Raw genomic sequence first — 72089 nt, forward strand, 5'->3', positions numbered from 1 at the left:
ACTCTAATAAGTTTTATTTGCTGGAATCTCTGAAAGCTGCTTCTTCAAACCTGTTTTGTTAGTGGCATAACTTTACTGAAGAGGTCTGTAATATACTGCTTACCATTCTGGTTGATAATTTTAACAAGACATTGCCTTAGTAGAGAAAGTATAGCATGACTGAGCATACTTGACTGACACGTCTACCCTCTTCCACCCTCTCCTGTTATGGATTTTCTTTAAATTTGGAGTGTACTCCAAATACTTTTGTCGTTTCCTCTACTCCATCCCTTGGTTGAATACTTGAGCTATCAGGCACTGATACTGTTTCTAGCCTCAGTTTGGTATAGCATATCATTATTTAGGACCAAAAAGAAGAAATACTAGTCTCTCTTCAAACAATCATTTTGGCATATTGGCTGGATATTTGGATCTGATTGATTGTTTTTTTGTTTTGGTTTTCATGTTCCATCTATTCAGAGGTCTGCCTCTTACTCCTCTCCATTGTTGATATGTTGTGTTTGAATAATTCAGTGCTTTACAGCTGCTAGCAAAAGCACTCTCATAGAAATTAAATTTGCTAGTTCTTCCCTTATCAATTTCAGGATTCATTCAAGAAATTGTAGGGAATCTGTTCCCTTTCTTACAATTTAGAACAGATTTTAGAAAAATAGCCTTTTTTTACTCATTCTCACAGAAAGCTAGGTCTTATTCAATCTTTTTAGTAGTCTCGTTTTTCTAATTTTTCTGAAGAAAATGTTTCCTTCTCTTCATGATTGAGTCAGGTCTCTGAAACTTTAGAAGGTCTCCTATTTCTTTAAGTAGCCACAATGTGGATTTTATTGTTCTGTCTAAAGAATGGTTCCTAGTGAAAAGTACTTATTTTTGGGTTAAAAACAGCTCTTTGGCTCATCACAGAACTGCTTATTTCACTAGCTTCTAAGCTCTGTTTGCAAGGGTCCTAAAGAGTGATCTAACCTGCAAAGGGCCAATTTCTCACATTTCATGTTTCCTGCTTTCTTTTTCAGTAACTGGGACACAAATTAATTTTAAAGAGGTATCCTTTATCTGAGAAGAGTTTTATCATTTAAAAATTGTGAAATTAGAGTTGAGAGTAGCTTCCTCTCTTCCAATAATGGATTTGAGGGTAGGGGATCATGTTATGATGCTGGTTCTCACTTAATAACTGGGTTAAAAGTAAGATGTTTCTGATCAAATGCCACTGTGCACTAGATAAAGAATTTCAGACAGTTATTTACAGTACTTCTCTGTTTAAGACTTTCTGCTGTAACAGATCATTTAAACAAGTAACTTCATACCTTTTTGTCAAAGATAATATTGTAGAAGGAATTAAGAGGAAAGCTTGAATTTGCCTAGAGAATAGGGTTAGTTAAAGCAAGATGGCTAATCTCAGTCTTCCTAATCTAAGCTTTTTTTGGACCTTGTATTAGCTTGCTATATAGTGCTGGTCCTTATCTGCCACATATCAGGTTAATTACCTGCGCAGAAAATGTCAGTAGTCTGAGCAGAAGAATGTTATTTCAAGTGGAATTGTCCAGAGAAATTTAGTTGCTGGTAAACATGCTTTTCACAGTATCATTTAGATTGGAAGGGACCTCGTGAAATCATCTAGTCCTCAAGCAGAGTCAACTAGAGAAGGTTGCCCAGGAATGTGTTCATTTGGGTTTTGAATATCTCCAAGGACGGAGACTCCACAACCTCTCTGGGCAACCTGTGCTGGTGTTTGACTACTCTCACGGTAAAAAAAAAAAGTATTTTCTTCTGTTCAGTCAGAATTTCACATGTTTAAATTTGTGCCAATTGCTTCTTGTCTTGTTACTGGCTACTTCTGAGAAGAATCTGGCTCCCTCTACTTCCTGTTAATAGATTCCAGTGTGTTCTTTAAACAACTACTGAGTTTTCTGGTGTGCTTTTTGCAAGTTCTATAAAACTGTCACCAGGTTTATTTGCTGCTTAGGTGTAATCAGGGATTCTACTAGATGTATATTTTTCCTTTACCAAAAAAATCTGATTTTTATTTTCCATTCATTAAATAGATGTTTGTCTAGATGTTTGCATTATCTTTGCTATCCTCTGTTTCCCTGACAAAAATGGCTTTAATTAGGCTGCCTATTTTGTAGCATTTTTTTTCTTTATTCTACAATTATTTCACATTTTATTATATTTTGTCCTACCTGAGCTCTTACTGGTTGATGCCTCATTTGGCATTGCTTGACTACACTATAGTGGTGGAAAAAAATATCCAGTGTTCTCCAGAGGAGAAATTATTTCTTTATTTCAGTTTTTACCATAATCCCTTTAGCTTCTCATCCTGGTTAATGCTTGGATTCACTTCTGTATTTCACATTTCTTAGTACAACAGGGTGTAGCTTTACTGATGGGACAAGAAGTTTAGTTTGCCATATTTTCTTTATTTAAATTGATTTTTGATGTTTAAGAAACCCGGTTTATTTTACTTTTCAGCTCTGTTTTTCAGATATGGATTCAAAATCATGCTCTAATCATAAGGAGATGTGAGGCTGACACTTAGTGTGGTTAACCCAAATTTGTCAAATCAGACCTATTCCTTTTTTTTTGCACTTTGCCAATTACAGGAGGAGCATCTCTCTTCACTTTCAGATGTCTTAATTACTAGCTTGACTGAAATTACTTAGATAGTATGATTTGGTCTTAAATCTGCATCCCTTGGTGTATTGGATGTAAGTGGCATGGGGGGCAGGCTGCAGGGGTGTGGCCTCTGTGGGAAGAGGTCAGGGACTGCCCTGTGCTGGACATAGCTGGCTTGGCAATGGACCCACCACAGGCCAAAGCTGAGCCCATCAGAAAAGCTTGTAGCACATCTGTGAAAACATATTTAAGAAAGGGCAGAAAAAAATAGACAGAGAGAGGAGGAGAGAACAAAAAGAATTAGAAACAACAGAGGCAACACCAGAGAAAGGAGGAGGAGGAGGAGGAGGAGGTGCTCCGTGGTGCTGGAGCAGATATTCCCTGCAGCCTGAGGAGGATCCATGCCAGAGTAGATGGACGTTCCTAAAGAAACTGCTCCCTGTGGGGAACCTGCAACAGAGCAGAGGAAAAGTGTGAGAAGGAAGAAGCAGCAGAGAGAAACCATTATGTACTGACTGTAACCCCCCACCCGCATTCGCCCTGTGCAGCTCAGGGGGGTGGGGTGGAGGAGTCTGGAGTGAAGGAGTGAAGTTGGGCATGTGTCATGGTTTTGGCCAAATTGGCCAATGACGGGCGACAGATGCTCTCCCCAAAGGAGAGCACAAGGAGAGGAGGACGAGAGATAAAGAGATTTACGAGTTTAGAAGAAACTAAACTACTTTAATGAATTAATAATAAAATAAAAAGGAAAATAATGAAATAGATACAGTATATACAAAACCGTATCAAGCTCCCAGGATGATGTCACCAGCAGGCACTGGGGAAGTCCCAGGCTGGACTCAGCAATGGGTGGGAACTGGATTCCACAGCTGGAATCAGGAACGCACGAATCGGGATCAAAGGCAGATGAACAGACAGGGTCCTCCTTGGACATCGGCCATTGAAGGAAGAGGCCTGACCCTTTGATCCCTCAGCTTTTATACTGAGCATGGGGCAGATGGGATGGAATACCCCTGTTGGTCAGTTTTGGGTTGCCTGTCCTGTCCGCTCCTCCCTGCAGGTGGGACCCCTCTACGCTTTTCCGCTTCCGACCCTCTAACAGGGTAAATAATGAAATTAGCTGACCTTGGTTGTTATAGCAATAAGTCTAAGCAAGAGCCTCTCTGCGTACCATTCCTTGGCACTGATTGTAAACATTAGTCTTGTCACTCTGAGAACGAACAGTTTTCTGCCCAATATGCTGTTAATTTCAGAGAGTTAGAAGAGGCCTGGCTAAGAACTAAAATTACTGAACAGAAAGTTGGTTCTGTTTTACCTCAAACCAGGACAGCATGGGAAATCGGGGGAGGAAAGGTGTTGGTTTAATGTTTGTCTTTTTGTTTCCCGCTACCCGACTTAGTAATTACATTTTTATTTTAGTTGGCAATAAATTAAGCTAATTTTCCCCAAGTTTAGTCTGTTTTGCCTGTGACTAATTGGTAAGCAATCTCCCTATTTTTATCTCAAACTGTGAGCTTTTTCGTTCCTATTCTTCCTACTTTCTCTCCCTGTTCTGCTGAGGAGGGGCAGTGAGCAAGCAGCTGGGTGGGAGTTTGGCAGTTAGTCAAGGCTAACTAACCCACCACACTTTGTCAGTGTTAATAATGTACTAGGACTCTTCCACTCTGAAACTTTGACATATAAAATAGTGTAGATTTCAATTGTTTCACCATTCATTTTTATCATCTTTTAAAGGTTTAGTACTCAATATATATGCATAAGTATACAAGAGCCTGAAGCTATCTACATAAGCATATCTTTAAAGTGAATTATAGTTACTCATTTATTCCAAAACTGCTTTTACCTCATCCGTACATCTGAGTTGCTATGTAATGTGTGGGTGATTTTTATTTTTTTTTACAGATACCAAAGATGATGACTAGAAAGATTAAGCTTTGGGACATTAATGTCCATATAACCTGTCATTTATGCAACGGATACCTGATTGATGCCACCACTGTAACAGAATGCTTACATACTTGTAAGTAGGAATATAATGCTGTGAGTAAGCTAAAATTGTTTTTTTTACTTGATGTGCTAGATGTTTTAACAGTTTTAGTTGAAGTGTAAAGTTTTACTGTGTATCAGATCAGCCAGAATAATGCATGCTTTGCTATGCACTTATAATTTTTCAACAAAAATATATTGTTTTGTGAGACAAATAAGGAGAACAAACTTGAAACCATATATAGTAAATGGCAATGTATATATGTTTAGGAATGTAATTTTTCTGCTGAATATTAGAAGAAATGTGGCATGCTTTACAGAGATGATATGATGTTTCAGATTTGCCAGATATTTTTTTCCACTAGATTTGATTTCTAGATGCTGTTCATCAGCTTTAATGTATTTGCTTTTCTTGGTTTTCTTCCCATTCCATTTTTAGCTTGTTCTTGAGTCCCTTCTTCATGTCCTCCAAATCTCAAGTTCCTTGGTGTTCTGTTTTTGCTTTGTTTTGTCCCAAATTCTGTAATGCTGCCATTAACTATTAAAATTAGTCTTGCTAGAGGGTCACTTTTTCATTGTTCTAAAATTTATTTATTTATTTATTTATTTGCAACCCTGAAACATGCGCTGCAAGCAGGTACGCTCGGTTCACATAGCCATTCTATTTCTCAGGAATGCATTTTTAAAGCAAATCTATGGGGTGTCTTGTGGAATATCCCTTATAAATGTATGTTTTCAGAAAGTTTTGTTGCTTTTGGTTTCATCCTTTGACTTATGATATTAATTCTGAGAGGAGACATAGCCTCATATTATGGGTAGAAGCGGGGGGAGCAGCTTTTACGAGAACAGCTATAGGGAAAGTGAGTTTTCCCACTTTGTTTCTACATTTGTACCTTTTTAGTTTGCCTGTGACAAACTGAGCTGACGTGTGCTGAGTTTAGTTTTGGAGGGGTTGGTATCTCCTTATTCAAAACTGGAGGATCTACTGATGGCAAGTGAGAAGTTAGTGGTTTTAGAAGATGGGTTTGGTTCTTTTGTTTACTTGATTCAAACAGGTTATAGCCTCACCCTTGCAACTGGATCTGCTGGAGCAGACTGTAATGCAAGATCTGGGCTTAGTGGGCAAAATTACTAGGTTTGGTCCAATAATAACCTCTACCAGCAACAGTAATTTCATCTTAAATGTGTAAATACAATATATAAGCAAAGCAAATATAATTACTTTTTTGGCTTTAACTAGTGTTTATTCAAACATACCATCATGTCTGAGACAGGTGGCACTACAGCTACAGTTCTCTTGCCTTATACCATAAGGGCTGTTGTAAGGCTGCCGAAGATTAAAGGAATCCCTATTAAGGAAAAGATGTTTAACCTTTTAAAAAATAAAATATATATATATAATTTAGGTAACAAGCTTTTTTAATTTCTGAAGTTTGAGCTGGAGTTCGTTTAGGACTTCAGGTCAGGAAAACACTTAATACCGTAATGTATTATTATTAGTGAAAAAAGAGTAGTACTGGTTAAAATGAGGGAATTGTTTGAATCAAATATATGGTTGTGTATAGACTTAGAAACAGTTCCAAAAGCATGCTGCCCCGCAGTATCCATTTCAACAGTTTTTATCTGTATACTAAAGACCTTTCCTCATTTAATTTTGATTGATGTTTAATTGTAGTGTATTTTGTGAAAGTGAAAAGTTAAATTGCATTTGAATAAAATGATTCAAAGCATATGGCTTGAGAATAAAGAAATTACTCTTTTGACAAAGATTTATTATCATAACATATTTTTCTTCTATGTGCATCCATGATAAACAGCAAATTGGCTATGTATCTTAATGTCATTCAGTGTCCGTAGCATCCTTTGCGAAAGCTGAACAATCATAGAAATATAGAACGGTTTGGGTTGGAAGGGACCTTAAAGATCATCTAGTTCCAACCCCCCTGTCACGGGTAGGGACACCTCCCACTAGACCAGGTTGCTCAAAGCCTCATCCATCCTGGCCTTGAACACCTCCAGGGATGGAGCATCCACAACTTCTCTGGGCAACCTGTTCCAGTGTCTCACCATCCTCATTGTAAAAAATTTCTTCCTAATATCTAATCTAAATCTACCTTCTTTCACTTTAAAATTGTTACCCCTTTGTCCTATTGCTACACTCCCTCATAAAGAGTCCCTCCCCATCCTTCCTGTAGGCCCCCTTCAGGCACTGGAAGGCCACAACAAGGTCTCCCTGGAGCCTTCTCTTCTCCAGGCTGAACAACCCCAACTCTCTCAGCCTGTCCTCATAGGAGAGGTGCTCCAGCCCTCTGATCATATTCGTGGCCCTCCTCTGGACCCGTTCCAACAGGTCCATGTCCTTCTTGTGCTGAGGGCTCCAGAGCTGGACACAGTACTCCAGGTGGGGTCTCGCCAGAGCAGAGTAGAGGGGCAGAATCACCTCCCTCGACCTGCTGGACACACTTCTTCTGATGCAGCCCAGGATACAATTGGCTTTCTGGGCTGTGTGTGCACATTGTCGGCTCATGTCCAGCTTTTCATCCACCAGTATATCCCCAAGTCCTTCTTGTCAGGGCTGCTCTCAATCCCTTCATCCCCTAGCCTGTATCGATACTGGGGGTTGCCCCAACCCAGGTGCAGGACCCTGCACTTGGCCTTGTTGAACCTCATGAGGTTCACATGGGTCCACTCCTCAAGCCTGTCCAGGTCCCTCTGGATGGCCTCCCTTTCCCTCTAGGGAATCAATTGCACCACTCATCTTGGTGTCATCTGCAAACTTGTTGAGGGTGCACTCAATCCCACTGTCTGTGTCATTGATGAAGATATTAAATATCTTTATCGGGTCAGTCGCTGATGGGAGCTGCTCCGGAGCTGGCCCAACCCACAGCGGAGTGGCAGAGCTCATCACACAGGCAGTTTTTCTGAGGTAAGGGCACGCCAGGGCAGCAGAGAGACCCACCAGGAGCCGGCAGCTCCCGCGGGAGGCGCTGATGAGGCATGGGCGTTCCCAGAGCAACGGCGACCAACCCCTGCCTATAAAAGCAACCTAAGGAACGCGAGCGACCGGGGTGTGGCACAGCAGTTTGTGCAGGGAGGGCACCTCTTCGAAGGAAGAGTACTCCACTGGTCAAGCACCGGGCACTGTTCTGTGACCATCTGCATGGGTCAAGGGCACTCATCCTACCTGACCCTCAAGGCAGAAATGTGGGCACTTGTTTGAGAGCAAAGGCTGCAGCTCGGGCTGGGGGCCTGCATCATCCACCCCAGCAGTGGCCAATGCCTCAACCCAGATGGAGCTGCTGAAGGGAAAGGCTGCAGTGCAGACCTCAGAGTGGAGGAGGTGACTAGACCCTTCTCCTGGGGTAGGTATAAGCAGCACAACTGCTTGCAAAAGGTGTGGCCAGGTGGAGGGCCTCCTGCAGCAGGTGTCTGAGTTACAGGAAGTGGTGAGGAGGTTGCATAGCATCAGGGAGGCCGAGAAGGAGATAGATAGCTGGTTCCAAACGCAGTCTGCAGTGGATCAACAGCCCATGGCCAAACAGTCAAAAACTCCCACTCTGGCACACACAGAAGGGAGAGGGGCCAGTAATATGGAAGACTGGAAGCTTGTGTTGGCAAGGACCAGCAGGAGGAAGAGACTTCCCCTGAAGCCTGAGGTGCCCTTGCAGAACTGCTTCACAGCTCTGCGGAGTGAAGAGAAAAGATGCATTGCATCAGATGAGGCACTGGAGCTGAGTAAGGCAACCCGATCTGCTCCCCATATAACAACTAGCACAACTAAGAAAAGGCGATGGGTGACAGTAGCAGGTGACTCGCTTCTGAGAGATACAGAGGCACCCATTTGCCAGTCCTCCTGGTCAAAGGGAAGGGGGTTGATAGGGCCAATCGAATCTGGCTAATCAACAAATGGTTACAGGACTGGTGCCACAGCCAGGGTTTTGGCTTCTTAGACCATGGGACTTGCTTTGAGAAACCAGGTCCACTGGGGCCTGATAGGGTCCCCTTGTCCATAGAGAAGGGGAAGAACATATTTGGTCAGAGGCTCGTCAAGCTCGTGAAGAGGGCTTTAAACTAGAGTTGCCGGGGGAGGGGAACCTCAATCCATCCCACTCCTACCAGTATGATGCCAATGCCAGTAATAGATGCCCCAGAGACTGAAGAAGGGTCACAGGTCAGCGGGAGGGCACCTGGAGTGCAGCACAAAGGAATTCCAGCCACTCCAGCCAGTAAGTCAATTTCATCAGGGGCCCCACTTAAAGGCTTCTATGCAAATGCACGTGGCATAGGGAATAAACAGGAGGAGTTGGCTATGATCTTATTGGCATCACAGAGATGTGGTGGGATGGCTCCTATGAGTGGAGTGTTGGAATGGAAGGATACAGGCTCTTTAGGAAGGACAGGCAGGGAAGATGAGGTGGGGGTGTTGCCCTCTATGTCAAGGACCAGAATGGAGTGCATGGAGCTCTGCCTGGGGATGGATGAGGAGCCAACTGAGAGCTTATGGGTCAGGATTAAAGGGAGGGCGGGGACAGGTGATGTTACAGTGGGGGTCTGCTACAGGCCACCTGACCAGGAAGACTGAGCGGATGAGGCCCTCTATAGACAGATAGGAGCAGCCTCACGTTCACAAGCCCTGGTCTTCATGGGGGACTTCAACCATCATGATATCTGTTGGAGGGACAACACAGCAGGACATAAGGAGTCCAGGAGGTTCCTGGAATGCGTCAATGATAACGTCCTTCTCCAAGTGATAGAAGAGCCAATGAGGAGGGGTGCTATGCTGGACCTTGTTCTCACCAACAAGGAGGGGCTGGTGGGGAATGTGAAGCTCAAGGGCAGCCTTGGCTGCAGTGACCATGAAATTGTGGAGTTCAGGATCCTTAGGGCAGCGAGGAGGGCACACAGTAAGCTCACTACCCTGGATGTCAGGAGAGCAGACTTTGGCCTCTTGAGGGATCTGCTTGGTGCAGTACCATGGGACAAAGCCCTGGAGGGAAGAGGGGCCCAAGAAAGCTGGTTAATATTCAAGGATCACCTCCTCCAAGCTCAGGAGCAATGCGTCCCAAAAAAGAAGTCAGGCAAAAAAGCCAGCAGGCCTGCATAGATGAACAAGGAGCTCCTGGACAAGCTCAAACAGAAAAAGGAAGCCTACAGAGAGTGGAAGCAAGGACAGGTAGCCTGGGAGGAATACAGAGAAATTGTCCGAGCAGCCAGAGATGAGGTTAGGAAAGCTAAAGCCCAGATAGAATTAAATCTGTCTAGGGACGTCAAGGGGTTGCCTTCTATAGAAAGCCTTCTATATGTATGTCGTTGATAAAAGGAAAACTAGGGAAGATGTGGGCCCTCTCCAGAAGGAAACACGAGACCTGGTCACCTGTGACATGGACAAGGCTGAGGTACTCAATAACTTTTTCACCTCGGTCTTCACCAGCAAATGCTCTATCCACACTGCCCAAGTTACAGAAGGCAAAGGCAGCGATGGGGAGAATGAGGAACCGCCTACTGTAGGAGAAGACCAGGTTCGAGACCATCTAAGGAACTTGAAGGTGCACAAATCCGTGGGACCTGATGAGATACATGCGCAGGTCCTGAGGGAACTGCTGGATGAAGTTGCCAAGCCACTATCCATCATATTTGAGAAGTCATGGCAGTCTGGTGAAGTTCCCAGTGACTGGAAAAGGGGAAAAATAACTCCCATTTTTAAAAAGGGGGAAAAGGAAGACCCAGGGAACTAACATGGCTTCATTAAGGGCAAACTGTGCCTGACAAATTTGGTGTCCTTCTACAGTGGCATGACAGCATTTGTGGCTAAGAGCAACTGACATCATCTACCTGGACTTGTGCAAAGCATTTGACACTGTCCTACATGACAACCTTGTCTCTAATTTGGAGGGACATGGATTTGACAGGTGGATCACTCGGTGCATAAGTAATTGGATGGATGGTCACACTCAAGGAGTTGTGGTCAACGGCTTGACGTCCAATGGCAACCAGTGATGAGTGGAGTTTCTCAGGGGTTTGTATTGGGACCAGTACTGTTTAACATCTTTGTTGGCAATATGGACAGTGGGATTGAGTGCACCCTCAACAAGTTTGCTGATGACACCAAGCTTTGTGGTCGAGTTGACATGCTGGAGGGAAGGGATGCCATCCAGAGGGACCTGGACAGGCTTGAGAGGTGGGCCCATGGAAACTTCATGAAGAACACGGCCAAGTGCAAAGTCCTGCACGTGGGTTAGGGCAATCCCCAGTATCAATACAGGCTGGATGATGAAGGGATTAAAAGAAGCCCTGCCAAGAAGGACTTGGGGGTACTGGTTGATGAGAAGCTCAACATGACCTGGCTATGTGCGCTCGCAGCCCAGAAAGCCAACAGCATCTTGGGCTGCATCAAAAGAAGCATGGTCAGCAGGTCGAGGGAGGTGATTCTGCCCCTCTGCTCCAGTCTGGTGAGACCCCACCTGGAGTACTGTGTCTAGCTTTGGGGCCCCCAACATAAGAAGGACATGGACCTGTCAGAGCGAGTCCAGAGGAGGGACACAAAGACGATCAGAGGGCTGGAGCACCTCTCCTATGAGGACAGGCTGAGAGAGTTGGGGTTGTTCAGCCTGGAGAAGAGAAGGCTCCAGGGAGACCTTGTTGTGGCCTTCCAGTGCCTGAAGGGGGCCTACAGGAAGGATGGGGAGGGACTCTTTATGAGGGAGTGTAGCAATAGGACGAAGGGGTAACAGTTTTAAAGTGAAAGAAGGTAGATTTAGATTAGATATTAGGAAGAAAATTTTTACAATGAGGATGGTGAGATGCTGTAAAAGGTTGCCCAGAGAAGTTCTGGATGCCCCTTCCCTGGAAATATTCATGGCTATGTTAGATGGGGCTTTGAGTAACCTGGTCTAGCGGGAGGTGTCCCTGCCCATGACAGGGGGGTTGTAAATAGATGATCTTTAAGGTCCCTTCCAACTCTAACCATTCTATGATTCTATGATTAAATAGCATTGTTCCCAGTACGGACCATTAAAGAACACCCATCGTTACTGGTTTCCACTTGCACATTGAGCCATTGACTGTAACTCTTTGGACGTGGCCATCCAGCCAATTCCTTACCCATCTAACAGTCCACCCATCACACCCATATCTCTCCAATTTAGTGACCAGAACGTTGTGGAGGACTGTGTGTGAGCCGATGCAGGCAGGACGCAGGAACAACCACAAACCACAGATGGAAAGCAAAGAACAAATTTAATCTCAGTACCTCACAGACCAGGGAATCTCTGAAGCAACATCCGGGCAGAGGCACACAAGCAGGGACTGTGGCGCGAGAGAGAGTTCTTGTTAGCAAGAGTCCTTGGCAGTGATAGAGTCCTTGTTAGCAAGAGCAGGCACGGACTCCCTGTTCTCGCTGCTATTTAAAGGGTTCAAACAGGCATAGTTTTCCCACTGTGCCTTGATCTTCTTCAACAACAGGCCAGGATTCTCAAGCGGCTAGATAAGGTGTCCCTGAGCCCATCACAGACTTATGTCATCTAAGTGCAAGTGTTTTTCTTGCAAGCACCCGAGACTGAATAACAATTAGTGTGATATATGTGTTTTCCAGCACCCAGGTGCGAGTCCCTTGAGTGTATTTACAGTCCTCCTCGCCGATCTTCCGTTGCTTTCCCACATTCCACCCCCTCGCTCAAGAGACCGCTTCTGCTGGGGTTCATTTAGGCTTGCGGGGTATAACACAGAATAATTTACAAAGGCATGCAATAAACATATATATGGGAAAAGGAATAAACATATCTCTACAATAATGCTTTGAATCAGGTGTCCCATTCCTCTTGTCAGGGGATTAAACGACTCAGCCAGGCAGGCACCACCAATAGTTTGGTTCATTTGGTGTGTTAAGTCCCAGAGAATGTTGAATGTTGTGCTCCATGCTGGCTGCTTCATCAGTTATGTTGAGGCAACACATGCCTTCACAGTTGAAGTGGCATTTCTGGTGTCGGGGGAGGAAATAGTCTACCTTCAGTTATTATTGTAATATTCATTGGCATACAGCCGTTACCTACTCAGAAAAGATAGCAACGAAAGACATTAATATAAAAAAATCACTTAGCATAGTACCATTCTATAATACAGCTGCTGGGGTTGATGCACCACTGAAAACAAGTTATCTAAATATCTGCAGCTGTTGATCTTCCCTTAATATAAAAGGCAAATGAGTTAGTTACAGTAGAGGCTAACCACATCCAAGTATTTATGTGTTGATTTTGCAGAGATATATCCAGGGTGTGTACTTTTAGTACCAGACTATAAAGCACGGCGAGCCAACCTGTGATAGGGGAGGAATACAGGAGTGTCATCACCTTCCAGTAATACATACGCTGTTGCTCCAGCTCCTTCAGCCAATATTACCCCAGGTTTGACGACCTGATGCAGGTTAACTGCCCACACAGATTGGGGAGCTGTGGCTTGTGCTTTTTCAGATTGGACTTCAATTCGATACTGGGCTCACGATACCAATAACACCGTTCCAATGCTATCTCCTCTAGCTAAGGCACAGGTACTTGTTGAGGACACCTGAAATACAAGAATTTGAGAATCTGATATTAACAAAGGATGTAAAGTAAGAGGAGAAGTTGGGTTATGATGTATAGGGGAACCTTGTAATGCCTTGGACCAAAATCCTACAGGTTCTTTCTGATTTTTCATCCCAGTCATCTGCCACAATCACGAGACTGTATCATCTGGAATTGTTACTTCTAATTCAAAAGGATATCCTCACTTAGGAGTGTATAATTGTGCATGCTCAATCAAAGCATTTTTGCAGTCATCAAAGGCTTCTTGTTGCTGCCTGGTCCCCTGCCAGACAGCTTTCTTCCTAGTTAATTTCTGCAGAAGGCATATTAATATCACTAAATGTGGGATAAAAGTCCTCCAATACCCTAAAAGCCCCAAAAAAATCTGTAATTGTTTTACTGTGATTGGTAAAAGAAATCGCTGGACTGTTTGCTGTACCTGATTTGCTATTTCTCTAATCTGTCCATGCCAAACTATTCCCCAAAATTGTACAGTAGCACTAGGGCCTTGTATTTTCTTTGGATTAAGTGCCCGGCCTCAGTCCTGCAAATGCGCTTTCAGCAATTCGGCAGCTGCTTCACTTTCTTGTTGTGACTCTGCCATAATCAATAGATCATCAATATAATAGTAAACAGTAACGGTACCTGACCATACTGCTAAATCAGCTGCTATCATTAGGTGGCAAATGGAGGGACTGTGTGTGTATCCCTGAGGCAATACTTGTAAAGTATATTGCTTTTGTTCCCGGGTCACATCTTGCATTGAGGTGTCAGGCAGGGCGGAGGGGGGGCGCAGAGTTGGTGGTGGGGCTGGGGGCGGTCGGCTTTTTTGCATAAATGCTAACTTTTGCCATTGGGGAAACATTTCTGATGTTGTGATCCCATCTCTTTCTGATTGTGGAATACCAGCTTGTACAAAATCATTCCGCTTTTGTTTCCTTCTCACCCATGCTGTAACTGCTTTCTGTTTTGTCGGCTTTCCTTTATTGACCACCCACACAGATGGTCCCGAAATCACAGCCTCATTTTCCCTCAAGGTATTTCCTAGGGCACCTACAGTACCCATAGCATTTGTCACTGCTGGTATAATCAAGGGATTTAGTGAGGCAGGCGCTCCTCTCAAAAACTGCATTTCGATACTTCTCGTCACTGCTACAGTGTCCGGATTGCATCCTGTACCCAACACATGAGCCATCCCCATCTGCTGCACCAAATTAATACCTTTCTTGGTTGCACACCAGTTTCCGAGGGACGACACTAATTCAACCAGTTCTGTATATGCTGTTAAAACTGCTGCACACAACCACTGATACAACGTAGGTGCAATAATGTCTTGCCCGTCAGGACCTCTGACATTTTGCAGCTGAGCATCTCCTCGTATCTGATCACGAATGGGGACAGGGCTTAATAAATCTTTTTCACTCTCTGATAAATGGATAGATGCAGCTCCACTATCCCAAGCTGGCAGAATCCATGCCAGTATACCTTCCCCACTCTTTTGCTGATAAATCTCTCAAAATTCCCTTAACTCTTTCGGAGTGTCAGTACGCGCGATCTGCACTCCCCTGTCTGCTCGTTCCTGCTCGCCCCTCATTTGAATGAGGGGTCGTGCTACCACCACCTCACTGCTTTTTAAGTCCGCATCAAATTCAAACTCAGTCTCAGAGTCGGAGGGTTCACTCCAAATATTTACATCCCATTCCTCGGGATCCCATGACCATTTTGTGGTGAGAGCACGAATTTGGGAAATTGAAAGCTTACTTTTCCCATATTTCTCCCTTTGTTCATTAACAATACCTGCTACCAACTGGTCTACATTATCTTGCAGCTCATGGCACCACTCTGCTTGAACAGTAATTACTTCTTGCACGATCACCTTTGCATCCTGTAAACTCCTGTATTCCTTTTCCAACTCTCTCACTTTACTATGTAATGCAACGACTTCACAATTAAGAGCTCCAAGTCCAGTAGCTAACAGCCAGCCTAATTTCCCTGCTGATTCACATGAAGAACGCGATGCTGTTTTCCACGGCAACTGACGCATAGCCGTTTCAATTGCCTGGGGGGTAATCACTGCTCTGTCATCTAATTCAGGCCATGCCTGTGGCGGAGTCAATTGAGCCAGAAAAGCAGCAACAGGAGTCCAGTATTCAGTACTGGGCCATCCTGAAATATAGGAAGACATCTCAGTTTCCCCCCCAGCCCACCATTTTTTCCTCAGCCGTGGCATGGTTGTTCCTGGAGCTGCTGACTATGCCAAATGTGTGAGCCGATGCAGGCAGGACGCAGAAACAACCACACACCATGGACGGAAAGCAAAGAACAAATTTAATCTCGATACCTCACTGTTGTGGTTTTGGCTGTATTGGCCAAGCAGAACAACAGATGGCCCTCCCCCACCTCTCTCCTCAGAGAGGAGAGGAAGAGATAAGGAGATTTACGAGTTCAGAAAAAGAACTAAACTACTTTAATGAAAATAATAATAAATAAGAAAATAGTAAATAATAATAGAATAATAAAAATTAAAGAAAAAAGTATACAATATACATAAAACCATATCCAGCTCCCAGGATGACGATCGCGTCACCAGCAGACACAGGGAAAGTCCCAGACTGGAGTCAGCAATGGACAGGAGCTGAATTCCGGAACTAGAGTCAGGAATGCTTGGATCGGGATCAAAGGCAGACGAACAGACAGGGTCCTCCTCAGATATCAGCCACTGAAGGAAGAGAGAGTTGCCCCTTTGATCCCTCAGCTTTTATACTGAGCGTGATGCAGATGGGATGGAATAGCCTGTTGGTCAGTTTTGGGTCACCTGTCCTGTCCGCTCCTCCCTGCAGGTGGGACCCCTCTATGCTTCTGCGCTTCCGACCCTCTAACGGGGCAAGCAGCGAAGTGAGCTGACCTTGGTTGTTATAGCAATAAGTCTAAGCAAGAGCCTCTGTGCATACCATTCCTTGGTATAATCAGGTCTTATCACTCTGAGAGTGAACAGTTTCTGAACAATATGCTGTTAATTTCAGACTTCAGTCAGTTAGAAGAGGCCCAGCTAAAAAGTAAAATTACAAATCAGAAAACTGGTTCTGTTTTACCTCAAACCAGGACGCTCACAGACCAGGGAATCTCCGAAGCAACATCCGGGCAGAGGCACACAAGCAGAGGACACAGGCACCGCGGCGCGAGAGAGAGTTCTTGTTAGCAAGAATCCTTGGCAGCGAGAGAGTCCTTGTTAGCAAGTACGCGCGCGGACTCCCTGTTCTCGCTGGTATTTAAAGGGTTCAAACAGGCATAGTTTTCCCACTGTGCTTTGATCTTCTTCAACAACAGGCCAGGATTCTCAAGCGGCTAGATAAGGTGTCCCTGAGCCCATCACAGACTTATGTCATCTAAGTGCAAGTGTTTTTCTTGCAAGCACCCAAGCCTGAGTAACAATTAGTGTGATATATGTGTTTCCCAGCACACTGGGTGCAAGTCCCTTGAGTATATTTACAATCCTCCTCGTCGATCTTCCATTGCTTTCCCACAGACTGTATCAAAGGCCTTGCACAAGTCCAGGTAGGTGATATCTGTAGCTCTTCCCTTGTCCACTGATGCCGTTCTCCATCGTAGAAGGCCACTAGATTAGTCAGGCATGATTTTCCTTGGTGAAGCCATGTTGGCTGTCTCTAATTGCCTCCCTGCCTTCCATATGTTTCGACATGTCTTCCAGGAGGATCTATTACATGATCTCACTGGGCACGGAGATGATGCTGACTGGTCAGTAATGCCCAGGGTCCTCCTTTATACCCTTTTTAAAAATGGGTATTTGCTTCCCTTTTTCCAGTCACTGGGGACTTCACCTGACTGCCATGACTTTTCAAATATGATGGAGAGTGGTTCGTCAACTACGATGAGTCAACAACTCATAGATGGAGACTCCACAACCTCTCTAGGCAACCTGATCCAGTGCTCAGTCACTCTTACAGTAAAAAAGGTTTTTTACATTTAAATGGAATTTCTTGTATTTCAATTTGTGCTGATTGATCCCTTCACTGGATACCACTGAAAAGAGGCTGGCTCCATCTTCTTTACTGCCCCCCCATCAGGTATTTGTACACATTGATAAATTCCTCCCTGAGCCTTCTATTCTCCAGGTTAAACAATCCCAGCTCTCTCAGCCTCTTCTCAAATGCCAGACACTCCAATACCTTAATGAACTCTTTGCTGGACTCTCTCCAGTACGTACATGTCCTTCTTGTGCTGGGGACACAGGACTTCAGGTGTGGTCTCTCAGCAGTGTTGAGCAGAGGGCATTAAAAATGTCCCTCAACCTGCTGGCAACACTTTTCCTAATTCAGCTCAGGATACTATTTGCCTTGTTTGCTGCAAGGGTGCATTGCTGGCTCCTGTACAACTTGATGTCCAACAAGACTCACAGGTCTTTTTCTGCAAAGCTACTTTCCAGTCAGTCAGCCTCCAGCCTGTACTGGTGTCTGGGGTTATTCCTCCCCAGGTGCAGGACTTGGCATTTTCCTTTGCTTAACTTCATGAGGTTCCTGTCAGCCCATTTCTTTGGTCTGACAAAGTCCTTCTAAGTAACAGCAAAACCATCAAGTGTATCAACCACTCCTTCCAGTTTTGTATCATCTGGAAACTTGCTGAGGGTGCACTCTGTCCCATTGTTCAAGTCATTAAGGAAGATGTTAAATGGTATTGGCCCCAGTATAGAATCATAGAATCATAAAATGGTATGGGTTGGAAGTGACCATCAAAGATCATCTAGTCCAACCCTCCTGACATGGACAGGGACATCTTTCACTAGATCAGGTTGCTCAAAGACCAACCCAACCTGACTTTGAACACTTCCAGAGATGGGGCATCCACAGCTTCCCTGGGCAACCTGTTGCAGTATATCATTACCCTCTGTCGCGTTAAAAGGACTGTAGTTTCGATATTTGTCTGTCAGAGTCCCAGGACTTTCACTGATTTACTATCAGAGTCCCACCAAAGGACTTTCACTGAATCAGATTCACAAATAATCGAAATTAGTTATTTTATTGAGAGCAACAGTTGCAGATTCGAGATTGCCGTTGATAAATTCACTGACTACAATAGCGCTAATTACTTAAGGTTAATATTGCTAGCAAAAATAACAATAGTACAACAACCCGGGGTAACATTCCCCAGAGGGTGAAAGGCGCAGCGCTTACCCAGAAAGGCGTCCCTGCCTGGGGTGGAGGAAGAGAACACAGCCTGTCGACTGGTCCGTCAGGTATCAAGTTTCTTCTCTCCCAATTTAACAGTCATTTTCTCCATCCTTTTATCCCCAAAATTACGAGGTTTCCCTCCCCTAGGTGACGCATAGTATGATTTGGGTGGAGAGACGAGTGCTATAGTCATATATGTTTAGCATGATCTCTAAAATCTTCATTAGCATATACAGGGGTGTCAACTTTAATATGCATTTCACAGGTAATGAGGCAAAGGTCAATTATCAGGCATGGCAGCCTCTCAAGGAAACAAAGAGCTACACAAAGTCTCTGTTATCTTGATTTTACTGTCTCTGCTGACGAAAAGCAGGGCTGTCCTGGCTCCCCAAGACTACCCCGTCATTTATGTATCCTGCGATAGCCGGACAAGCCTTCACTCCCCTGGGTTGCACAAGAGATAGCAAAGCCAGTCTTAATTGCTCTTTGAGCACAGAGACTTCACCTCATTATCCAAATTCCAGACCCTCATCGTAAAGAATTTCTTCCTTATGTCCAGTCTAAACCTACACTCTTTCAGTTTAAATCTGTTGCCCCTTGTCCTATCACTACAGGCCCTGGCAAAAAGTCTTTTTCTATCTTTCTTATAAGCTCATGTTATATATTGAAAGGCCACAATAAGGTCTCCCTGGAGCCTTCTCTTCTCCAGGCTGAACAACCCCAACTCCCTCAGCCTGTCCTCATAGGAGAGGTGCTCCAGCCCTCTGATCACCTTCATGGCCGTACTCTAGACCCGCTCCAACAGGTTCATGTCTTTCTTGTACTGAGGACCCCAGAGATGGACACAATACTCCCGGTGGGGTCTCACCAGAGCAGAGTACAGAGGCAGAATGACCTTCCTCTACCTGATGGCCACGCTTCTTTTCGTGTAGCCCAGGATACGATTGGCTTTCTGGGCTGCAAGCGCACATTGTTGGCTCATGTTCAGCTTTTCATCCACCAGTACCCCCAAGTCCTTCTCTGCAGGGCTGCTCTCAATCCATTCATCTCCCAGTCTATATTGATACTGGGGATTGCCCCAACCCAGGCGCAGGACCCTGCACTTGGCCTTGTTGAACTTCTTAAGGTTCGCAGAGGCCTACTCAAACCTGTCAAGGTCCCTCTGGATGGCAGCCCTTCCTCTAGGGAATCAACTGCACCACTCACCTTGGTGTCATCTGCAAACTTGCTGAGGGTGTATTCAATCCCAATATCTATGTCATTGATGGATATTAAATAGTATTGGTCCCAGTATGGACCCTCGAGGGACACCACTTGTTACTGGTTTCCACTTGCACATTGAACCATTGACTGAAACACTTTGGACACAGCCATCCAGCCAGTTCCTTATCCATCTTACAGTCCATCCATCAAACACATATCTCTCCAGTTTAGACGCAAGAATGTCGTGGGAGACCATATCAAAGGTCTTACAGAAGTCCAGGTAGATGATGTTCGTAGCTCTTCTCTTATCCACTGATGCAGTCACTCTATTGTAGAAGGCCATTAGATTAGTCAGGCACTTTCTCCAGTCACTGGGGACTTTGCCTGATTGCCATGAGTTTTCAAATACGATGGAGAGTGGCTTGTCAACTACATCAGCCAAATCCCTCAGGACCCTGTGGTGCATCTCATCAGGTCCCATGGACTTGTGTATGTTCGGGTTCCTCAGGTGGTCTCAAACCTGATCTTCTCCTATAAAGGGAGGGACTTCATTCCCCCAGTCCTTGCCTTCAGGTTCAAGGGCTTGATAGATGTGGGAAGAGAAATTACCACTGAAAACCGAAGCAAAAAAATTGTTGAGTACCTCAGCCTTCTCCATGTTCGTTGTCACCAGTTCTCATGTCTTATTTATCAGGGTGGGTACATTTTCTTTAATATTCCTTTTCTGGCCAACTTACCTGTAAAAGTCCTTCTTATTATTCTTTGCACCCCTTGCCAAATTCAGCTCCAGCTGCACCTTGGCCTTCCTGCCCCCATCCCTACACAGCTGGGCAGCGTCCCTATAGTCTTCCCAGGATGCCTGTCCCTGCTTCCACTGCCTGTGCATTTCCTTCTTGCCCTTTAGTTTGACCAGCAGGTCTCAACTCAGCCATGCTGGTCTCTTGCCTTCTTTTCCTGATTTCTCTTACGCCTGGGGATCAAGAGCTCTTGTGCTGTGTGGAAAGTGTCCTTAAAGGTCTGCCAGCTCTGTTTGGATCCTTTTTCCCTGAGGGCATCTTCCCAGGGGGTCCTATTGATTAATTCCTTGAAGAGCTGGAAGTTTGCTTTCCTAAAATTCAGGATCCTGACTTTACTCTTCACCTGGCCCATAGCCCTCAAGACTCTGAATCCCACTCAGGGCATGATCACTGCAGCCCAGGCTGCCACCAATCTTGACCTCTCTAATTAATTCATCTGTGTTGGTGAGCAAGAGGTCCAGTAACCCTTCTCCTCTGGTTGGTCTTTCCATCACCTGGACTGAGAAATTATCCTTGATGCACACCAAGGGTCTCCTGGACTGCTTACAGCTTGCTGTGCTGCTTTTCCAGCAGATGTCAGGGTGATTGTAGTCCCCCAACAGGATCAGAGCCTGCGAGTGTGATGCTTTTTGTAGTTGAAGTAAGAACGCTTTGTCAACAGGCTCCCCTTGGTTAGGCATCCTTTAGTAAACACCAACCGCGAGGTTTCCTTAGTTGGATTGGCCAACAAAGGAAATTTTAACTCGTAAGCTGTCAACCTGTTCTTTACTAGAGGTAGGAGGATAGAGGTAGGCTAGAGAACACCACCTGTGCATCCTTTTAACATTGCTCTGAGGGACAGATAGTCTCTTTTGATGGTTCTAAGTTGCCTTGTCACAGTGTCATTGGACCCTACGTGGAATAGTAGGAGCAGATGATAATCTGTAGGATTCACCAGGCTCGGCAGTCTCTCAATGACATTGCAAATGTGAGCTCCTGGTAGGCAGCAAATTTCTCTAGAGAAATTGTCTGGACAGCAAATGGGTGCTTCGGAGCCTCTCAGTAAGGAGTCTCCAATTACTAATACTTTCCATGCTTTTCTGGTGGCACTGGTTCTAATGCAGGTGGATAGTTGGATCAACTTTGCATGGTCAGCTCTTCCTGGATCTTGTCTGTTACTCATGTGCTCTTCGTTCTCCAACCCCAGAGTGTTGTCTCTGTTATGCAGGGGCAATTTAGGGGAAGGTTCTTCCTTCTGCCCTGAGCAAAGACAAGGGTCCAGTCTTATTCATCTTGTGAGTTTCTTATATCAGTCAGCTTGAGGTTGAATTCAGGCTTACCTTCCCCTTGCACAGCAGGTTTACCTTCCCCTTGCACAGCCTTAAGGCCGGACTGTTGCTCAGCCTGGGACAGTGCACAATACTATATATTGATCTCCCACTCACATTCCTGGATACCGCGCTGCCTGTTGAGCTCCTCTTGTAATATAGCTACTCGTTTGAGGAGTTCTTCTAGCTGGGCACACTTGCAGCTATGACATCCATCACTGCCTTCAGGTGTTAGGGGGACTTCCAGGTGCTGCAGCTCCATGCAACCTGAGGTCTGGACAGCTATTTCAGTCCTTGGGAGGTCTGTTTGGGTGGAGACATCAGCATAAGTAGGCTGTAGTGCTTCTGTTTGGGTTTCAGCCTCAACCTTGCAGTGGCAGCAGGTGGACACCTTTTTCTTTTAGCAGGTCACAGTCTCCTTGTAGTTCTCAGAAAAAAAAAGTCCCACTTACTTATAGAATGGTAATTCTTTTGAAAGATATCATCCTTCTAATTCTAATTCCCTGGAGACCTTGAGCTTCTGGGTAGGCTTGCACAGCCACATGTTATTTGGGGTGACCATCAGGGCTGCAACCTAAGCCTGAAGGTGTCCAGAGCAGGGAGCAGCCCAACAACTGACAAGAGTTTCATGAAAACTGCCAACACCACTCCCAACTGATGCCACACTCTTGGTTGCTAGCGCTCTCTAGGGGCCTGTTATATGCGGCTTCCCGGGGTTTGAACTGGCCATGGGGACCGCCAGCACCATCCAACTCTTGCCCGCCCCTCTTGCAAGACCTGTCTCCTGTCGGCCAGTCCCTCCACAGGCATAGCCCAAGGGTGTCAGAAACCCACTCAGATACCCCTGGCAAATTCACAAGTTTCTTCAAACTACATCTCGTTTTATTTCTTTTTAATTATTAATGTTCTTGTTATTAGTCTGTAGAAGCTGCTTGGTGAAGTATTTGGAGGAAAACAACACCTGTCCAACATGTCGGATTGTTATACACCAAAGCCATCCATTACAGTATATTGGGTAAGTAAGTGTGCAGTATGAAGGGAAAAGCACAACTACTTACTCTCTGGACTGTACAAACCTCTCAAATACAGCACAATTTCTCTCTACATTTTTTTTATTTGCTTATCAATATTTTAAATATATATAAAGAATCTTGATTAGAAGATAGAAGATCTATATAAAAGATATTGAATTCTGCTGTGAATTTGCAATTCTTTTGATGCAAATCCTTTTCTCTTGAATCAGACAAACACAATAGACTTTATTGTTTAATTCCTGAGTCAAGTTTAATGAGATTTAGTCACTTCCTGTTTTGCATGCCTGGATCATAGAGGTTGCACATATGGAACATCTACATGAATTACATTTTTATTAAATCTTCAGAACAATGACAGTGGTTTTCAGTGACTGAGAGGGTGTGTTCAAAGACTTTGCAAATACACAGCATTATTGTTGATTTAGTCTTTCAAAGAACTGTTTAGTTCATAGGTGCAGATGAAAAAGCTGCTAGCAGAAAAGTTAGAGTAGTGGCTTCAACATCTTGAATGGAACAGTCTCTGATAGATTTGTGCCTGTTTCTTTCCATTCCCATACAGAGCTCCCTTATTGTGTGACCTAAAATGAATGGGGTGTAGTATCATAATTTCCTTCTTTTTCAGTGTATTTTTCTGTTTCTTTGTACATTACCTTTCTTTTTCTTTAACAGTTTCCTCTCATTTTAAAAATTTCAAAGGTATCAGTCAAATGTTTATAACACCTGACTTGGCCAAATCTGCACTAGAGATTTGTACCAAAGAAACTTTCATTGATAGAAATGTATTGAGACAGTGTGGTCACAATAGCTGCTGCATGTTGTGTGAACTCTTGTCTACCTCCATGCAAAGTTTTTTTCATTTGTGGCACTGCTTCAAATGTGCACGTCTCAGTTCTAGTGCAGCTTTTGAAGATGTGGCTATAGAAAATGAATATGATTCTCCATTTTCACTGAGAATTGCGCACATCCTATAAAAACTTTCTGAATTGCTCAAAACTGAGTCCCCTTCAGGAGTCAGAAATAAGGTTTTTCTTCTACCTTCCAAGAATGATGTAGAGACTGTACTAGAGTGTATTTTGAAATATGACAAAACAGTAATGACAAATCCATGCCAGAAGGCAAGAAGAAACAAATGTCACTTAAGACAACATGGTTGTCCTTTGTAAAGCTACAGGAATACATGTGTATTGGTTCAGAAGCTTGTTTTCAATGCTGAGAGGCCTGGGAGCATAGCCTCGGACTGAGTAGTTAGAAGTGGATTTCACAGTTGTTTGTGGACGCTGAGTGCACAGTACTGTCTTTTTAAAAAGTGATCCACTTCTTCAGTCTAGGTTTTTTGCTCTACTGCTTTGAAAAATGAAGATGCCCTCCTAGAGAAGTATTTTTCTGAGCTAGTTACAAAATACTGCCCCTTAAAGATCAAAACAGATAACCTTTGTCCAACCTGCTTTTGCAAGTCTGTGGTTTCTTCAATAGAGAATTAATAGGGAGGAACGTTGTATTATGCCTTAGTTACAAGAATCTGTGATCTAACTCATCCCCATCCATCTGGGAAATAGGTAAAACAAACACATCTCATGTTTCATCTTTAAGAATGCTGTTAAATTCTCTGCTCTCATGATGGTGGCTAAAATAATTCATTTAGATGGAAATGTTTTTGGAGATGTTCCTGCAATATCTAAATGACATTTAAAAACCCTAACCTGAGAGTCAAAGTTGGAATTTGGTATTGTAAACTCTTCTGGAGTTAATACCCTGGTAGCAGCTGAGGCTGACATTTTAGTTTGTATTGGATTTTATTTATAGCTTGGAAGACAGGGTAATGTTCTGGTCCTTTCAGGCAATGACTTGTTTTAGAGTAATCCAGGAAATGGCAGCTTGTAGTTAAACTTTGGTTGAAAACATCAGTGATTAGAATCTTAACTAGTCCTGCTTCCCCACCATTTCCTTCCTTCTGTGCTGGATCAGTCTTTTTTGCTCCACCCGTTTTAGCTAGATGGGATTCTGAGCTACATGATGTTGCTCTTGGGTAAAATGCTGGATTATAAGAGCAAACACAATTTTTCTTTCCTTTATTCTCTTCTTTGTTCTCTTCTTTTTTTCCCCTATAGGCTTTTTTCCTCATGTTTTTTAAAAAGCCCATTATGGATAGATAAACAACCTAGCAACACAAGAGATTAATTAAAAGGGGTAAGAAACAGTCTAGTTTCTAGAAACAGAAAAGTGTCTAGTGTCTAGAAACAGAAAATAAAAAAATGCTTTTGTCAAAATTGTCAAGGAATTTTGAGAGTTATGTTACTGATACACATGCAGTTATATGGCATCTCTCACAGAATGCCATCCTTTGCATCATAAAGACCATCCTTCCTAGCATTTCTGTTAAACTTTTGTCAGTTTAACTTTTGTCAGTTCTTGTCTTAGCCTGAACCTTATCTGCATTCCTTTCTTGTTACTGTAATATCATGTTTGATATTTCAGTTATCCAAGATAAATATTTTCATTTCTTATAAGACTTTAGAGGTTTGCAGAGTCAATTTAATACTGAATGTCTTTAAGAGAAATGTTTTGAATCAAGATGGCTAACTTAAACCTTCAATTTTTCTTTTTTTTTCCTGCTAGTCATGATAGAACAATGCAAGATATTGTTTACAAACTTGTGCCAGGCCTCCAAGAAGGTAAGTTTTCTAGTATAACCTATTTTTACTGAATGTTCGATTTACACATAGTTCCTTTACATTAACAAAAGGAGGAAGTGAGGAAAATGTTCATGGGGGGGATGAAAAATTACATTTTCACTTGTTTCGGTTCTAGTACTACTTTTCCTCTATACTTCAGTGCTTTTTTAAATTTTAGATTGTACTAGCAGTGTTACTGAAAAAACTTTAGAAATTAAAATGCTGGTGTCGTTTCAGGGAAAAGTAACATTATGTAAACCTAAATAGCACTACAACTTTTTCATGCTGGCATTCTATAATTTGCATACATTCTTCTTCAATAAACTGTGTACATATTCATGTCTTTTTGACAGCTTTGAAGAGTTCTCAGAGGTAGAATACTAATGTAGCATAACTTTTAGCTTCAGTGAATTTTTCTTCTCCTAAGATGTACTTAAATCCTTTGCTGGCAGGTACCTTTGTATTTATGTTCTTATAATCTACTTTGATAATGAATCTGTTGAACTAAAGGAATGCTTTATAGTAATTGTTCAGTATTATTTTTCAGTGGTGTGTTGCTACTTTTATTTAAGTATAATATTTCAATCCAATTAAGCTGTCAAGTGAGAACATTATTGGACATTTATAAGCAAGTTTAGGTAAAGAGATTATTTTAAAATTATTTCTAGGATATTGAAAATCAGAAGTACAGATAAAAATTCAAAACCAATATATTGACAGAAATATTGAAGGGGGAAAAACCACAAAGTATGGCATAGTATTTAAAATTTATTTTATATGTAATAACAGAATAGTGTAATAATAGCTCTGCAGATGACTTGGTAGTATTCTGCTTCTTGAGAATAAGATCTGGGGTAACTCGATTATGGCAACAAGAGTAGAGAAGTAGCAAAAAGTGCTAATACCACTTCCTGCCTGACAAGCTTCTTTTACAGAACAGAGGAGGATTTTGGAATACCTTGATAAATATTTTGTTGGAACTTTATTACATAACTAATATTTACAATTTTAAACAGCGGAAATGAAAAAGCAGAGGGAATTCTATCACAAACTGGGTATGGAAATACCAGGGGACATCAAAGGGGAGACATGGTCTGCAAAGCAACATTTAGATTCACATCGCAATGGTAAATGGTCTTATGTTTATTCTGTCTTGGGGTGGGGGCACAGGCTGCCATTAAGTTGCTGAAAGGATCTGTCAGATGTAGGTGTCTAGCTAATATTTATTAGCACTCATAATTGTTGTATAATATTGTACAAGGCTTGCTTGTGCTTATATATTGGACTATATACAAGAACTCACCACTTTGAAATCACCGTCTAAGTGCAGTATTATTTTGCATCACACTTGTTATAGAATGTGTTCTTTTTGCTGGCTGTAATGTGTTCCTGGTTAAGATCTTCAGTAGTATCTATGTGGGAACTCTGTGATAAGAAAAAGTTAATTTTTATCCCAGTGCTGACTTTCTTTAACTGCAGAAACTACTGATGTTAAGTGTAATCTTGTGATAGAAATGCTGTAGTGGTTACACTTAAAATGTATGTGTGTGTGTATTTATCCAAGAGCAAAATAATTTTCAAATTTGTGACTGTCAGGAGAGCATATCAGTTTTACAGAATAGTGAATGAGCCCTGGCAAATTTGTAGCAAGGTGTCTTGAACTGATTTTCTGCTACCAAGAATAAAGCTGCTTTCCAACTTTTTTCCTGGTTAGAAGAGAAGCTGATCATACTCTGACAAGCTTAATTACTTAAAAAATACAAACCCAAACAAAAAAAACCACATTTGCTCTTATAGTCTTGACTTTGTTTCAGCATTACCTGTCATCTGATATGTCTAATTTAATTATTGTAATGCTCTTATTTCTTCTGAAAGGTGAAACTAAACCAGATGAAAATGCATACAAAGAAACTTCTGAAGAAAAACAGGAAGAAGATAATGACTATCATCGAAGTGATGAACAGGTGGGCTTACTTTTGATATAGGGCATTTCTTAGTTTTATTTTGTATTTCCACTTTATCTTTAAATTATTATTTTTATTTGATAAACTTTTTTCCCTCTGACAGTGTTCTCCCATGCTTTTGTGTAAACTTGAGCTTCATCTTTTTTATTTAGGTAGCTGTGGAGAAATTTGGTTTTGAGAATTTCATTAAGGTTTGATAGTTATAACTATTCCTGAGTTTCCTGAATGTTGGCTTTCATCTCAACTAGATTTCAAGTCATTTGGGCCCTTTATCTGAGAGTCTACTCTCATGCCACTCTGGTGCATGAGGACTAAATATGTTTCAATAATTAGAATGAAAAGTCTTTTTTTACTTAGTATTTAGCGTCAAGTTTTAAACACAAAACCTTTTTGAGTATGAAACTTGCTATTGGAATACACAGGTCACTGCCTTCATGTTTCCCTGCTAACTGTGTCCAAAGTAAATTAAATTTGGATTAATTTTCCTTTTAATGATAGTGCAATGGTAGTATTCAGATGGATTGTGCTTTGTAACAGATCATTTAAGTGCACAGAATAAAACTTGTCCTAAAGAACTTTGTCGTGGTTTTGGCCAAATTGGCCAATGGCTGGCGACAGATGCTCTCCCCCAACATCTTGCACACAGAGAGGAGGAGGAGAAATAAAGAGATTTACGAGTTTAAAAGAAACTAAACTACTTTAATGAAATATTAATAATAAAATAAAAAGGAAAATAATGAAATAGATACAGTATATACAAAACCATATTAAACTCCCAGGATGATGTCACCAGCAGGCACTGGGGAAGTCCCAGGCTGGACTCAGCGATAGGTGGGAACCGGGTTCCAGAGTTGGAGTCAGGAACACACAGATCGGGATCAAAGGCAGATGAACAGGCAGGGTCCTCCTCAGATATCAGCCACTGAAGGAAGAGAGAGCTGACCCTTTGATCCCTCAGCTTTTATACTGAGCATGGGGCAGATGGGATGGAATATCCCTGTTGGTCAGTTTTGGGTCGCCTGTCCTGTCCGCTCCTCCCTGCAGGTGGGACCCCTCTATGCTTTTCCGCTTCCGACCCTCCAGTGGGGCAAATAACGAAATTAGCTGACCTTGGTTGTTATAGCAATAAGTCTAAGCAAGAGCCTCTCTGCGTACCATTCCTTGGCACAAACTGTCTTATCACTCTGAATGAACCGCTTTAGACACAACATGCTGTTAATTTCAGAGAGTTAGAAGAGGCCTAGCTAAGAACTAAAATTACTGAACAGAAAGTTGGTTCTGTTTTACCTCAACCCGGGACAAGCTTAGACTAAATAAAGAAAATAGATAATTGAGAAAAGAAGAGGGAATTGAAGCACAGAGATCAAAAGGCCATTTTTTCCCATATAATCTTTTGAACTTCAAAAATTTGTTGCATCATCTATATCAGTAAATTTTAAAATTCAGAATATTATTTTAAAACATGCCTTAAATATTAAACCATGTCACCGGATTCAGAGGTTAGATTAGAAACAGTAATTAAGAAGTGGTAATGGTTTTGTGAGGGAGCAGGGGCAGGCTGCTGCTCCATAGGGGCAGGCAAGCCAGGAGCCAAGAGTGACAGCAAGGCAGACAGGGCACTGACCTCACCATCAAGGGGTGCAGTTCCACAATAACTGAATAAGGAGAGCACAGCAGCTCTGGTGATAGTGACCAGATTCAGCCACAGTCCAGTGATCACCAGGTAAATCTTTAGTGATGAGGCAGGTCCAAGGTTAAGCCAGAAAGTAAAATCAGCAAGTTGAAGTCAGGTCCAGAGATGACAGTAATCAAGATCATACACAGTCCAGTGATCACCAAACCAAGTCCATAGTGATGAGACAGGTCCAAGGTCAAGCCAGGAAGTCTAATCTGTCAGTCAGAGTCTAGGCCAGGCATGGGCATGGTTGCAACATAGCTCATGCAGGGCAACCAACCAAGGGAGGGAGCTTCAGCTTAAATGATGCTGCTAAGTGGAGCAGAGTGAGCTCACACTGAAAATTCTTCAAGCTTTTTCTCAAACAGCTCTTTCTTCACAATAATTTCATGGTCATACAGCTGCTTATCAAAATTGGCCCTGAGCTCAGGCAACCAAACCCACAGCGGGAAGGGCAATGAGCTCAGGGTCCTGACAGGTTTTCATATTAGATATCTCGCTTTGGCCTTGACCTAGGCTTCTTCTGAACTAGTTGTAACCTCTGCAGTTAGGAAAAAAAGCTCTGGAACAAGACAGCCCTAAAGTTTTGCTTTGAATTTTTGTCCAGATCCCTTTTGAGTTGAATGGTGCTTAACAGTAAGCTGACAAAATACAAGACAACCTTTTTTTTTAATGACACTGCATGCGTTTTTCTTTAAAAAAATACTGGTATTCTACATTTTCACCTTTTTGTTGGACTCATAAATGCTGCATTACAGGGACTGTGTTTGCTTTTTCCTGAAGGTAAGCATCTGCTTGGAATGCAATAGCAGCAAATTACGTGGATTGAAACGAAAATGGATCCGCTGCTCAGCACAAGCAACAGTCTTGCATCTAAAGAAGTTCATTGCTAAAAAACTTAACCTTTCTTCTTTTAATGAGGTAATGTTTTAATGTTTTAACATGATTTTGCAAATGAAAATCTTATGGATTATTTTCATAACAGTGTCTTTCCTTCCAATCAGATTTAAAAAAAACCTGAAGCACACACTATTTGCTAATATAAAGAAACAGAAAATGGCTATTTAAGTTGAGGAGCTGAATGCAGACAAATAGGTTTTCCTCCAAATTTACCTCCCCCCTCCTTTTAATTTAAAGATGCTGATCATCTTCCCTTTTTTTTCTGCCCCTCCAATACAATGTAGCTCTTACTGGTTCCTGGCTTTATAAAAAGTTGGCAGTGCAGCTCAGTGTGTTGTTACATGACTAGTTTTAAAACATACCAAGAGGCTTGGTTATGTGTTTTCCACCTGTGTTAAAACTGAGTCCTGCAAGATGCTTTTTTTGGTGGCCTTAAATGAAGGGATACGCTGCCCTAGCAGAGATTTTTCACTCAGTGCAGAGAATGGATTATAACACTTGAACACTACTGAAAGACTGAGTAAATGGATAAAAGCACATATACTTTCTTCTGTTTCTCTACTCTGAGTGAAACTCATCCTTGTGTAGTATCAGCTGGTGCCACCGTCTCTGCAGGGAGTACATAATTGGACTGTTTGTGGGAAGAAATCATGGTGTAGGGTAAGGGGAGAAAGAGGCTTTTATATACTCTGCAAGTTCTGTCATTTCAGATTCTAAAACTAGAACAGATAATGGCAGCAGGCATGTGAAAATGCAGCCTCTGTTTCCTCTTTGTTTGTATTAGTCACAGTCCACCTCCATCCAGTCTGACTCTCAAACTGCCATCTCTCAATCTTGAAAACTTCCAAGGATGGTGATGCCATGACCTATTTGTGAAACTTGTTCTGGTGCTTAATTATTCTTGTTGATATTTTTTTTGCTCCTTATAGTCAGTCAGAACTTCCTGTTTCCATTGATGACCATTGTCCCTCATTCTCCTACCATGCATATCGGTAAAGAGCCTAGCTCTATCTTCTCTATAGGCTTCTCTTAGCTATTGGAAGGCTGTAACTAGGTCCCCTTTAAGTCTTCTCTTCTCCAAGATAAACAGGCCCAGTTCCCTCAACCTCTCCTTATAGGGCCTGTGTTCAAGCACCCTGACCACCTTGGTGACCCTCCGCTGAACTTGCTCAAGTTTATCAACATTTTTCTTGTACCGGAGGGGCCAAAACTGGATGCAGCATTACAGATGTGGTCTAATGAATGATGAGTTAAAGGGGAATAATCACTTAGAATCATAAAATGGAAGGTTGGAAGGGACCTTCAAAGATCATCTAGTCCAACCCCCCTGCCATGAGCAGGGACATAGAAGCATGGAATTGTCTAGGTTGGAAGGGACCTTTAAGATCATCAAGTCCAACCATTAACCTAACACAGATAAAACCACCACTAAACCTTGTCACTAAGCACCATGTCTACACATCTTTTAAATACCTTCAGGGATAGTGCTTCAACCACTTCCCTGGGCAGCCTGTTCCAATGTTTGCTAACCCTTTCTGTGAAGGAATTTCTCCTAATAACCATCCTAAACCTCCCCTGGTGCAACTTGAGGCCATTTCATCTTGTCCTATCACTTGTTACTTCAGAGAACAGACCAACCCCTACCTCTCTACAACCTCCTTTCAGGTAGTTGTAGAGAGCGATGAGGTCTCCCCTCAGCCTCCTTTTCTCCAGACTAAACAACCCTAGTTCCCTCAGCCACTCCTCATAAGATCTGTGCTCTAGACCCCTCACCAGCTTCGTTGCCCTTCTCTGGACATGCTCCAGAACCTCGATGTCTTTTCTGTGGTGAGGGGCCTAAAACTGAACATGGTATTCGAGGTGCAGCCTTATCAGTGCTGAGTACAGGGGGACGATCACTTCCCTAGTCCTGCTCACCACAATATTCCTGATACAGGCCAGGATGCTGTTGGCCTTCTTGGCCACCTGGGCACACTGCTGGCTCATATTCAGCTGGCTGTCAACCAATACCCCCAGGTCCTTTTCTGCCGGTCAGCTTTCATTAGACATCTTTCACTAGACCAGGTTGCTCAAAGCCCCATCCAACCTGACCTTGAACATTTCCAGGGATGGGGAATCCACAACTTCTCTGGGCAACCTGTTCCAGTGTCTCACCACCCTCATCATAAAGAATTTCTTCCTTATGTCCAGTCTAAACCTACACTCTTTCAGTTTAAATCTGTTGCCCCTTGTCCTATCACTACAGGCCCTGGCAAAATGTCTTTTTCCATCTTTCTTAAAAGCCCCTGTTACATATTGAAAGGCCACAATAAGGTCTCCCTGGAGCCTTCTCTTCTCCAGGCTGAAGAACCCCAACTCTCTTCGCCTTTCTTCATAGGAGAGGTGCTCCAGCCCTCTGATCATCTTTGTGGCCCTCCTCTGGACCCGCTCCAACAGGTTCATGTCTTTCTTGTACTGAGGACCCCAGAGCTGGATGTAGTACTCCAGGTGGGGTCTCACCAGAGCAGAGTAGAGGGGAAGAATCACCTCCCTCGACCTGCTGACCATATATCTTCTGATGCAGCCCAGGATACAATTGGCTTTCTGGGCTGCAAGCGCACATTGTTGGCTCATGTCCAGCTTTTCATCCACCAGTACCCCCAAGTCCTTCTCTGCAGGGCTGCTCTCAATCCATTCATCTCCCAGTCTATATTGATACTGGGGATTGCCCCAACCGAAGCGCAGGCCCCTGCACTTAGCCTTGTTGAACTTCTTGAGGTTCACAGAGGCCTACTCCTCAAGCTTGTCCCTCTGGATGGCAGCCCTTCCTCTAGGGAATCAACTGCACCACTCACCTTGGTGTCATCTGCAAACTTGCTGAGGGTGTACTTAATCCCACTGTCTCTGTCACCGATGCAAATATTAAATAGTATTGGTCCCAGTATGGACCCTCGAGGGACACCACTCGTTACTGGTTTCCACTTGGACATTGTTCCGTTGACTTCCTTCAGTTTATTGGCTGTGCTTCTGTTGATTCACCCCAGTATCCTGTTAGGCTTCATCACTGCCAGAGCACACCGCTGACTCACGTTCACCTTGCTTTCAACCAGGACCCCAGGTCCTTTCAGCAGAGCTGCTACCCAGCTTGTAACGTCTCATGACTTTGCTGTTATTCTTGTTGAATTTCATGAGATTCTTGTCAGCCCATCCTTCTGCCCTGTCCAGGTCCCTCTAAATGGCAGCCCTGTCCTCAAGTGTGTCAGCTGCACTCCCCTAGTTTGGTGTCATCCACAATCTTGATGAGGTGGATTTTGTCTCCTCTTCCAGGTCACTGATAAAGACATTCAACAGCACAGATCCCAGGATAGACTCCTGCAGTACTCCACGTGTTACTGGCCTCTACGTAGAGTACAACCCATTTAACCACTACCTTCTGAGCCTGACAGTCCACCTGGGTCTTCATTCATCAGGTAGTCCACCCGTCCAGATCATAATGTCCCAATTTGGATACAAGGATGCTGTGCAAGATGGTGCTGAAAGCCTTGTTTAAGTCAAGGTTGACAACATCCACTGTTCTCTCCTCATCCATCGATCTAGTCATTTCATTAAAGAAGGCAATCAGTTTGGTCAAGTATGATTTTTTCCCTTGGTGATTGGGAGTAGCCAGCATGGATTTACCTTTGCCTTTATGTGCCCAGAAATGGCTTCCAAGAGGACCCACTTCATAACTTGCCCAGGGATCACCAAAGTGAGGCTGACTGGCCTCTAGTTCCCTAAATAGTCCTTTCTGCCCTTTTTGAAGATGGGTACAACATTTCTCCAGGCATTGGGTACTTTCCCTGATCTCTGTGACCTTTCAGTGATGATAGTGTGGCCTCACAATGACATCAGCAAACTCTTGTGGCAACCCTTGGACGCATCCCATCTGGTCCCATGGACTAGTATGGGTTGAGATTTCTCAATAGATCCCTGACTCTATCCTCCTCTGCTACTGGCAGTTCATCTCCTCCTTGAACCCTGTCTCTAGGCACAAAAAGGCTGGGAGACCTTGCTGGTGAAAACCAAGGCACAGAAGGCACTGAATACCTCAACCTTATCTGCAGACACTGTCACTAAATTGTCCACCCCATGCAGCAGTGGGCTCACATTTTACTTGCTTATTCTTTTATTAATAATGTAGCAGTTGAAGTTCTTCTTGTTGCCCTTGATGTCCCTTGCCAGTTTCAGCTCCAGCTGAGCTTTGGCTTTCCCCAAACCATCTCTGTATACCCAGGCAATGTTTCTGTATTCCTCCTTTGTAGCCTGTCCTCACTTCCACCTCCTGTATATGTCCTTTTTCTCATGAGCTCCCTGTTTGGCCAAGCTGGTATCCTGATACATCTACTCATTTTTCTGAGTATTGGGATGGACTTGTGCTTGGAGGACGATGTCCTTAAGGTCTTGTCATCTCTTGAGCTCCTTTGCCCTTCAGAGCTGCCTCTCATGGGATCCCACTTACTAGCTTCCTGAAAAAGCAAATTTCTTCCCAGGATCTGTATTCTGCTACTTGATTTCCTCGCTCCCTTCAGGATCTTGAACTTCACTATGTCATGGTTGCTACAACCAAGGCTGCCATTGATTATCATGTCCCCAGAAAGGTCTTCCTTTTTGGTGAGTAGTTGATCCAGCTGTATGTCACCTATGGTCGGCCCATCTAGCATCTGTGTTAAAATTCCTAACACCTTTCAGAACCTGGATTGCTTTCTTACTAATTACACCTTTTGCTTTTGTGTTTAAACTCACTATTCCACTGCAGCAATCTCTGGTTTTACAACCTATTTGGTTCTTATTGAAATGTAAGAATGTTCATTCAACAGTACTTGTGTTTTGGGAGTCCTCCCTCACCATTTAAGGGCACATGGCATTTTTGTGGAAACAGTGTATTGGTATGTCCAGTGAAAAATATGTTTTTAGGATGAAGGCCCTAAGGATGTGAACACTTGGTTGAATGTTATAGACAAATCCTGGTTTGAGTTATTGTCTGTCAGCTAAGTTAGTGGACTGCATGCACATTCTTAGCTTTCTCAGATTGTGGTAAAGTACGATTAGCATATGTCACTTTCATGGTGACTTACCCTTTCAGTATATGTCACCTTGCAGTCAAATAGGCTAAGATCATGTGCATGATCATCTATTGCAATTCAGCTGATGGCTGATCACATGATCTCACATTTGCATATGAGTCCATACCCTTGCTATTTCCAGTATCAAGATCTTTCAAAGCTGACATAGAAAAGAAAAAACAACTACGAAGTTTCTGAAAAAAAAGCCCTAAACACTGATGTATAAGTGGGGGATAGCCTTTTAAAAATGTATTTTCAAAGTAGAACATTACTTGCTGGGTACTGTGTAAACATTTTCATAGCATGTTAAAGGACAAAGCTGTCTTTACATGAGAATTGAGTTCTGTTTCTTTGATCTTTTTATTGGGCCTTACCTGAAGTGTATTGTTTCAAAGCCATGTTCTGTGTCTCAGTGAATTAATTATTTCTTCTTTTTACATCAGCTGGATATATTATGCAATGAAGAGATTCTTGGCAAGGACCACACACTCAAGTTTGTAGTTGTTACTAGATGGAGATTTAAGGTATGACACAACTGCTTTTCATCAAAATTTTCATGTTCCATGTAAATCATTAGCTGACTAAAGAACAAAGTTCATAAAGCATGTATCATGCAGGCCTATACTGCAATAACTTCAAAATGGTTTAATATATTATATTAATATAATATATTACATGTTAAATATTAAATATATAATATATAAATAAATAATAATTAATATATATTTTTAAATGTCTAATAAACTATCTTTAAACATAGGTATTTTTATTAATTCAAGAGAAAAATGGGGGAAAATGTAAAATGTGCCACTAAGGAAAAGGGGAAGTTAATGGTAGATGTCAATTTGATAGTCATTAAAAATGTATAAGGTAAAAGAGGCTGAAGCCATTAAGAGGGACGTTTTTCTCAGCCGTGTCAGTCAGATATGACTAATATTACTCTATGTAGGTTGTGAAAATGGTTACAATGGAGAAGAGACAAATATTCAATACATTCGTATTCTGTAGTTTGGCAGAGAGAGGCTGAATATACTCATTAAAGGAGGTGGATGAATTAACTTTGCTCCCCACTTCAGTTCAAGAGACTTGTAGCAATATTTAGTAGGCATAAATTGATTCAAGACAGCCAGCATGGCTTCACCAGGGGCAAGTCCTGCCTGATCACAGAATCACACAGAATCACAGAATGGTTTGAGTTGGAAGGAACCTTAAAGATCATCTAGTTCCAACCCCCCTGCCATGGGCAGGGACACCTCCCACTAGACCAGGCTGCTCAAAGCCCCATCCAGCCTGGCCTTGAACACTTCCAGGGATGGGGCATCCACAACTTCCCTGGGCAACCTGTTCCAGTGCCTCATCACCCTCACAGTAAAGAATTTCTTCCTGATATCCAATCTAAATCTACCCTCTTTCAGTTTAAAACCATTTATCTTTAGATGCATAAATAGAAGAATAGGTAGGCAATTTTTTTCTCTCTATGAAGAAGTAATTAATTTCAGATTAGGAAACAGAAGGTAGGAGATTGTAGTCAGTTATGACATATTTGTGAATGACCTGGAAAAGAGGTTAAATAGTGAGGCGACCCTGGCACCAATAAAGTTATTCAAGACACATAAATGTTGGTAATGAAAGGTTGCAGGAGGCCTTTACAGTACTGGATGATCAGGTGATAAAATGTCACCTAAAGTTCAATATGGGTAAATGTAGAGATGCATGCTGGGAAAAACATGTATCTGAACTTTATATATAAAAATAGTGGGCTCTGAGTTGACTGCCATCAAACAGAAATCAGGTTTTGGGGTTAGACATAAAGATATCGGCTCAGTAATCGTCCAAGAAAAACCTAAATGAAATGCTAGGAATTATTAGGAAAAGAACAGAGCGCTAATCAAGAGCACTGCTGTGCCTCTGTATAAATCCACTATATACATGTATCATGAAGATTTATACAGTAATGAGTGGCATGGAAAAGGCAGCAACTGTAAACTGGTTTATTTGGTGAGAGAGATGAAGGGTATCAAGTGAAACTTGTAGGTATGAGGTTTAGAATGAACAAAAGGAAGTGATTTTGTTGTAAATTCCATTTACCCTGATAGGGGATTGAATTGGGGAAGACAGAGATCATAACCAATATTCATTAATAACAGCTTTTATAAATCATAGAATCACAGAATCATAGAATCACAGGTTGGAAGGGAACTCAAGGACCATCTGGTCCAACTTTTCTTGGCAAAAGCACAGTCTAGACAAGATGGCCCAGCAACCTGTTCATATGAATCTTAAAAGTGTCCAATGTTGGAGAATCCACCACTTCCCTGGGGAGATTATTCCAATGGCTGATTGTTCTCATTGTGAAAAAATTTCCTCTTGTGTCCAATCAGAATTTCCCCAGGAGTGATATTTCCCCTTGTCTTTTCCATGTGATTCCTTGTAAAAAGGGAGTCTCCATCTTCTTTGTAGCCACCCCTTAAATACTGGAACATGGTGATAAGCTCTCCCCTAAGCCTTCTTTTCTCAAGGCTGAACAAACCCAGTTCTCTCAGTCTTTCCTCATATGGCAGGCTTCCCAGTCCTTTGATCATCTTGGTGGCCCTTCTCTGGACCCTCTCCAGCCTGTCCACATCTTTTTTGTATAGCAGGGACGAAAAATGAACACAGTATTCCAGGTGTGGGCTGACAAGCGCTGAGTAGAGTGGGATAATGACTTCTGGTGATGCCCTTGTTGATGCAACCCAGCATCCTGTTGGCTTTCTTTGCTGCAGCAGCACACTTTTCACTCATATTGAGTTTGTTGTCCACCAGGACCCCCAGGTCCCTTTCCACAGAGCTGCTCCCCAGCCAGGTAGATCCCAGCCTGTGCTGTACTCCTGGATTATGTTTTCCCAGGTGCAAGACCTTATACTTGTCCTTGTTGAACTTCACATGGTTCTTGTTAGCCCACTCTTCCAGCCTGTCTGGGTCTTCCTGCAGGGTGGCTCTCCCTTCTGAAGTATCCACTGCCCCACTCAGTTCGGTATCATTGTCAAACTTCATCAGGCTATTATTAATAGCAGATAATTTTATATGGTATATTCATTTATTTCCTCACACACTCGGTCATAGTCACCCAGTTGGAGGAACAGCAGGGGGACCAACCCCAGCTGTGTACTCAGAAGCAGAGTGTCATACTGACATGCCAGTGGCTTCTAGTTAGGTGTTCAAACAGTCCTGTTGATACCTAAGTTAAACTTATGGTATTGTCAATTTTCATTCAGTTTATATAATCACAGAATGTTTCATTAGCTGTATAATCATTATAAGCATAAACATTTTGATTCTATACTATTTTATGATTATTACAATTAATAAAACTATCCATTCAAATGCAATTAACCATACAACAGGGTGTCTTAAGAGGTATACTGATATTTCCTTAAGCTTTATTTCTTAAAAAATTTTACTTAATATCTCCTCATAACATGTGACAATGATGAAATGTTTCTCATTCCTCATATAATTTAGTTAACCAATGTGTTCTCTTTTATCATGAGTAAGATTACATTTACAGTAGATCTTTCCCAATTCTATTAAACATGTACATTTTACAATATCTTGTCAGGTATCTTAATATAATTGTCACCTAATGTAGCCCCAGTACAGGAATAGTGATATTCCTGGTCACTACTGAAAAAGTTAACACATGATTGTAATGATCAAAGCAGTTTCATCTGGCTTTCACTGTTGATAGTAGTGGCTTGATCTAACCCAAAGTTCTCAGCTAGCCTTGCCCTGCTTTTGCCCTTCTTATCTTCTTGCAGGTTTCAAAGAAAACTTTGTGTTTTTCTCAGATATGTGTCCCAAGGTTATGCAGCTGCATAGCATCAGCTGGGCTTTGGATCCTCAGCACATAGGCAACTGAACAGTTGAGGGAAGGGAGAAGGAGAAATAGCAGAGGAGAAAATACACAGAGTTGTTCACGTAATCAGTCGTCACATTCACGTATAGACTTCTACCATTCTCTTTCTTTTTTTTCTTTTACAGAAATTATGAGTTTAGTGATTAAGTTCTGATTATTAGATATAAGTAACCTCCAATACCTGGCATAGATAAGTATCTCACTTCAGTGTTACTTCTATTCTGGTTCAACCATAATATTTCAGTATTCATTATATATTATCCTCTTTCAGACCTTGATATATACACATGTGTAACCCTCAATTCTCTCAACCTTTAAGTACTGTTAGTATTCTGTTTCCCCTCTGTTTCAAACCTCTCTTTCTCTTTCCTTTCTTCTTTGATATCTCTCCCAAATTCCTTTTATATTTATACATTTGTTTAAAAGAACATTACTGAAATCAACAGTTCTGTCACTTGGTCTGGCTGCTTCTATTCAAATTGTTTCTTTGAGTATTATCTTGTAAACAAATAAAACTACCAAGGTTGTAAGGTTATTATAACTTTAGAGCATTTTTCCAAAGCTTTAACTGTGATCCCCCAGCCTGTGTGGACCCAAATCCTGAGTTGTAACACTTAAATCTGTTAGAGCTCTAAAAGGAGTCTTAATTCAAGTGTCTTAAACTGTTGTTATTACATTAAATAGTTAGACCAAGCTAAGCAAGACAAAGACAGGTTGAGTCACAGATTAGCTATCCAGCCATGCAAAACTTCATTGTAAGAATTACTGGCTACTCCAGTTAAACAAAAAAAAATAAAGCTCCAAACAAGCAAAATATGACAAGTGAGGCCTATATTGAATCTGTGGCCTTGTTAGCAACAGCAATGCCATTTTTCCTGGGCTACAAGGTCACTTCTATCCCTCTCCTTTGGTAGTCCATGAATCACAGATTATTGCTCAATGAGTCCAACAAGGATGCTGCAAACTCTCCTATGGCTCAGGGCTCCTAATCAGGACTGAACAGAGACTCTTCTTGGAGGCATTCACTTTCTCCTATCAGGTCTTGCCTCATGATAATCTGTAAAGGTCTGACAGTTCTTCATGGCAGTCAGTACCTGATTTGCTAAATGTCTATGATTAACACAATTTATAAAAACAAGCAAACTATTGCTATAGGATGTAGAGCCAAGTTAAGAATTCCTGCAATTTCAGGAAACCTCTCTGGGTCTGATAGGCACTGATATGTACCGCTCACTATAGCTCAAGTCTACTAACCGCTACTGAATTAGGTTCTTCTGGGACGCTGCATATCTTACTCCTTGGTCTTGCCTCAGAGTTTACCTTGTTACAGTATAACTTTGTCAGCCCTCGCTTGTTGATGGAATGTTGATGTTAAGTATGTTGACCTGCAAAAATCAAAGCATAAAACAATAATATTAGTATAAGTATATATGTAGATCTAATAAACACAAGGTAAAATAACATGTAAGCTATACCACCTCCCTTACTTTTTATGGATATGATTACATGTGGTCTTACTGTGAGTAGGAAGAAAGGGGAACTAGACTAAATAGCCTCTGGAGGTAGATCTTTCAGGAAATTTCTGTGTCCCCACTCTTGGCAAATCCATGCAATCAAGGAACAGTCGAGGTTTGAAAAGAACTCTAGAGATCATCTAGTCCGACTCCCCTGCTCAAAGCAGGGTCAACTAGATGAGGTTGCCCAGGACCATGTCCAGTCAAGTTTTAAATATCTTCATAGATGGAGACTCCACAACCTCTCTAGGCAACCTGATCCAGTGCTCAGTCACTCTTACAGTAAAAAAGGTTTTTTACATTTAAATGGAATTTCTTGTATTTCAATTTGTGCTGATTGATCCCTTCACTGGATACCACTGAAAAGAGGCTGGCTCCATCTTCTTTACTGCCCCCCCATCAGGTATTTGTACACATTGATAAATTCCTCCCTGAGCCTTCTATTCTCCAGGTTAAACAATCCCAGCTCTCTCAGCCTCTTCTCAAATGCCAGACACTCCAATACCTTAATGAACTCTTTGCTGGACTCTCTCCAGTACGTACATGTCCTTCTTGTGCTGGGGACACAGGACTTCAGGTGTGGTCTCTCAGCAGTGTTGAGCAGAGGGCATTAAAAATGTCCCTCAACCTGCTGGCAACACTTTTCCTAATTCAGCTCAGGATACTATTTGCCTTGTTTGCTGCAAGGGTGCATTGCTGGCTCCTGTACAACTTGATGTCCAACAAGACTCACAGGTCTTTTTCTGCAAAGCTACTTTCCAGTCAGTCAGCCTCCAGCCTGTACTGGTGTCTGGGGTTATTCCTCCCCAGGTGCAGGACTTGGCATTTTCCTTTGCTTAACTTCATGAGGTTCCTGTCAGCCCATTTCTTTGGTCTGACAAAGTCCTTCTAAGTAACAGCAAAACCATCAAGTGTATCAACCACTCCTTCCAGTTTTGTATCATCTGGAAACTTGCTGAGGGTGCACTCTGTCCCATTGTTCAAGTCATTAAGGAAGATGTTAAATGGTATTGGCCCCAGTATAGAATCATAGAATCATAAAATGGTATGGGTTGGAAGTGACCATCAAAGATCATCTAGTCCATCCCTCCTGACATGGACAGGGACATCTTTCACTAGATCAGGTTGCTCAAAGACCAACCCAACCTGACTTTGAACACTTCCAGAGATGGGGCATCCACAGCTTCCCTGGGCAACCTGTTGCAGTATATCATTACCCTCTGTCGCGTTAAAAGGACTGTAGTTTCGATATTTGTCTGTCAGAGTCCCAGGACTTTCACTGATTTACTATCAGAGTCCCACCAAAGGACTTTCACTGAATCAGATTCACAAATAATCGAAATTAGTTATTTTATTGAGAGCAACAGTTGCAGATTCGAGATTGCCGTTGATAAATTCACTGACTACAATAGCGCTAATTACTTAAGGTTAATATTGCTAGCAAAAATAACAATAGTACAACAACCCGGGGTAACATTCCCCAGAGGGTGAAAGGCGCAGCGCTTACCCAGAAAGGCGTCCCTGCCTGGGGTGGAGGAAGAGAACACAGCCTGTCGACTGGTCCGTCAGGTATCAAGTTTCTTCTCTCCCAATTTAACAGTCATTTTCTCCATCCTTTTATCCCCAAAATTACGAGGTTTCCCTCCCCTAGGTGACGCATAGTATGATTTGGGTGGAGAGACGAGTGCTATAGTCATATATGTTTAGCATGATCTCTAAAATCTTCATTAGCATATACAGGGGTGTCAACTTTAATATGCATTTCACAGGTAATGAGGCAAAGGTCAATTATCAGGCATGGCAGCCTCTCAAGGAAACAAAGAGCTACACAAAGTCTCTGTTATCTTGATTTTACTGTCTCTGCTGACGAAAAGCAGGGCTGTCCTGGCTCCCCAAGACTACCCCGTCATTTATGTATCCTGCGATAGCCGGACAAGCCTTCACTCCCCTGGGTTGCACAAGAGATAGCAAAGCCAGTCTTAATTGCTCTTTGAGCACAGAGACTTCACCTCATTATCCAAATTCCAGACCCTCATCGTAAAGAATTTCTTCCTTATGTCCAGTCTAAACCTACACTCTTTCAGTTTAAATCTGTTGCCCCTTGTCCTATCACTACAGGCCCTGGCAAAAAGTCTTTTTCTATCTTTCTTATAAGCTCATGTTATATATTGAAAGGCCACAATAAGGTCTCCCTGGAGCCTTCTCTTCTCCAGGCTGAACAACCCCAACTCCCTCAGCCTGTCCTCATAGGAGAGGTGCTCCAGCCCTCTGATCACCTTCATGGCCGTACTCTAGACCCGCTCCAACAGGTTCATGTCTTTCTTGTACTGAGGACCCCAGAGATGGACACAATACTCCCGGTGGGGTCTCACCAGAGCAGAGTACAGAGGCAGAATGACCTTCCTCTACCTGATGGCCACGCTTCTTTTCGTGTAGCCCAGGATACGATTGGCTTTCTGGGCTGCAAGCGCACATTGTTGGCTCATGTTCAGCTTTTCATCCACCAGTACCCCCAAGTCCTTCTCTGCAGGGCTGCTCTCAATCCATTCATCTCCCAGTCTATATTGATACTGGGGATTGCCCCAACCCAGGCGCAGGACCCTGCACTTGGCCTTGTTGAACTTCTTAAGGTTCGCAGAGGCCTACTCAAACCTGTCAAGGTCCCTCTGGATGGCAGCCCTTCCTCTAGGGAATCAACTGCACCACTCACCTTGGTGTCATCTGCAAACTTGCTGAGGGTGTATTCAATCCCAATATCTATGTCATTGATGGATATTAAATAGTATTGGTCCCAGTATGGACCCTCGAGGGACACCACTTGTTACTGGTTTCCACTTGCACATTGAACCATTGACTGAAACACTTTGGACACAGCCATCCAGCCAGTTCCTTATCCATCTTACAGTCCATCCATCAAACACATATCTCTCCAGTTTAGACGCAAGAATGTCGTGGGAGACCATATCAAAGGTCTTACAGAAGTCCAGGTAGATGATGTTCGTAGCTCTTCTCTTATCCACTGATGCAGTCACTCTATTGTAGAAGGCCATTAGATTAGTCAGGCACTTTCTCCAGTCACTGGGGACTTTGCCTGATTGCCATGAGTTTTCAAATACGATGGAGAGTGGCTTGTCAACTACATCAGCCAAATCCCTCAGGACCCTGTGGTGCATCTCATCAGGTCCCATGGACTTGTGTATGTTCGGGTTCCTCAGGTGGTCTCAAACCTGATCTTCTCCTATAAAGGGAGGGACTTCATTCCCCCAGTCCTTGCCTTCAGGTTCAAGGGCTTGATAGATGTGGGAAGAGAAATTACCACTGAAAACCGAAGCAAAAAAATTGTTGAGTACCTCAGCCTTCTCCATGTTCGTTGTCACCAGTTCTCATGTCTTATTTATCAGGGTGGGTACATTTTCTTTAATATTCCTTTTCTGGCCAACTTACCTGTAAAAGTCCTTCTTATTATTCTTTGCACCCCTTGCCAAATTCAGCTCCAGCTGCACCTTGGCCTTCCTGCCCCCATCCCTACACAGCTGGGCAGCGTCCCTATAGTCTTCCCAGGATGCCTGTCCCTGCTTCCACTGCCTGTGCATTTCCTTCTTGCCCTTTAGTTTGACCAGCAGGTCTCAACTCAGCCATGCTGGTCTCTTGCCTTCTTTTCCTGATTTCTCTTACGCCTGGGGATCAAGAGCTCTTGTGCTGTGTGGAAAGTGTCCTTAAAGGTCTGCCAGCTCTGTTTGGATCCTTTTTCCCTGAGGGCATCTTCCCAGGGGGTCCTATTGATTAATTCCTTGAAGAGCTGGAAGTTTGCTTTCCTAAAATTCAGGATCCTGACTTTACTCTTCACCTGGCCCATAGCCCTCAAGACTCTGAATCCCACTCAGGGCATGATCACTGCAGCCCAGGCTGCCACCAATCTTGACCTCTCTAATTAATTCATCTGTGTTGGTGAGCAAGAGGTCCAGTAACCCTTCTCCTCTGGTTGGTCTTTCCATCACCTGGACTGAGAAATTATCCTTGATGCACACCAAGGGTCTCCTGGACTGCTTACAGCTTGCTGTGCTGCTTTTCCAGCAGATGTCAGGGTGATTGTAGTCCCCCAACAGGATCAGAGCCTGTGAGCATGGAACCTTACTTCCTGGAGCTGAAGTAAGAATGCTTCGTCAACCTTATCAGTCCCTGGGGTACACCACTCATGACTGGCTTCCAGCTGGATTTCTTGCTGCTGATCACAACCCTTTGAGTCTGGCAGTTCAGTCATTTTTCTGTCCGCTTAGCCCATTCCTACCTCATTAGTTTGTCTGTGAGGCTTTTATGGGAGACAAATCCCTGATTGATTCCACACTTATTTGCCCCTGTAGGGAGAGATCTGAGAAACATAAATCCATTTATATGTCAGGAAGCAGTTAGGGCCAGCTGTTTTGGTTGCAAATCCAAAACATAGCACCGTAAGAGCTGCTATGAAGAAAACTAACTCCATCCAGTAGATAAGTAATTGTACTGGCTCTAGGTGACCGTGCTTGAGCAGGGAGGTTGGACCAGATGACCTGCAGAAGTCCCTTCCAGCCTCAGTCATTCTGTGATTCTCAGCATGTACTTTTCCTCTCTTTGTCCTGCTCTTTTCAGGTAACTATTGCTCCATCCATGCACATAAGTACCTAAAGAGCCAATTCACACAAATTCGTGCAGAAGAGGCTTTTATGACTAGTCTTTATGTTGTGTAAACTTGAACTGTAGAACTCTGTACTGTGGGATATTGTAGATGTTAAAAGTTTACATAGCTTTAAAAAAAGCCACGGGTAAATTCACAGAACTATTGAGTGAGGAATCTTAATATAAGACTCTACATCTGGCTTAGGAAATTCCTGAGTTGTTTGAGATTGGGGAGCATTCTGGAGACTATTGCTATTTACTTGCCCTGTTATTATGCCCTTCCCCAAGGGTCTGCGATTCACTCCTGCAGGGAGCAGGTTCTATTCTAGATGGCCAGATCTAGTGTTAGCTAGCTACTCTTAGGATGATCAATTACTGAGACAAAAGTAGAAAGATTCTTTTGGTGGGGTATCTTGGTGAAATTTTGGAATATAGCTACTCTGATAGTCTCTCTAAGCTTTAATTTATGAAACAGATAAGTTTTATTTATAAAGTATATGAATTAATTTTGGTTTTTCCCCTTAACCTGTCTGATGATTCTGTCTTGCAGAAAGCACCTCTACTACTACATTACAGACCCAAAATGGACTTGCTGTAGGAGAACTTTATTGTCCTTCTGGACAGTTTGTTTTGCAGAGACTATCATCTGGCACCTTAGTGCAGCACTTAACTCTCATGTGACACGAACCAGCAGAATCATTTTGGAAGACTGTAGTACTTCTATAGCAGACTGTCCTGAATATTTCTAAGGATGTGCTGCATGGATTTTTGGACAAAATAAAATAAAATATTTATTTTTGTACAAATGAAATAAATCACAACTCAACAGGATTCTACCAGCACTGAGTTTACAGGTAGTAAAAACACTTCACGGTTCCATGGAGCTCAGCCTGATTCATCTATTTGTATTTACACAAAAATAAGTTAAAATGGTGTGGGAGAGATTTAAAATGTTGCTTTTAACACCAAATTACTACATTTACTTTTTTTTGTCTTTAAACTTTACAATTTGTTTCAGTATGTTTTTCTGAGGTGTTCTTGTTTCATGTAGTAAGCCCAATTATGTCAGCTTTAATCAAGCTGTTCTACAGAGCATTGAACATACCTAATGATACAGTGACTGGCAATATTTATTATGCTGCATTAAAAACTTCCTGAAAGTCTGGAGATCAAATTACTTCATTAGTTTTGCACAATGTTTGTTCTTTATTTTGTATTTCAGTAATGGCTTAATATCCCCCCTTTGCATGTTGATTTGAAATGAGTTCACTTGATTTTTTAAAATATGCTGTAATATTTTGCCATGGCATAAATTACATCCAATCATAACAAATACTCATAAGTGCTGAACTTGTGAAATTGTTTTAAAGCAAATATGTCATATAATTGGTGCTTGCAAAAATCAAATTTTACTTTAGGGAGTATTTGCTATTTCATTAGCTGTTAAAACTATGGCTGTTGGGCACCTTTTAAGTTGATGTTGCACAAGTTTCCATTTCACTAACTAAAAATTCTTCAGTTAACTGCAAACCAATTCTGTGTTTCTTTTACTGTTTTCTATATGAAAACATAGCTGTTTATAGCTCAATCACTATTTATCTTTGAGGTCAGATTAGATTACAGGGGCACCATCTGGCCTTAACTGATAATTTTGCTTGTGTCAGGCCCTGAGAGATGCAAACTACCATATGTGTATGTGTGTCTGTGTACAGACACGTGCGCACCTTAGAGAATCCACCCTCAGTAGTGCTTAGCAGTGTTGACTACACTGATTGAAAGGCTTTTTAAAATAGTCAGCTTCATAAAAATGCGGTAGTAGTTGAAAGTGACTTCTGCAAGCTGTATGCTGCATAGCATTATATATAGCATGGATGCAAGTGTGTCTGACATGGGGTCTTAAGTAACTGAAAAGAAGATAAGCAGTATTATTAGCAGCTGGAGGCTGACAATAATTTTTAACTCTTTGAGTTTTCCTGTCAGCTGAAAATGGCAGTTATATCAAACACTTTATTTTTTAATAAAATGTCAATGGCTAGGAAAATCAGTATGCCTGTTTGCACTGTCCTGCTTTTTCCAGCTGTGCTCCCCTACTTTGCAAGAAAGCATTCCTTAACATTACTTGATAATAGGAGGTTGATCTCATAAGAGGCTTATTCAAGTATTCTAAATACTACTGCCTCTTCTTGAGTTTTCCAAGCACCACATTGCTCTATGCATCTCCTATGCTTTTCTTAATTGAACTTTTCAGTTCTTCTTTTCCTAGTTCTGCTGTTGCCAGAGGGAAGCTCTAAGTTCACTTGTTTGTCTTAGGAAATGGGGCCCTTGTTTTCATTTATGGCCACAGATGGTGAATGGTGAAGAAGTTGAAAGAAATGCAAAGAGAAAGAAAAAGTCTACTGAACTATGGGGATGGTTAAGAGAGTCACAGTAAGGCCAGTGGAGTACTGCCATCTCTGCAAATGATGATGGGAGACCATTACATTTGAACACCTGAGTTAGACAGGACTTCTTTATGTTGAGGCTTAGAGAATGTGCATGTGATGGAATTAGAAGTTTGCTCTGGTTTTGCTATACTGTTTCTGGACTCGCTTACCTGCAATTTAGCTTTTATCTGCTTTTAGCATTAATAGAAGTGACAGAAGAGGACAGGTGAGATCTAATTAGTCTCTTTTTTTGGTAGTTTTTCTCAGAATAGTGAATATAGGTGATATGGATGTATATGTCAGTTAACATAAAAGGCCTTTCTGGAGCTCTTCATGTGGCTGTCGTATACTTCCCAGTGTAAATCAGGGGTTGGTTCCAGTTGGTAAGGCCTCCAGAGAGTGCAAATATGGTTATAAACACCCATCCTCCATGCACCCCTAATGTACCTGATACAGACATGGAGCTCAAGCCCATAGACCATGTAAATGCCTAATTCATTGTTCAACTATAGTCTAAGGGTTTAATAAATATATTTGTGATTGGTCTACCTCAGTATATATACACTGTGGAACCGTATTGCAAGATCAGATGTTGATGCAGTGCTGTTGAAGTGTATTGGGAGTTTAGTGTTTCCCTGTGTAGCTCTACAACTGAAAGAGGTTAGCAGTTACAAACCTGTAAATTCAGAAAGCTCTCTGCCATTCAGTTCTAAATCTTGCTCTAACAGTCTATAGTATAGAATATATGTTTGCAAGTTTGTAACTACCTTTGGAATCACTCAAATTTGTTATGGTGCTATATCAATATATTTAAATCTGTTTATATAGGTACGCATCTGTAGCCAGTGTTAACACCTATAGCTGGTGTTTGCTCATAATTGTGTGTAACTGCTTTTGTAATGTGTTTAACCTGATAAAACCTCAGCAGTGCTTTTAAAAACAAAACAAACAAAAACCCCCAACCACAGCCCTATTATCACAATAGATATCAACCTTACAAAAACTATTTTCCATGGGGAGGGATGGGATGGCGTCTGCACCATTTGTTTGCTTTCTAGCTTTATAGAAAGACTAGACTACAACTGAATTCGATTCAGAGACAAGCCTTGGGGTCAAAGTTCTGTTTTACTTCTTTTGAAGCTTAAGAAACAGTTGATTTAATGTCAAGATTATATTGGCTAAACCAATACTTACTTCTCTTTTTTTTTTAACTTTTAAATCTGCAAGTTGGACTCAGTATAGATATTTCTTGAATCCTGATGAGGTCATGATTAATTTATTTTGATCTTAATGAAGACAGCATTACTGTGAAGTAATTTTTACAGCTACTTACACTGGTAAATAATTGCGGTTAAAAGATATCTTGTAGCATTATCCTCAGCAGCAATGAGACTAAGTTATCCCAGGCTCAGAGTCTCACTAGATATAGTTTTCATTAAAAATAGGTAACTCAGAGAAAATATATAATATTGAATTAAAATAAGATTTGGGAGCTTGGAAAAATTAACTTTATAAAAATTATTTATTATATTAAACATTCTGTTTTATTTTATCATTAAGAGTATTTTTTTGGTTTCAAAGGTACAGCTTTATTTGCAGGCATATAAAACTGTAAAAAGTTTTTACAACTTCTTCCTGTTATATTAGATTTGAATGGCTTTTATTTGTATGTCTTTGCTATGTATGGCTAAAGAGCTTTGCTTTTTCTTTTGTGCCATTGGTTAGAAACATGCATTTATAAGCATATGTTTGAACTGTAAATGTAGCATCTACTTCTAAATTGAAAAGCAAGGTAGATGGGGATTTTCATATATACATTCTGTGGGGTTTTGCTTGGGATTTTCATTTGTGGTTTGTTGGATTTTTTGTGTTTTTTTTAAAAATGAAGTTTGGGGTTATAAAATCTTTCAGTACAAGAACTACCCATCAGCAATATTTTAAAATGGATGATCTAGCAAGAAACTTCAATATGAATTGTGGAAGTAATATGCAAAAGATGCAGCCTATCCAAAATTGGTTTGTGCCATTGTTATGTCTGGTATCTTTGTGTGTCATCTAACCTGAGAATATTTATTTTTATTGGTTGTGCAATGATATACACAACCCTGTCACCTCTGGGAATGTGGGACTGAAAAATGAGACTACATTTATGAAGGTACTATTTTTTCAATAGACTATGAGCCTTTGAAGGCTTATCTGGCTATATTGTTGTTATAGCGGCACAATTAGTCTTAAGAGATTTACGTTTTTTCCTACTGGATGGTAAATGAAACTATACAGCTAGCCTATTTTTCAATTATATGAATCTTACCATTGAGTTAAGTATAATTGGGAAGAGCCAACTGTTCAGTACAATAACACAATATTAATAAATGCATTTTCTCAGCAGTACTTAAGAAATGTATTTAGTACATAAGGCTGAATTTTACAGAAAAATCTAGTTTCTGTATTTCCTCAGGTAATTGATTCAGTTTGGACATTTCACTGGAGATGTTAATACAATCTATGCTTCAATTTTTCTGCCTGAAGTTAATTACAAGAAAAAAATGTCATAAATACTAGAATTTTTGCATAAGATTCACTTAACTGTAATTGAGAGGTATTGACTTCTGTCTCTTTTAAAGGTGCAGAGAGAGCATTAAGGTGCCTAACATCAGCATGGAAAAATAATGCCTGCTTTCATCAAAATCTGTAATCATGTACAGACACTCTCTAGGTACCTGCCTTTTGTGGGAAGCCAACAGTCATATTTTTACAATTGAGTTTGATATGCCTATACACAAATTTAAACCTCTGTTGCTGTTTGAGCCACTTGAGTGGATCCTCAACGCTTCTTGGAAACCTTTTGAAGCCACCATGATCTGCTGAGGTCAGATTGCAAGATAGGGACTAAAAGGCCAATTCTGCAAACTCTTACAGTGGTAACTTTGTTACTAACCTAGATGGTTCTGCTGAAAGCAGTGGAATCATTCATGTGGACAAAATTGCTTAAATGTGTCTGCAAGATGGAGTCCTAATTTTTGAAGGATGGACTGATGTTTCTGTATCTTTTAACTTAAAAAGCATTGGTTTAATAAAGTTCTTTTATCCAAGTAATTTAATTAGACAAAAATAGTTTGTTCTTTTTCTGCAACAACATTAAATTAAGGTTAAAGGACGATAAACCAGTACAATCACTAACCATTTATCCTTGATATGTGGCATAATAAAGATACTGAAGCTATCACAGTGTAAGACCATATTTTTTACTTGGTTTCATCTGAGAGATTACTTTTTTATACTGTTTCCTGTGTGATTTTTGTACTATTGGTGGCTAGTTTTGGTCTGAAGAAGCCTTTTGGGATTATTGCTTAATGCTTTGATTTTACGATAGTGATGCTTGTATCCAGTGTTTTGCCAAATAATATTATATGCTTGTTAATAAAAGTAAAAAAGCTAACTGAAATCCTGCCAGGCTGGTGATAGTTGTTCCGTTCCCCCCTCCCCATCCCGCACATACTATATTATGTGATCTAGTCCTTTATGTTCTTAAACACAGTGTGACTGGAAGAAAAATGACATGCATGGTTCTGTAATCAATCTTTATTCACATCTTACTCAGTTGAGATGTTGGCATGACCCAAAGGAGTATTTTATGACATGCGATGCTGAAATGTCTGTGCCAAATGTGTGGCCATAATTGCCTATCAGTTAATTAACGTGTCTTCTGTTGAGGGGACAGGAAGCAGGCACTTTACCATTTTCATGTATTTGTGAGTATAAATATACTTAGAATAGAATATAGAATAGAACTGCACACGGTATTTAAGGTGAGGCCTCACCAACACTAAATACAGTAGGATAATCACCTCTCTTGACTGGCTGGTTATGCTGTGCTTGATGCACCCCAGGATGCGGTTTGCCATCTTGGCTGCCAGGGCACAGTGCTGACTCATATTAAGCCTAATGTCAACCAGCACCCCCAGATCCCTTTCTACAGGGCTACTCTCCAGCCACTCCTCTTCCAATCTATACTTGTGCCCAGCATTACTCCATCCTAGGTGCAGAATCCAGCATTTAGACTTGTTAAATTTCATCCCATTAATCATAGCCCAATTCTCCAATCTATCCAGATCCCCCTGCAAGGCCTCTTGTCCTTTGAGAGAGTCAACAGCACCTCCCAGTTTGGTATCACCAGCAAACTTGCTAATGGTGCATTCAGCTCCTGCATCCAGATCATTGATAAAAATATTGAATAGGACTGGCCCTAGAATTGAGCCCTGAGGAACACTGCTGGTGACTGTCTGCCAGCCAGATGTAGCCCCATTCCCTACAACCCTTTGAGCCCTGCCCTTCAGCCAGTTCTTCACCCAGCACACTGTGAATCCACTCATTCTACAGTTGGACAACTTGTCCAGAAGGATGCTGTGAGGGACAGTATCAAAAGCCTTACTAAAATCCAGAAAAGCTACTTGCCCTACTTATACATGTTACTTTAAGTTTTGCTCTTATCTGATGATGCAGATGCAGAGGGGTAGACCGGACTGTGACACTCTTTTGGACACGTCAGATTAAAAAGCATGCTAACCCAAATTCTGACTTTTCTCTTTTCTGAATAGGGAGAAAGAGGGCATAGCTGTCCCTGATGGGCTTGGGAGAGGGTATTCTTGCAGCGTCTTCCTACAGTACTGTGAATTTACAGACTATTCTATTGCTGTTTGTATTGAGGAATGCAGAAGGGTTTGTAAGAGAAATCTAAGTATTGTTTTTGCAGAGGAACAACTTGGCCAGTCTGCAATGATGTAGCTAGGGAATGATTAACAACACAAAGGCTTATCAGGAGACATGCAGGAATGCTCATCCCTTAGACAAAGGAGAAACCAGTCTATGCCACATCGGTAGTTTAACGGGAGGATGAACGTTTAACTGAGACCAGCTACCGTGGGCAATAATACCAAAAAAGGGAAGAAATAATCAGGTGAAGTAAGGGGTTTAGGAGGGGTGATGGGGAGAAGTAAACAGAGGCGGAGCGAATGGAAGTAGTTTTAGGCGAATCGGATAGGCTGTAAACCCTGAAGTACCTAGCCAATAGGGAAACAGGGGAGGGAAATTTCAGCCGGGAATAGGGAATAAAAAGAAGTTATTTTGGGACCTCAGGTGTGCCTACCTGCTAGGACACCCGCTCTTGCAGGAATGTTTAAATAAAATGTGCTTCGTATTGATCACTGCCTGAGCCGTTGCTATTGGATAAGGAGCGTTTCTCACAGATTCTTTTTCTGCTAATAAGTTAGGAATTGTCAAGAGTTTTTGGATTGGTTCAAAGTCAGAGGTTTATTCTTGCACACAGTTCTCACACCAATAGTAGCCACATATAATCATCCCAAGGAGATGCCACAGATTGCCACTGATTTGTTCATTGAAATACTAATTTCAAAAGATCTAACAGAGGAAGGTCACTTTATTATATCCATCTAAGAGTGGATAAGCATTAGCACTAATTCTACTGCCAGAGCAAACACTGCAAATTTTAAATCTTACATGTTCTCATTAGTGGTTTTGACACTTCCCCTGTCCTTTCTACTGCTGTTCATCTGTCTGTGAACTAGTTGATGACACTGTGCTGTTTTTAGCGAATTTCAGGAATCCAGAAAAAAATAGTGCTAGAAATGTTCTATTCCATAGTATTATAATTATAGATTTTATTTTTTCCAACTCCTGTACCATGCTGAAATAGTGAGACTAAAGTGACTGCTATCTGTAACCCAACATGTTTGGACAGAAGTACATAATGATATACAGTGTATAAGCTATGGGTTCTTAATTGGCATATGTTTCACAGAATGGTTGAGATTGGAAGAGACAGCTGGAGATCATGTATTCCAATTCTCCTCTTCTCAAAGCACAGTCACCTAGAAGAGATTGCTCAGACACGTCTAGTCAGATTTTTAATATCTCTGAGGATGGAGACTCCACAACCTCCCTGGGCAACCTGTTCCAGTGTTCAATCACCCTCATGGTAAAAAAGGTTTTTCTTATGTTTAGATGGGATTTCTTGTATTTAAATTTGTGTCCATTGCCACTTGTCCTGTCACTGAGCACTACTAGAAGAGTCTGGCTCCATCTTCTTTACTGCCTCCCATCAAGTTTTAACACACATTGATAAGAAACCCCCCTGAGCCTTGTCTTCTCCAGGCTGAACAGTCCCAGTTCTCTCAGCCTCTCCTCATGTGTCAGATGTTCCAATTCCTTAATCAATTTTGTGGTTCTTTGCTGGACTTGCTCCAGTATGCCCATGTCCTTGTATTGGGGAACTTCAGGATTGGACACAACACAACAGATGTGGCCTCACCAGCGCTGAGCAGAGGATAAGGATCACATGTACTGGTGCATGGGATTGTTCCTCCCCAAGTGCAGGGCTTGGCATTTCCCATTGTTGAACTTCACGAGATTCCTGTTGGCCTGTTTCTGCAGCTTGTTGAATGGCAACACAACCATCTGGTCTATCAAACACTCTTTCTGGTTTTGTATCATCTGCAAACTAGCTGAGGGTGAACTCAGTTCCATTGTCCAGATCATTAACAAAGAGGTTAAACAGGATTCACCCCAATAATGACCCCTGGGGTACACCACTAGTGACTGGATTCCAGATGGACTTCATGCCACTGGTCGCAATCCTTTGAGTCTGTCAGTTGAGACAGTTTTCAGTCTACCTCACTGTCTACTTATTAGCCTGTACTTCATCAGCTTCTCTATGAGGATGTTGTGGGAGACAATGTTGGAAGCTTTGCTAAAGTCAAGGTAAACAAATATCTACTGCTCGTTCCTCATCCACCTTAGCCAATCATCTCACTGTAGAAATCTGTCAGGTTGGTTAAGCGTGATTTTCCCTTCCTAAATCCATGTTGACTACTCCCAGTAACCTTCTTGTCTTTAATGTTTGGAAGTGGTTTCCAGGATTAGTTGCTCCATTGGCTTCCCAGGGACTGAGGTGAGGCTGACCAGCCTATAGTTCCCCAGATCCTGTCTTTCCCTTCTTGAAGGTAGGAGTGACATTTGTTTTCCTCCAGTGTTCAGGAACCTTTTCTGATTGCCAAGACCTTTCAAAGATAATAGAGAGTAGCCTTGCAGTGACATTGGCTGGCTCCCTCAGCACTTGTGGATATATCTGATCAGGTCCCACGGATGGAGCTTTTCGAAGCCGGGAAAAGCGGCAAGCCCGGGCCGGTACCCGGCAGCTCCGGGGGGCGGTGATAGCTGAGGAGGCGTGGGCGGAGCCAGCACCCCCGGCGGCAGATCTAAACGAGGCGTAAATTCCCCTCCCCCCATAAAAGAAGCCTTTCGGGAGAACACCGACCAGATCGCTGCGCACTGAGTAAGCAAGCAGCGAGTGGGCGTCGCCCAGGGTGTCACCTGAAAGCACCACGACAAGGGTTGTCATCCCACTCTCTAAGGAGCTTAGCTATGGTGTCTGCCCGGAAGAAGGTTGTACGCTCAGCCTCAGCCAGAAAGGATGTGGGAACCCAAACGGAGCTCCCACAGAAACACACAGCCACCCAGGTCACCGGCTGCAGGGAGTGCTAGAGCCTTTTGCTGGCAACGGGAGACAGCTATGAGAACTGCTGTGTATGTTGCAAACAGGTAAATGATCTGCTCAGCCTGGTGGCAGAGCTGAGAGAGGAAGTTGAAAGGTTAAGCATCAGGGAGGCTGAAGAAGAAACTGACTGGTGGAGCCAGGCTCTGCCCTCCTTGATACAGAAACAGGAGCACCTGGCAGAAAGTAGCCAGGATCAAGGGGCCCCTGTACCCTGCTCCTGTCAGGCAGAAGCCTAAATGAAGGGAGTGAATGGAGGTGAGTTCACAGTTGGGGCAGTGGGCGAACTCCCTCCTTGCACACACACTCTCCCACACACCCCGGTACCTCTGAACAACAGATATGAGGTACTGGATGAGGAAGGCCAGTCAAATGAGGATGTGGATGATGGGCAATGTACACCAGAGACATCTTCACAGTCAGAAAGGCATACTGCCTGTATTATGACCACATCCACAAGGAAGAAAAGAAGGGTTATAGTTGTTGGTGACTCCCTCCTGAGGGGAACAGAGGGTCCCATATATATGCTGGGTAGACCCTCCTCACAGGGAAGTCTGCTGTCTTCTGGAGCCTGGGTTAAGGACATCACCAGGAAACTCCCTAGTTTGATACAGTCCTCGGACTATTACCCATTACTGATTTTCCATGTAGGTGGAGACAAAGCTGTGACTCATAGACCAAGAGCAATCAAAGGGGACTTCAGGGCCTTGGGAAGGTTGGTGAGGGAACCTGGGGCACAGGTTATTTTCTCCTCACTCCTTCCAGTTGCAGGCAGTGACATTGGAAGGAACAGATGTATCCAGTCCATTAATACATAGCTCCATGGCTGGTGTCGCCATCACAATTTTGGTTTTTTTGATAATGGGATGGCCTACATGGCACTGGGCTTATTGGCATCAAATGGGAAACACCTTTCTCAAAGGGGGAAGAGGGTCTTTGCCCAAGAGATTGCAGGGCTGATTGACAGGGCTTTAAACTAGATGTGAAGGGGGAGTGGGATGATAATATTAGGCTTGTCTGTGACAAGCTGTGGGATAACACGTCAGGGTTAGAGGGACGGGGCGCTAGTAAGGACCTTCGACCTGTTGCCCCGAGGCATGCTATATCACAAAGTCTTACAGAGGTGAGCCAGGGGCTCCTGAGGTAGTCTGAGTCAGCAGGGAAACACCAAGGGGTGCTCCTCTAAGAAGGTGACACAGCCAACAGCCCAGATGAAGTACCTCTACACAAACACATGCAGCATGGGCAACAAACAGGAGGAGTTGGAAGCTATTGTGCTGCTGGAAAGCTACAACATAGTGGCCACTACTGAAACCTGGTGGGACGAATCCTATGACTGGAATGTGGCTATTGATGGCTACAGGCTGTTCAGAAGGGACAGGCGAGGAAGGAGGGGCGGAGGCGTTGCCCTCTATGTTAAGGAAGGGATAGAGTGTGAAGAAATATCCCTAAAGAATAGCCAAGAGGAAGTCGAAAGCTTATGGGTAGGAATTAGAGACCGAGGCAACATGGGGAACCTTGTGGCTGGTGTCTGCTACAGGCCGCCTGATCAAGGGGAACCTACTGATGAAGCCTTCTTCCTCCAGCTACAGGAGGCATCACACTCAAAGGCTCTCGTCCTGCTGGGGGATTTCAACCACCCTGACATCTGCTGGAAAAGTAACACGGTGAGCTGTTGACAATCCAGGAGGTTCCTGCAGTGCCTCGACAATAACTTCCTAAGACAGGAAATAGACAGCCCTACCCGAGGGGATGCCATACTGGACCTCATAGTCACCAATGCGAGTGAGCTCATCGAGGATGTCAAGATTGGAGGCAGCCTGGGATGCAGTGACCATGCACTGGTGGAGTTCACAGTCCTGAGGGATACGTGTCAGACAAGGAGCCTAATCAGGACCCTGAATTTTAGGAAAGCAAACCTCTGGCTCTTCAAGGAGTTAGTCAACAGAATCTCCCCTGGGAAATGGTCCTCAGGGACAAGGGGGCAGAACAGAGCTGGCAGATCTTCAAGGATGCTTTCCATAGAGCACAAGAGCTCTTGATCCCCAGGTGCAAGAAATCAAGCAAGAAAGGGAAGAGATCAGCATGGCTGAGCTGGGACCTGCTGGTCAAACTAAAGGGCAAGAAGGAAATGCGCAGGCAGTGGAAACAGGGACAGGCATCCTGGGAAGACTATAGGGATGCTGCCCGGTTGTGTAGGGATGGGGTCAGGAAGGCCAAGGCGCGGCTGGAGCTGAACTTGGCAAGGGACCCAAAGAATAACAAGAAGGGCTTCTAGAGGTATGTCAGCCAGAAAAGGAAGGTCAAAGAAAGCGTACCCTCCCTGATGACCAAGACTGGCAAACTGGTAACAACAGATGAGGAGAAGGCTGAGGTTCTCAACAACTTTTTTGCCTCAGTCTTCACTGGCAACCTCTCTCCTCACGCCTCCAGAGTTGCAGGACTGCAGGACGGGGACCTGGGGGAGCAAAGTCCCTCCCACTGTAAGAGATGATCAAGTTCGTGAACACCTGAGGAACCTGAACATATACAAGTCTATGGGACCTGATGAGATGCACCCCAGGGCCCTGAGGGACTTGGCTGATGGAGTTGCCAAGCCACTCTCCATGATATTTGAAAAGTCATGGCAGTCAGGTGAAGTCCCTGGTGACTGGAAAAAGGGAAACATCGCACCCATTCTTAAAAAGGGTAGAAAGGAGGACCCTGGGAACTACCGCCCTGTCAGCCTCACCTCTGTGCCTGGGTAGATTATGGAACAGATCCTCCTAGAAGCTATGCTAAGGCACATGGAGGACAGGGAGGTGATTCGAGACAGCCAGCATGGCTTCACCAGGGGCAAGTCCTGCCTGATCACAGAATCACACAATGGTTTGAGTTGGAAGGAACCTTAAAGATCATCTAGTTCCAACCCCCCTGCCATGGGCAGGGACACCTCCCACTAGACCAGGCTGCTCAAAGCCCCATCCAGCCTGGCCTTGAACACCTCCAGGGATGGGGCATCCACAACTTCCCTGGGCAACCTGTTCCAGTGCCTCATCACCCTCACAGTAAAGAATTTCTTCCTGATATCCAATCTAAATCTACCCTCTTTCAGTTTGAGGCCGTTACCCTGTGTCCTATCATAACACTCCCAGTCAATCAACCTGGTGGCTTTCTACAATGGAGTGACTGCATCAGTGGACAAGGGAAGAGCAACGGATATCATCTACCTGGACTTCTGCAAGCCCTTTGACACAGTCCCCCACAACATCCTTCTCTCTAAGTTGGAGAGATATGGATGTGATGGGTGGACTGTTTGGTGGATAAGGAACTGGATGGATGGTCGCATCCAGAGGGTAGTGGTCAATGGCTCAATGTCCAGATGGAGAGGGGTGACAAGTGATGTCCCTCAGGGATCCGTACTGGGACCGGTGCTGTTCAATATCTTCATCAATGACTTAGTGGGATCAAGCGCACTCAGCAAGTTTGCCGATGACACCAAGCTCAGTGGTCTGATCGACATGCCAGAGGGACAGGATGTCATCCAGAGGGACCTGGACAAGCTAGAGAGGTGGGCCTGTGCAAACCTCATGAAGTTCAACAAGGCCAAGTGCAAGGTCCTGCACTTGGGTTGGGACAATCCTTGTTATCAATACACGCTGGGGGATGATGTGATAGAGAGCAGCCCTGCAGAAAAGGACTTGGGGGTACTGGTGGATGAAAAGCTGGACATGAGCCAACAATGTGCACTTGCAGCCCAGAAGGCCAACCGTATCCTGGGCTGCATCAAAAGAACCGTGGCCAGCAGGTCGAGAGAGGCGATTCTCCCCCTCTACTCTGCTCTGATGAGACCCCACCTGGAGTACTGTGTCCAGCTCTGGAGCCCTCAGCACAAGAAGGACATGGACCTGTTGGAACGGGTCCAGAGGAGGGCCACAAAAATGATCAGAGGGATGAAGCACCTCTCCTATGAGGACAGGCTGAGAGAGTTGGGGTTGTTCAGCCTGGAGAAGAGAAGGCTCAGGGGAGACCTTATAGCGGCCTTCCAGTACCTGAAGGGGGCCTACAAGGAAGCTGGGGAGGGGCTGTTTGGAAGGGCATGTAGCAATAGGATGAGGGGCAATGGTTTTAAGCTAGAGCAGGGTAGGTTTAGATTAGACATTAGGAAGAAGTTCTTTACAATGAGGGTGGTGAGGCACTGGAAGAGGTTGCCCAGAGAGGTGGTGGAGGCCCCATCCCTGAAGACATTCAAGGCCAGACTTGCTGAGCCTCTGAGCAACCTGATCTAGTTGAAGATGTCCCTGCTTACTGCAGGGGGGGGTTGGACTAGATGACCTTTAAGGGTCCCTTCCAACCCAACATATTCTATGATTCTATGACTTGGGTATGTCCAGTCTGTTTCAGTGTTCCCTAACTTGATCCTCCTCCACCAAAGCTAAGTCTTCCTTGATCCAGACTTTCCCACTGGTCTCAGGGACCTGGGATTCCTGAGGGCAAATCTTACTAGTAAAGACCAAGGTGAAGAAGTTGTTCAGTACCTTGGCCTTTTCCATATCCTTTGTCAAGTCCAGAGGAAGCTCTTTAGGTTTGCAGTAGGGATGGCTTGCATGTATATGTCATTTCAGGAATGGTTAAAGACAGCACTATCAATGTTTACTATGAATGTGACCTTTGCAAAATATCCTGTTGTAAAAATTGTTTTTCAGTTTAATGTTTTGTATCATTCTGTGTATATTATACTTGTAGCAGTTCAGATTTTCTCTTTTTTTTTTGCATAGAAATATAATTTCTTTGACACTTTATTTTTTATTTCCATTACTTTTTTTGTAACTTGATTCCTCTATACTAGACTCAATCGTACATCATGGAAAATCTAAACAGAACTGTGGGGTGGAACAGAGCAAACCCCCTCTTGTTGCCTAATCATGGTGCTTAAACCACCACACACAGAGGAGTAGAAGCAATTGTAGGTTGCCCATGGAATTCCTAAAGTCTCACATAAACAGCTTTGGTAATAATCATGTAAGTGAATCCTGAAAGCATAAACCTGTCTCTGCAGTTAATGAGCAACAAACTATATTTTTCTCTAGAGGTCATTCAACATGATAAAAATTCCAACTGCAAGCATTTCATCTATTTATAATCTTTCTGACTTGAGTATTTAAGCTATTCTGCAATAAGAAAGAGTAATTACAAGCTAAATGTCTCCTTTTGTACAATAGCTATGAGTTTTTTGAGATAGGGACATTCAGAAAAAAAAAATCCGTATTATGTCTCAATATAAGTTTATTTAAGTGAATTTGAAGTGTGCCTCTATGGACAACTACTCAGGACTAAATTGACCTTATATTCACTTAAGCTTAAATCACTTTCACTTCTGAATTAAGTGTCTGAGTAGGGGTATAATCGATATAATGGTATAATACAATCCATGTTAAAAGTTCACTTGGATTAACTCTTTATGTACCTGGATATGAAAAAACCCCTCTGCCTTTAGCTTGTAAAATGGGTATTACTTAGCTCTTTATTTCTTTCTTTTTGCTATAAGACATTCTTGTTGATTTACTTTTATCTTAAAGAAACTCAAGTGGTGAGTTGGACTTAGCGTGAGAAAAAATTTACAAGAGTACTTTTTTGGTAGATATATCTCACAAGATTTAAGTCATGCTCCATCTTCTGAAAATTCACTCTAAGGCATCTTTCACATGATAATTTTCTTTGGTGTGCTTTGTGATCATGTCTGTAGAGGTTTTGTATTGCTGGGTATGAATTAGAGCATGACTAGTACTTGGTGTGTTCTGTGTAATGACTGTATTTTTGCATGTATAAACATATACTTCTGTTGCATAGTACTGTAATCTGTGTGATGCTATGGTCCTGCCATTTACGATTCTGTAGCCTGATTTCCACTTGCAGATCCGTACCCTTTCACCTGAGATGCTGTGGCAGTGTTTTCCAGAACCTCTGTGTCAGCATTTCTCCCTTATTCTCATGCTGTTTTTCTGATGCTGTTATTCTTATAGCCTTGCACCTGCACACTCTAGTACTATTATGTCAGGTTCTCATGGGAAGCGAAGGCCACTGGTGTGAGAATCATCCCTTCCTCTTCCTGCTCCTTGTTTTGTAGCTTTTAGTTTACATTAGGGGAAAAGACAATGAATAATGAAGTGTAGATAACAGTTATTTAAATATCTGATAAGTATTGTCCATTACTATGCATGCACAAAGCTTATCAACCAACCAGTATGCAACACTTGTGCCTAATTAATCAAGCTCCAATCAGTGCTAATAGTGGCATAAGTGGGAACAACCGATAGGGAGTTTGAGCAGGTCCTGATGAAAAGTGTATAGTAGTAGGTGAAAGGCATGGCAAAAACTTCATCATCATTGCCTTCATCATCGCCACCTGCTGCACTGTAGAGAATACCCTAGGAAGGATGCTTGTTTGGGGATCCTGTCACTTCTCTTCCTGTCTGACCACTGGGGGAGGTTTCTCCCTTTTCCCCCTGGAATCTTTTAAGTCAACGTATACCATCAACTACAGAACCCATGAATAAAATTTATTACATGTAAGCCTGTCTCAGCATTCTTTATGCAACAGTTCATCTATGAAAATGAATCATAGAATCATAGAATCATTTAGGTTGGAAAAGACCCTTGGGATCATCGAGTCCAACCATCAATCTAGTTGCATAATCCAGTTGCTTGGATTAGTCTTATTCAGTCTTCCCATTAAAAATGAATCTATATGAGTGTATGTATGCAAATGTACATAGCCTGAAAACAAGCAGGAAGAATTAGAGCTGTGTGCCACCACAGAACTCCAACATTGTTGAAATAAGTGATATGGGGTGAGACAGATTGCATGACTCAAGTGCTGCAGGGGATGTATACAAGCTTGTTTGGAAAGGCAGGCAGGGAAGATGAGCAGAGGGCATTGCTCTCTGTATGAAGGAGTAGCTCAAATGTACAGAGCTCTTCTATGAGACAGATGACAGTCTGGATACAAGCTTGTGCATCAGGATCAGAGGAGAGGCCAGTAATGGTGAGACTGTGTTGGGACTCTGTTGCAGACAACCTGAACAGGATGAGGAAGTGAACAAAGCCTTCTTTAAAATCAAAGTCTGCATCAGAGACCCTGGTTCTTATGGGGAACTTCAGCCTCCCTGATATCTCCTGGAAAGGCAACACAGTGAGATGCAAACAAGTCAAGATTTCTGGAGAGTGTCAGGAATAACTTCTTGATATAGGTACCAGATGGGCCAACCATGGGTGATGCACAGCTGGATCTGCTATTCACTAACAAGGAGGAACTTTTGGGTGACAATCAATAGCGGCCTTGGCTGTAGTGAAGGCATTTCACTATCCTAAAGGCAATCAATATCCTGAGGGGAGTGAGGAAGGAGAGTAGCAGAGTACAGACCCTGGGCTTTGGGAGAGCAGACTTCTGCTTATTTAGAGAACTCGTAGGTGGTATCCCACAGGAGGCAGTTCTGAAGGGCAGAGCTCCAGAGAGCTGACAGGTCTTTAAGGACAATGTCCTACAAGAATTCAGGACAGAGCTCCAATGCACAAAAGCAGCATGCAGGAGGTGGAAGCAGGAACAGGCTACAAAGGAGGAAATTAGAAACTTTGTCAGGAAAGTCAAAGCTTAGCTTTGGTTGAGACTTGCAAGGGACATCAAGAACAATGCAAAGAGCTTCTACCTCTACATTAGTTATTTTCTATTTCATGTGTTCATGGTGTTAAGAATACATTGTAGGTCGACCCTGGCCAACAGCCAAGCACAGCTGCTTGCTCACTCAAGTAGGTTCTCCATGTGGAAGGGCTGCCTCTTCTCAAACTAGCACTAAGTTTTCTTGCAGATTCTTGGTATGGCAGGAAGTTGATATGCTGTAATAAGTCCAGCTGGCAAAAATACTTGGAATACATTAGTGAAACTGGTTCAGCATTGATCAGCTGTTTTCTTCACTTAAATTCAGTTGGCTTCATTTTCCAGACTGCAGCCTTCAAGTCCAACACAGTTTGGATACATTATAATAAAGAATGCTCTCATAATGAGTAATAGTTTTTAAATAAAACAGGGTAGATTCAAACTAGACGTAAGGAAGAAATTTTTTACAATGAGGGTGGTGAAACACTGCAACAGGTTGCCCAGAGAGGTGGTAGATGCCCCACCCCTGGAAACATTCAAGGTCAGGTTGGACTGGCCTCTGAGCAACCTGATCTAGTTGAAGATGTCCCTGCTCATTGCAGAGGCATTGGATTAGCTTGCCTTTAAATGTGTCGTGGTTTAGCCTCAGACGGCAACAAAGAACCACGTGCCGCTCGCTCGTGCCTTCCTGTGTTAGGAAGGCACGAGCGAGCGGCACGTGGTTCTTTGTTGCCGTCTGAGGCTAAACCACGACAAAATGTCCCTTCCAACCTAAACTATTCTGTGATTATATGATTCTATGATTATATAAAAATTTAGAAAATGTCTACTACATAATACATATAAAATCAATGAGTATGACATGGAATCATGGAATCATGGAATCTTCAGAGTTGGAAGGGACCTCTAGAGATCATCTAGTCCAACTCCCCTGCTAGAGCAGGATTGCCTAAAGCACATCCCTCAGGGCTGCATCCAGGCGAGTCTTGAAAATCTCCAGAGAAGGGGACTCCACAACCTCCCTGGGCAGCCTGTTCCAGTGCTCTGTCACCCTCACTGTAAAGAAGTTTTTCCGTATATTTGAACGGAACTTCCTATGTTCTAGCTTGTGCCCATTGCCCCTTGTCCTGTCACTGGGAACCACTGAAAAGAGCCTGGCTCCGTCCTCCTTAAACCCACCCTTTAGATACTTGTAAACATTAATCAGGTCCCCCCTCAACCTTCTCTTCTCCAGGCTAAAGAGTCCCAGCTCTTTCAGCCTTTCCTCATAAGGGAGGTGCTCCAGTCCCATAATCATCTTGGTTGCCCTACGCTGGACTCGCTCCAGTAGTTCCCTGTCCCTCTTGAACTGGGGAGCCCAAAACTGGACACAGTACTCCAGTTGTGGCCTCACCAGTGCAGAGTAGAGGGGAAGAATGACCTCCCTCGACCTACTGGCCACAGTCTTCCCTATGCAGCCCAGGATGCCATTGGCCTTCTTGGCGACAAGGGCACACTGCTGGCTCATGGATAATTTGCTGTCTACCAGGACCCCCAGGTCCTTCTCCTCAGAGCTGCTTCCCAGCATGTCTGCCCCTAACATATACTGGTGTTTGGCATTCTTCCTTCCCAGGTGCAGGACCCTACGCTTGCTTTTGTTGAACCTCATTAGGTTCTTCTCTGCCCAGCTCTCCAGCCTGTCCAGGTCATGCTGGATGGCAGCACGGCCCTCTGGAGTGTCGGCCACCCCTCCCAGCTTGGTATCATCAGCAAACTTGCTGAGGATACACTCTGTCCCCTCATCTAGGTCATTAATGAATATATTGAACAAAATTGGTCCAAGTATTGACCCCTGAGGGACACCACTCGTTACAGGCCTCCAACTGGACTCTGTGCCGCTGATCACAACCCTCTGGGTTCTGTCACTCAGCCAGCTCTCGATCCACCTCACTGTCACCTCGTCTAGCCCATACTTCCTCAGCTTCCTAATGAGGATGTTATGGGGGACAGTGTCAAAAGCCTTGCTAAGGTCAAGGTAGATGACATCTACGGCTCTCCCCTCATCCAGCCAACCCGTTATAACATCATAGAAAGCTATCAGATTGGTCAGGCATGATTTGCCCTTGGTAAATCCATGCTGACCACTTCCAATAACTTCCTGTTCCTCTATGTGTTTGGAGACGACATCCAGAATGAGTCGCTCCATTACCTTCCCAGGGACAGAGGTGAGACTAACCGGCCTGTAGTTCCCTGGGTCCTCCTTCTTGCCTTTTTTGAAGATTGGAGTGACGTTAGCCTTCCTCCAGTCCTCAGGCACCTCTCCTGTTCCCCATGACCTTGCAAAGACAATGGAGAGCGGTCTAGCGATAACATCTGCCAGCTCTCTCAGCACTCGCAGGTGCATCCCATCAGGGCCCATGGATTTATGAATGTCCAGCTTGGCCAAGTGGTCTCTGACCCGGTCCTCCTCAACTAAGGGAAAATCTTCCTCTCTCCAGACCTTCCCCCTTGCCTCCAGGGTATGGGATGCGTGAGGGACGGCTTTATCAGTGAAGACCGAAGAAAAGAAGGCATTCAGTAACTCTGCCTTCTCTGTGTCTTCCACCACTAGGGCACCCGTCTCATTCATCAGTGGACCTATATTTTCCCTAGTTTTCCTTTTTCTGTTGATATACTGGAAAAATCTCTTCTTGTTGTCTTTAACTGCAGTGGCCAAGCTGAGTTCTGATTGAGCTTTGGCCCTTCTAATCTTCCCCCTGCATAGCTTTGTTATATCTTGATAATCCTCATAAGTTGCTAAGCCCCTTTTCCAGAGAATGTAAGCCTTCCTTTTTTTCCTGAGGTCCAGCCAAAGCTCTCTATTTAGCCAGGCTGGCCTTCTTCCCCGTCGGCTCGTCTTTTGGGACATGGGGATGGCCTTCACCTGTGCTTCTAAGAGCACCTGCTTGAAGTATGACCAGCTTTCCTGGGCACCTTTGCTCTTCAAAACTGCCTCCCAAGGGACACTCTCAACCATGCTCCTAAACAGGCTAAAGTCTGCCCTTCGGAAATCCAAGGTGGCAGTTTTGCTGGCTCCCCGCCTCGCTTCACCAAGAATTGAAAACTCTATCATTTCATGGTCACTCTGTCCAAGACGACCTCCAACCTTTACATCCCCCACAAGACCTTCTCTGTTAACAAACAGTAGGTCCAGTAGGGCACTTCCCCTAGTAGGTTCCTTCACCAGCTGTGTTAGGAAGTTGTCTTCCACACACTCCAGGAACCTCCGGGACTGTTCCCTCTCTGCTGTGTAGTATTCCCAGCGGACATCCGGGAAGTTGAAATCCCCCACAAGAACAAGGGCAGATGATCGCGAGACCTCTGCCAGCTGCTTATAGAATACTTCATCGGTTTCTACATCCTGATTAGGGGGTCTATAACAAACTCCCATCACGATATCTGCCTTGTTGGCCTTCCCCTTGATTTTTATCCATACACACTCAACACTGTCATTCACAGTGTTGAGTTCCAGACATTCAAAACCGCCCCTAACATAGAGGGCCACCCCACCACCTCTCTTCCCTTGCCTATCCCTTCTGAAAAGCTGGTAGCCATCAATTACAGCACTCCACTTGTGTGTGTCTTCCCACCACGTTTCCGTGATGGCAACCACATCATAGTTTCCCTGCTGCACGATGGCCTCCAGCTCGTCCTGCTTATTCCCCATGCTGCATGCATTAGTGTAGATGCACTTCAGTTGGGTTAATTGTCCTACCACTTTCTTGGGGGGACAGGCCCTGATTTGCACCTGATCATTCTCGGACACTACTGTAGTTACCAAATTATCACTACTCCTTGTGTCTATGCTGCCACACAATTCACTATCCCCCACCATCGCTGAGACAGGCTGCAAGACCTTGCTATCACTTATACCCATGAGCACTGCTATGTTGCTCCCAGGCACCACTTTTGTGATCCTGGTTTTGTCCCCATCCCCCATCAAACCTAGTTTAAAGCCTTATGGATAAGCCCTGCTAATTCTTGTCCCAGTCTCTTTCTTCCCCTTCGGGTTAGGCTTCCCCCGCCTGATGCCAGCATGCCTGGTTTCCTGTAGATCAGCCCATGTTCAAAAAAGCCAAAGTCCTGCCGGACGCACCAGTCGCGGAGCCAGGAGTTAATATGCTGGCTCCTCCTATTTATCCCCTCGTCTACCCCTGCAAATGGTGGGATAGAGGAGAACACTATTTGTGCTCCCGATCCCTTAACCAGCTGTCCCAGGGCCCTAAAGTCATTCTTCATTGCCCTCAGACTTCTGGTACCTACTTCGTCACTGCCTACCTGAAATATCAGTAGCGGATAGTAATCTGATGACTGGACCAGGGAAGGGAGTTTCCTCCGTATGTCCTTAATTCTGGCCCCAGGGAGGCAGCTGACTTCCCTGTGGGATGGGTCCGACATACTTCTCTCCATCACACATCGTCTCTTCCGCTCCTTCCTCACACTCTTTCCTGCTCCAGCATGGGGTCCCTCCCAAGGGGGACAGTCCTCCACAAACTTCTCCAACATGGGTCCTTCCCATGGGCTGCAGTTCTTCAAGAGGCTATGCTGGACCTTGTTCTCACCAACAAGGAGGGGCTGGTGGGGAATGTGAAGCTCAAGGGCAGCCTTGGCTGCAGTGACCATGAGGTGGTGGAGTTCAGGATCCTTAGGGCAGCGAGGAGGGCACACAGTAAGCTTGCTACCCTGGACGTCAGGAGAGCAGACTTTGGCCTCCTCAGGGATCTGCTTGGTGGAGTATCGTGGGATAAAGCCCTGGAGGGAAGAGGGACCCAAGAAAGCTGGTTAATATTCAAGGATCACCTCCTCTAAGCTCAGGAGTGATGCATCCGTGGGTCCTGAGGGAACTGCTGGATGAAGTCGCCAAGCCGCTTTCCATTATATTTGAAAAGTTGTGGCAGTCTGGTGAAGTTCCCAGTGACTGGAAAAGGGGAAACATAATGTCCATTTTTAAAAAGGGAAAAAAGGAAGTCACGGGGAACTACAGGCCGGTCAGTCTCACCTCTGTGCCTGGCAAGATCATGGAGCAGATCCTCCTGGAATCTCTGCTAAGGCACATGGAAAATAAGGAGGTGATTGGTGACAGCCAACAAGGCTTCACAAAGGGCGAATCATGCCTGACAAAATTGCTGGCCTTCTACAATGGAGTTACAGTGTTGGTGGATGAGAGAAGAACAACTGACATCACCTACCTGCACGTGTGCAAAGCATTTGACACTGTCCCACATGACATCCTTGTCTCTAAATTGGAGAGACGTGTATTTGACCAATGGACTGCTCGATGGCTAAGGAACTGGATGAATGGCTGCACTCAAAGGGTTGTGGTTGCGTGAAAAGGGACAAAGCGGTTTTGGCAGAAGATAAACCCCCTTGCATTCTAACACTCCTCACCGAGGTGGGAGGCTAGGTGCAGCTAGGTTTAAATTCTGAGTGATGCCCAATTCAGCACTATCAGTCCAATCACGTTTAATATGTATTAAACTATTACGATTTGGATACACTAATAGTGGACTGCACCTTCAGTCTAGTTGTGCTCCTGAACTAGCACGGCCACTCTCCAGTCTTTGGTCGCGTTCAGTGAGAAAGCGAAACGGCTAGCTACTTAAACAGTGCAGTTTATTTAAGCAACAGGTATATAGGTTCTTAGGATTGCCGGTGATAAATACACTGTCTGCAAAGCACGTGCAAATAAAGATATTGTTAAATATACAAAACGCGCGACAAAGTTATAAATGATACAGCCTGGCTATAAATGTAGGAAAGAGAGTCTCTAGAGAAATTTCTAAGTTTCCCGAGAAAGCACTCGATGTAATCGAAGTCTTACCCAAAGGCGTCCCTATGGAGGGGGGAAGAAAGGCTCAGCCCGTCGACTGATCCCAGAAATCAGTGATGGAGTTCTCCTTGACTTGTTCACGATGGTGTCTTCCCTGACATCCCCCCTCTCTCGGGCTATTTTTATACTATTTGTTATCTTCAAGGTGGAGTTTGAGTGACTTTAGTCATACGTACTTTTATTATGATTGGTGTAAAATTCTCTTGCCTCACATTTAAAGGTATAGTTTACGAAAAATTCAGGGCGCAGACTCAAGGAGGAGTGGTCGCACCTTGGAGGCGGGTAGCCTTTGGGATGGAGGTGTGTTTTGGTATTATAATGACATTATAATGAGCAAAGTTCACAAAAAGGACAGCATTTCGTCAAAATTCGACAGACTGTTGGCTCAGGGTAGTAAGTATGCAGCTTATCAGTTCCCTAGGGCCATTTTGTTCCCATATCTGCTGTATTATCACAGAGCTTGGCCATAGAATCTCCACCCTACCCCATCCTCTGTGTTGCTTTGCAAGCAATATTGTACAGGGAATCGCAGATGTAGTGGATTCCTCGCATACCAGCTGCAGCTGTATTCTACCCTAGAAACTTTTTGATTTTATACCTTTCCTTAATGTGTGAACAATGCTGTATTTTTTATCATTTTAGTATTTATTCCACATATTCCACCCCGTGACTATAGTCACTCAAGCTCCACGATATTCAAAACTGATTGGGAAGATCACATGTGCTCTTGTGGTGAGGGTACAAATACATCTTGTGGAGCGATCAAGCGAGTTAGGCTTTTCATCATGATCCAAAGTTTAACATACAAAACAATTGTTAAAGCAAAGCACAATGCAGTGAGTACTAGTAAAACAACAACAAGATGGAGCATCTTGTTAAAAAGTCCTATAGCTGTTGGCGACCATCCAAAAAGAGTGTCCCACCAATGGTGTTCTCCATCCTTTTTTACTCTTTCAAAGACACGGTGTATCTCTTCTGTATCATGCTGAACAGTGATTAGAGTTTTGTGTCTATTATTTCAGATTCGTTCTAGCAGCTGACACAGGTCATCGTGTTGTAGTAGTTTCTTCACCAATGTAAGATTCATTCTGATAGGGGTAGGCAACAAATCTCGAATCAATGTATAATTAGATTATAGCAATTGATAAGACGTAACAGGAGCTGAATAATTGAAATCACATCCAATAATGTTAGTAAAGTTACAAACACAAAGATTCGAGTGATTACTTATATCAACTACTATGTCATCTATGAATACAAGAGTACAGGGAGACCTCATGCAAACGCACCCTTTCCCAATCTATACAAGCACAGTTTCTGGGGTTTCATCGGGATGTATCTCAAAATGACGAACATTCTGGTTGGTGTCAAGATAAACGTCTTGGGCTTTGATGGTGTTACTCTCACAAATGAATCCTTGTTGGTCTCGTGAAACGCATGCGTCAACATCAACAGTTTGCCATTTATTCTCATTTTGTTGTGCCCACACTCTGTGCTCTATTGGATAGAGTATGGCTCCATGATGATTCACAGCATTGTGTATCGTTAAGACAAAAGCAGCTCTCAATGGGATCGTAGGTGAAATTAGCCAGATACCACCAGGACTGAATTTTTTTCTCAAACTCAATTGCATTATCCCATATTACTTTTCGAATTTCGGTGGGCAAGGTGCCTTCTTCACCTTCCCTTATAATTGCGGCTGTCATTGATTGCATCCACAATTGGGCTTGGATACAACTAAGAGCCAAAGAAACATTGTTTTGGGCTATATCAAGTGCATTTGTGATCAGCTGATAGTCTTTTTCACTTGTTTCTTCCCACTGAGGTAATATATTTGATAAAAGCCATTGGTGATTTCCCAATAGTAATAGAGAGGACTGTAGAGGACGTTTCAATTTGTTTAGATCACTAGTGGTTGTGACTAGTTTGTTGGCAAGTATCTCAGCATCTATACTATTTAAGACTCCCAGTCCCGTTCCTAAGATACCAGTCACATCTCTCTTCAGTCGTTGTGAGGTGGCAAGAGTTCATCCATGTAACCATGCTGACCATCCTGTGTAATATGTACCCAGGAATGGTGAGCAGGTGGGTTTGATCACAGAGATATTAATCTGCATTGATAATTCCACTCGTTTGAGGGAATATGTTGGGTTAAACAGTATTTGTTGTTGACCTGTATGTTTAATAACATAAGGGCCAATGTTGAAGGTGTAAGGAGTTAGACTAATGGGTGGCTGAGTAGGTACACCTTTAAAAGTTTGTTGGGGTACAGGTTCTGGGTTCTTTTCAGCAGGTTCAGATATAATGGTGTCAATCATAAATTCAAATAATTCTGTGCCTTTATAGCCCCAAAGACAATACACTACTATAGGTTTGGTAAAAGTAAAATTGTGCCAGCAATCTGAATTTGGCTCCATAATTTTGTAACATTCAGTATTATATTTTTCTGGTTTGGTAGAGTCCACATAGATTGTTGTAATTTCAGTTGGCCTGTGATGAGTAGACCCATTGATTGATTACTCAACAACCAATTTGTATTTCCCTTCCTGGGACAGCTTCGAGTTTAGTCATCTGGAGTGAGTCTTTCCATCTACATTTATCTCTGGAATATACTTCACTTCCTTGTATAACTAGAGTAGAGAGATTTAAATCCTTTTTGGTTTGTGGTGTTCCAGTGCTTGCAGTATACTTTGACAATGCATTATCCCAAAGGTCATAATCAAAGTCTGTGGTGTAAGGGGGCAGATTCTTAAGTCCACTTAATAAGGTTTCAGTGTGGTTACTGTTGGGGGTTTCAAATAGCGAGAGTGGAACCAGACTAGGCTGTGTAGTTGGGTCAGGTTCAACTATATCTATTTTGCATGGTTTGAACTGTTGATCATTCTACATCCTACCTGGATTTCCTCTCCTGCCTTACTTTTCAGGGTTGGATACCAACTATTCCAGGTCCACTCATGTTTTGAAAACATCTCGTTTTCATGTATAACTACAGCGGTCAAACTCAATTTTCCCTTTCTTGTTCCTGCCATCGCATTGTGTTTAATAAAAGCTTGAGACCATGGCCACTCCGGGTCCCTTTGACTACAAATAACAGGGAATAAAAAGGTAAGACAGAATAGCATTAATTCCATCTGCTGGTTCGTCATTTTAGAACTTGGGCTTCCAAATAGCCAATACGTCTGTCCACGTACAGTTCATCCAAGGTTCCTGTAAGACACAAAAGAAAAGAAAATCTGCTCAGTCTTATTTGACCGACGGGATTAGAAAGAGGGTGAGATCCACTGGGTACTGATCCAGCGTATCTTTCCTGAACAATCTTTGGCTTCCCATGCATGGGGATTTTGGGGAGTAACTAGTACCATTGGTACTGTTCCAATTTGAGGCATTTTCACCAGCACAGGTTGTCCAGGGTGAAATCTTCCTAGGTATTTTCCCAGTTCATTGGGCCACACCGGTGAATTATAAGGCGAAAGAGTCCTTTTAATGATGCCTCTTTTTTCCAATTCCAATACCACCCCGTCAACTCCTGCAAGTGCAGCTGCAGGCAGTGGATATTGGTGATTTTAGAGGGAGGTAAAGGTAT

The 72089-nt window shown here is 43.1% G+C and overlaps 1 protein-coding gene across 1 annotated transcript; it reads left to right on the forward strand.

Annotated features, from left to right (window-relative positions):
- The first annotated feature begins 4506 nt into the window (after positions 1 to 4506).
- Positions 4507 to 38999, forward strand: LOC128901912 (polycomb group RING finger protein 3-like). Its single transcript, XM_054184056.1, has 8 exons — positions 4507 to 4627; positions 22563 to 22659; positions 25295 to 25350; positions 26367 to 26477; positions 27226 to 27314; positions 29773 to 29910; positions 35414 to 35494; positions 38991 to 38999. The coding sequence occupies exons 1-8, from the start codon at positions 4519 to 4521 to the stop codon at positions 38997 to 38999; spliced, it is 690 nt and encodes a 229-aa protein (XP_054040031.1). The 5' UTR covers positions 4507 to 4518.
- The last annotated feature ends 33090 nt before the right edge of the window (positions 39000 to 72089 follow it).

Source organism: Rissa tridactyla, chromosome W, assembly GCF_028500815.1.
Source record: "Rissa tridactyla isolate bRisTri1 chromosome W, bRisTri1.patW.cur.20221130, whole genome shotgun sequence".
In the NCBI taxonomy this organism is placed as follows: Eukaryota; Metazoa; Chordata; class Aves; order Charadriiformes; family Laridae; genus Rissa; species Rissa tridactyla.

Excerpts from the sequence above, each read along its gene's own strand:
- LOC128901912 (XM_054184056.1), top strand. The coding sequence starts at position 4,519 with ATGATGACTAGAAAGATTAAGCTTTGGGACATTAATGTCCATATAACC. Across the intron at positions 22,660-25,294 it reads CATCCATTACAGTATATTGG|TCATGATAGAACAATGCAAG; the intron begins GTAAGTAAGTGT and ends TTTTCCTGCTAG. Across the intron at positions 29,911-35,413 it reads ACCTTTCTTCTTTTAATGAG|CTGGATATATTATGCAATGA; the intron begins GTAATGTTTTAA and ends TTTTTACATCAG.